At 45.5% G+C, this 70,723-nt stretch overlaps 2 protein-coding genes across 4 annotated transcripts; one reads left to right on the top strand and one right to left on the bottom strand.

Annotated features, from left to right (window-relative positions):
* Positions 1–15,601: 15,601 nt before the first annotated feature.
* LOC107310681 (uncharacterized) lies at positions 15,602–21,434 on the bottom strand. The gene is made up of 2 exons (XM_085542399.1): positions 21,169–21,434; positions 15,602–20,203 (listed from the first exon to the last, which is right to left on the bottom strand). The coding sequence occupies exons 1-2, from the start codon at positions 21,379–21,381 to the stop codon at positions 20,192–20,194; spliced, it is 225 nt and encodes a 74-aa protein (XP_085398525.1). The 5' UTR covers positions 21,382–21,434; the 3' UTR covers positions 15,602–20,191.
* SPRED2 (sprouty related EVH1 domain containing 2) lies at positions 21,043–70,502 on the top strand. Of its 3 annotated transcripts, none has more exons than XM_015856534.3 (6): positions 21,043–21,176; positions 47,473–47,650; positions 48,886–49,054; positions 51,296–51,360; positions 66,196–66,345; positions 66,945–70,502. In XM_015856534.3, the coding sequence occupies exons 1-6, from the start codon at positions 21,130–21,132 to the stop codon at positions 67,593–67,595; spliced, it is 1,260 nt and encodes a 419-aa protein (XP_015712020.1). In that variant the 5' UTR covers positions 21,043–21,129; the 3' UTR covers positions 67,596–70,502. The 3 variants fall into 3 exon arrangements, with proteins under 3 accessions (XP_015712020.1, XP_085398524.1, XP_015712021.1); XM_085542398.1 differs by lacking the exon at positions 21,043–21,176 and adding an exon at positions 31,844–31,944; XM_015856535.3 differs by lacking the exon at positions 21,043–21,176 and adding an exon at positions 39,978–40,128.
* Positions 70,503–70,723: the final 221 nt, after the last annotated feature.

Raw genomic sequence — 70,723 nt, 5'->3', positions numbered from 1 at the left:
TGGGCCGGGAAGGGACCCCTCGGGTAGCCCCGCATCCTTCTCCTTTGATACTGTGCCCTGAGCAGCCAACATCCCCAAGGTGAAACCCCCCCGAGCCCAGCAATCCAAAAGGATGCTGGCTCTCCCACTGCTAAGAGCCCACGGCATCATCTTGTGGTCACTCAGGGCAAAGCTAGCATTCCTCCTATATCCCCATAACTGGATAGAGCATCCTTCCAAAAATGACTAAGTGCAATAACTTGATCCTAAAATGAGTATCTTGCAAAACTCTGCAGCCTTCACTTTTGTTGAATTCTGGAGGGTGGCTGCAAGTTGGGACTAAAAGAGCTGGCTGGGATGCAAACAGCTGCTCTGCTGGAAGGTGCATCCACCTCCTACCTGCCTGTCAGCTCCTGCTTGCTGCAGGGTTACCACCTTCCTAGCTCCGCAGGTGGGATCACCTTATCTGCATGCTCCCTCATCCACTGCAGGCAAACACACCCAGGCTAATGCAAGCAGCCTGACCTGATGGGCTGAGCTCAGCCAGCAGATAACTGTTAAGGTGACAGTGTTAAAAACCCTTCTGTAGGTCCATAGGGATGAAGAACTGTTACTCTCCAGGAATATCAGTGCATGGCCCAAATGGATTATCTGTTTCTGAAGAATCACAAATTCCTTGCTTCCACATCCTTTTGCCTGGGGGCTGCCTTTATGGCTTTGCCCCTCTTGCTGTCCTGCTTCCGTCCCTTTATCTCTAAAAATAGTGAGATTTAGCACCTGGATCCCATCCTGGGTGCCTACAGAAGCAGTTGTTAGGAGCAGAAAGCAGTCCTTGAAGAAGTGACAGAATAAATAGAACTGCTGGATTTCTGAACTGCTGAGCAGCTTTCTTCCTCAGCTTTGAAATTCTCCTCTCAGAAATGGTGTGAAGCGATGGAGCCAAGAGTAAGGTTAACTTCCTCTCTAATGTACCAGTAATACGTCACTGAAGGTGTTTTTGTGGTCCTGGAAGAAGCCTCCTGTCCCTTGCTGTGCATAATGTCTTCCTATAGCCCAACCAAATGTGGCAGCACTCCCTCTGCAGTCTGAGACTCTCACGCTTGTGACAGTAAGCACGGGGGATATGGGAAGAAAGAGGTCACCCACAGCAGGCTCTGAGCAATCCTGTGTGTACGGAAATGACGTAGGAAGGCTCAGAACAGGAATCTGCTTTTGCAGAAAACTTTTGCCCTCTCTGACATGGGGAGTCCTGCTGATGTCAGAGAAACAGGAGTGGCAAACCCCGGGGCTCATTGGGGAGTCAGATTTCCCCTTTACATATATAGGTATTCACAGGGTTATTATGAACATCTGGAAAACAAATCCTTAACAATTGATGTGATCTTGACCATTTCCTTTTGGACAGCTGGCATAGAGGAGTAAGACAGACTCTAGGGTTTAGACTCACTCTTTTTTCACACATAGCTTCGTACAGAACCAAGCAACTTCTCTGCTTACACATAGTTGTGCTCACGAGCAAACTGTAACTGCTCTGGGTAAAGTTTTATACCCATTTAAGTCCAAACACCCTCCTTTCTTTGGAAAACCATGTTCATTATTACAAGACAGACACGATGGTACTAGGTTTGTACAGTTCAGTGTTTGGTACCTCCGGAAATAAAAGCTTAAATGATCCTAAACAGCATGCAGAAAGCTAGAGAGAAGAGTTACACAGTGATTCAAGGCACAACGAGGAGATAATTAAACATGGAGCACAGGAGAGTCCTATCTAATTGACTCCCTGGATCAGATTTTGTTGGCAACAATTGGGAGTGAAAATTAAAAGACTAACAGATTCCATTTCCAAGAAGTGACTTTTAAGAGGAATATATCACGCTTCATTAAGAATTTCTTTGGAGCTAACATGAGTTGTGTTCAAAACAAGAAATACCTTATTGCTATCTTTGCTTACATTGGTTTTGTAGATTCAAGTGCCTCACGGGGGTGGTTATTTTTTGTTGCCATGGCAAAGATGATATTAACTATATATGATCAGCAACACCACCTCTATTTGCTCATAATCTTTCCTTCTCCTCCGCTTTCCTCTTCCAAGCGTCAAGATTATTTTCCCTCTTCCTTTTACTCACACAGGTAAGAATAATCTTTCAAACACATCCAGTGATGGCACCTGTTTATTAACTGGTCTGGATGAAGAAAAACAGCAGCTCTCTTTGAGTAGCTAACTATTTCAGACACCCCAAAATGTTAATCGCTGGAATTTTAAACCTTCATTTTTTAGCCTTGCTTTCCAATGAAATGAAGCTTATGTGATCCTGCTGCCTGTTTACCTCACCTTTACCACCCTCCTCCCCCATTCATATGTGTTTAAACCTATTGGCCAATTCCAGCTAAATTTGGCAGAGAGGCAGGAAAACAATATCTCTACAGCCTCACCAAGCTTAATGAAAATCAGCGCTGGGCTGAGGAGAGATACTTGAGAAAACACCCTCATTTTAAGAAAGACCTCGCAGGTCCTTCATTACATGCTCAGCTCATGGGCTGACCAAGCAGTATGCACTATCCCACCAGCTTGCCTGTGTCCTGGTCACCTGAGGTTTCCCATAGCAAGCGTCTGCTGCTTGCTGGCTGTAGGTGTGCTCTACGGCAGCTGGTGGGCTGTATATATGATAGGTAGAGGTGGCGTGGTGTTGTGCAAGGCATTGAGGAAAGCTGTGGTTAACACCCGCTTGGTAATAGGCACCTTCAAAGCATAGTAGTCCAAACTAGCGTAATTCTTTTCCTATGATACATTTCTCCGTTCTACACAAGTGATTCTGGTAGGAAACGTATGGGAAAAATTCCTATACAAAATACTGCTCAGGAATATTCCTTACCTTCCTTAGCCACTGCCTCCAGATAGCCTATATTCTGCTCTTTGCATTCTGGCTGGTAGCCAGAACTGCTAGAGTGATGAATCAAAAGCATCCATAAGGAAAACGAAATGGAGGAGGCCTCTATTCAGTACATTCCTCTTTTGTTAATTGTTGCTATATTTCATTCCAGTCCCCCATCCTTCCAAACTGCTGGGATTGTGACTCAGCTTCAGCAGTGTACATGTTTAGAAGATAGAGTAGTCACCCTCCTGGGGCTGATTTCACTGTCACTTCAGAAGCTCTGTTGCTCAGCAGGATTGTTCATCATACAGATCCTTCTGTGGGTCTTTCCTGCCCTGGGTACTGGATCCCGGATCCCTATCATGTCCCAGGTAGTCGGCCACAATGGACAAGGACACTCGCAGCATGAAGGGCCAGAAGGGCAACTGCATGAGGAAACCTTGGCTTTGCTCATCTTGCATCCTAGTGTTGTCCAAACATCAGTGGACATGTAACCTAAATGCTGGACTGTGAAGACCAGAAAGAAACAAATCCCACCCTCCAACCCTGATGCAGAAATGACAGCACATGCTGGCCAGGCAACACTGCTCAAAAAGGACAACTATTTCTTTGGCTGTGGCACTTAATTTCAATAGCTTTTGTTTGTCAGCCATGAGTCAGCTCTGAAGCAAGCTTGTACCTTCAAGGTATGGTATAGATACTTCAGAGCTGACACCTTATAAGTCATTCTGTATATACGGGTAGCTTAACGCCGCTCTCCTAGGTAGCAGTTATACTAGATGGCAGGTTGGAAAGAGGAGTTTGCATAGCTGGTAACCAGAAAGAAGGAGCCAAAAGCAAAAGCTATTGAAATCTGTTTTTAAGATAACTTCTGTGTCCTCCTCAAAATAGATCAAGGCTGCTCAGGTGGAAACTGAGGAAAAAGCCTAGGGAAAGCAAAGCAAAACAAGATAAAAAAAAAACAACAACAATGAATAGCAACAGGAAAATAAACTGGAAATAAACGCAGAACAAAGATAGGGGCAAAACAGGTGAGCCTGCCCAAGCTTTACCCCTTAAGTCCCAACCTCTGGATTACACGCAGTCCCCAGGGGCACTAAAACTATCTGCTCCCACTTGATACCCTCTGCAGAGAAGACTTGGAAAATGATAAATAGAAGTGCTTCGAAAGCCTGGAAAGGCACTTAGATTTGGCTAGCAAATGTTGGATCTTTAGAACCAGAGCAACCTGATGATTCTGTGATGAACACCTGATGAGTACCTGACAAGTACTATGTTCAGTGTCAGCCCCCCACAACAAGAAAGACATCAAGGCCCTGGAGAGTGTCAGAAGAAGGGAACAAAGCTGGTAAATATGTTAGGAAGCATTTATTCTCCAATAGAGTGGTCAGGCACTGGAATGGGCTGCCCAGGGAGGTGGTTTTTGAGTCACCACCCTGGAGGTGTTCTAGAAACATGTAGGTGTTGTACTGAGGGGCATGATTTAGTGGGGAAATGGTGGTGGTAGATGAGCAGTTGGACTGGGTGATCTTGGAGGTCTTTTCCGACCTTGACAGTTCTATGATTCTTTGAGATTTGCCCCACAACTTTTGAACACTGAAGAAATGTTTGCAATGCTGGTAATACTGCGCTGGTTGGATGAGTTAATAGTTTGGGCCCTAGAAAGACTATACATCTGTGTTGCATTTTGGACCATTTTCATTATAAAGGTGTTGAAGTGCATTTTGGACCATTTTCATTATAAAGGTGTTGAAGTGCAGATATGTAGTTTTCAGGTCAAAGAGAAATCTGATATCAGAAAGTAAATGACAAGGACAGAGATGTCTAGGGACATGCTAAAGCCTGTAAGGCTTTGTATTACAAAGCTAATATTTCCAAGTACATCTTTAGATGGTACATTTATATTGCTAAAAGACCCAGCTCACACCACAATGGCAATGGGACAGTGTAATGATATTGGCAGCTGACAGCAAGTCTTCTACTATTGGCGTTTTAGAGTAGGTCAGACACCACAAACCAGATATAGAGCATGCTTTCCAGAGACACTGGCCACCCACAATTCCTACAGGGCTGGGCAAAGACATCAAGCCAACAGCTGTAGAGCTCTTATTTCCAGTGTTGTGTTTCCAGTCAACATAAAAGCTTAGGTAGGGAACATATTGTCAGGAATGTCTTCTGGGTTTCTCGGGGTTTTTTTTTTCATGGTTGGTTTTCGTTGTTGTTGTTTTGTTTCATTTGGTTTTTTAGGCCTCTTTCACAGCTAGACTTACTAAGGAACAAGAAAATCAAATGACTTGCATGGAGGTCACAGATGAGTCATCAGCTCAGCCCAGTGATGGTCAAATAAAGCTTATTTGTAAAACTATAATTTTATAGTGCTCTACTGCATAGCTTTAAAAATGAATGTATGGGAAAAATACACCCACATATGACAAATGTACTTATGCTCTCTCTGCTTTGGGTGGACGTTCTGTTAGTCACAGAGGAGCATCTGTGCAAAGCTTTTTTTGTTGCTGCTTTTTTGCTTCTCTAGACATTTCATCAAATGGTCCCTGAGTCAGAAGAAGTGGGTTTTGCTATTAAAGTCTGTGTGGAGGCTGCATTCCAAAGCTGTTGGAGGATTCAAAGATAAATACTCTTTCTTTGAAGAAAAAAAAAGAAAGAAGCATCTTCAGGTTTAAAAAAAAACAACAACAATCCAAACCAAACGTAATGTTTATGAAGACAGCAACTAACTAATGATCCTTCCTGTCACTTGCTTTGGAACCGAAACCCAAGAGGCACTTCATTAAAGCTTGAGTCCCTTTCAACTTGCTTTCAGTTGTATAACGTTTGCGCCCACTGTGCTATAAAAAAAATGGTATTGATTCATATTGAAACTAATTCCAACAGCAACAAAATATTAGCCAGCAACCTCATCCAGCTACTGTGTGATGAACAAAGTTCTTTGGAACAGAAGCCATCTCCGTTCTGTGATTTGTGTTTTGTGTGGTGAGGGTGGAATTCAAGCCTGTAATAATCTGTCTCAAGAAAATACATGGGGCTGAGAGTACGAGCTACCGCTGTCTTGACTCGCTGCTTTAGAAACCACATGCATCCTCTCAGATAGGTGGCTTACATCCAACAAAGGGAGAGAGAATGCAGTGGGAGATGGAAGAACCACACCGTCCCATGCAACTATGTACCATATGCATACAATAACAGCAACATACATCGGAGGTGTAATAGAAGGATATCAGGCTTGTATTTGACATAAATCTTGCTATGTTGGTCTGAGTAGCATCCCTGCCTTAATGCAGAGCTGTCACTGAGCAGCATCTCCAAGCCCAGGGCCACAGTGTTCTCCATACTGTGGTCCATCATTGAAAACAGAAATAACAATGAAAGTCTTTGCTTACTCTTCCACTATCTGCCATTTTCCCTTCATGGCTGTACCTAAGCCAAGATGTGCTTGAAAGGATTTTGTCCTCCTACATAAGGTAGAACAAGTGTTTCCTCCCTTGTGTCCTTGTTGTGCTGAGGAGCAGGTGATTGCTCAAGGACCGTGTCACCCAAAAGCTGAGCACCAAATTGAGTACTTACCGCATCCCACTTTGCCTACCTTCAGCAATATCTCAAAGACAAAATTACCTACTTAGTGCTAAAAAGAGAGACCAGGACACGGGGAGGGTCAGCATGTCAGCTCTGCTTCACCATGGGAGGACTGTGTGCAAAGGGAAGGATGAGCCTCTGAAAACGGATATCTGCAGAAGGAAAGCTGCTGGGCAAAGCTGCACGGAGAAAGAGGAAAGCTTTGTTTGAGCTGGCCTGGTCCCAGCCTTGCACTGCCATTCTGACTGTGGCTGAGGCAAAAAAAAGTCCTCAAGCAACATTACTTAGGCTGGTACATCTCATTTCTGATAGTCAGATCACCAAGGCAATTATAGCTCACGTCCAAGAAAAGCCAAGAAGATGAATGAATAAAAATGTTGAAATATTAGATCATCTGTAGAACAATGAAAACCCCAAACAGATACAAACAATGTCACTGCCATTCTTTATGTTTTGTTTTGGTTTTGTTGGGTTTTTTTGTTATCTTCAAGCTGAAAATCTGTTTGGGCCAGAATGAATTCTTTGGAATGGTGCTACTGAATGTGCCTATAGTTAGGAGATCAAATTAAAATGAATTAAAAAAAAAAAATAAAGAGGTGTTAAAGCTGCTAGGAGATGTGATCATCACAATGAGGGACTGGTTGTAGCCTGTAGGAACCTGAAAAGAAACTGGTGAGTGCAGGAGTTAGAAGGCATTGCTATGACAACAAAGCAAACCACCCCTGAAGAGAATAGAAAATATGTACAGCCATGCCAAGATCATAAGCAGAGAAATGTATATTCTAAGAGGAGGCAAATGAAACATTGACTTGGAAAACAAAATTATGCCTTCAGCATGATTTCTCCTTTATACATGGCACCTCTTCAGGAAAAGCATGCATTTAGCAGAGGGAAAGAAACTTTCCTCAGAGCACTTCTTTGCCCCGTGCTTACGCTTCAAGGAGGAGGCAGAAATATCAGTGCTCTGTGTTTGCACTCCCAGATTTTGGTTAGCTGTGGTTGTTTACGCCATCCATAAAGTGGTCTCTATGCTTTTCTTCCACACAACGCCTACTGTACTCATGAACAAATGTAGTGGTATCTTTCTTACGTTTTCCCTCCTAATAAAATTAATCTCCTTTACCAGAAGAAGCCTTTTCATTCACACTCAAAGCCCGAGATACTCCATGGAGGGTTAAACCTAGAAATTCCTCTGACATTCTGGCAGAGAACGTTTCCATGTTCATCTACAGCTGCACATAAGTCATTAGCGAGGTCGGTCCAAGCAGTTGTCTGGACCATACCTAGCAGCAAGCTCCCTGGTGACACTGATGCTTGATGACATTCAGCTCTTGAAATCAGAGCCAGAATGGATGTTGACACAAAGATCCACACTCTGTGTGCCCAGTTAGGAGGGGAAAAATCGTCTGCTTCTCAGAGTGAAGCAGGCTGGAGAAACACACCACAGAAGCGTGTGCTGAAGAGGTGATGAGCAGCGTCTAGGGCTTGTTGCTGGAGTGGAGATGAGAAGTTTTGTGCCACAGGATTGTTCTGTATAGGGGATATCCTCTACATGAATTGCACAGACAATACTGGAGACAGAGCGGTGGCGGTCCCTACCTGCACAGTCTTGTTGTGTCTTTTGAGACACGCCGTACTCTGTGGAGGACATCTGGAACATCAGCAGCCTAACGCATGAACCATGTTGTTCTGGGCTAGAAGCTTTGTTGCAACAACAACAGCACTGTTGGTGCTCTTGCCGTCCTGGGAGAGCTGCTGCCATGGAGTAGCTCGGGTCACTGACCCCAACAGGGACACGGCCAGTGCCATCAAAAGGAATTTCAGCCTACAGCAATGCCACCTACGTATCCAGACACGCTAAACTGTCAGAAACACTCATCTGTCAGCAGAGCTCTGTCTACACCAGCCCTCTGCCAGCAGTGGGGGAGTTGATTTCTTTCCACACCCTAGAATTATACTGGCAACGCTCTGTAGGTTACACTAAGCCACAGAGTGCAGGCCACGTGTGCATACGCTTTGTTGGCCTTCATTTGATCCTGTGCATTAAAGGCAGCTGGGCTTCCCCTCTTTCCAACAAAATAATAATTACGCCTATTGTTCCCAGTGGGCATGGAGACCCTGTTCACACCTATCCAGAAAGACAAGGCATACAACCAACACCTCGTTGAGATAGAGAGCTTTTGCTCAGGTTAGTTATTACATGCCTTGCAGTCTGAAAACAGTGTTTCTTACATCCATTTCAGCTCATTTCCTGCCTGCTTTATAGATTAACTCCCTGTTTCTTCCCAGCAATTTGTGCATGGATGTGTCTTTGTGCAGCAAAGAATCATTTCATCTCAGGGCCAAAATCCCATAGGAAAAAAAAAAACAACAACTGAGTATATTGCCCGAGTAAGGTCTATCTCTGCAACCCCAAAGCAGTGTTTTGCCCACTGACAACTTCAGCTATAAATATCTGAATCATCATATACAACCTGAGTGTGAGGAGCACTGACATCAGCTGGAGACATGGCAGCACCAAGCTGCTTCAGAGATGTAGCCACTCTCTGCTGCCTGTCATCAGCATCAAGCCAGAGGTCAGCCCATATCAGAGCACTCCCAAATCAGCTGGATTAACTTAAACCTCCTTTGTCAGCTCCATAAGCTAACACAGTGCATAGCTGAGTGGGTAGATGCAGAATTTTCTCTGCCTAAATACAGATAAAGCAGTATGAGTGCTGCAGAGGGAAACGGGCTCAAGAAGGGTATTTCCCACACTATATTCTGCTAATAAAAGCAACAATAGCTATCTTTCAAAAAGAAAGTGCAGCCATACACATGTGATCATGGCAGACTAAGAAGTCCCATAGCACACAGTCCTGCCTCTTTTTGCAGCTGACTCTAAATGCAATAGCATTTGGTGCCCTGGGTCCTCAGCCCTTCAAATTAGCTGAAAAGCTTTGTATCCCACTTGAGCAACTGAAAGGTGATTCTCTGATCTCAGGAAACACTAATTGCTCCTTTTTCTTTTCCCTGATTTAATTTAAGTAACATTCAGTCCCACCCTACCAAATAGCCACTGTAAGGAGATTTAAACTTCCGTACTTAGCACAAAGATTGCAGCAGACAGGTGAGCAATTAGGCAAAAGTAAGCAGCAAGTTCTAATCTAGCAGGTGATTGGTGTTTGCTTTCTGTGACAAGTGCTGTACCTCACCCATGCAGGATGCTCTGCAGGATTTGACAAACAGCACTTTGCTAATGAGCTCTGTTTTCAGATTTCAGTGTTGTGAAGTTGAGACAAAGTTCCGGATTTAAAGCAAATTAAATGAAAACCTTCACCATTCAGCCCAGCTTCATCAGCTGGTAAACAAATCTGTGGAGGCAACACCTTTCCCACGTGCACTTGCTTTCCTTCAGCTTTGACAGTGTTTATGGCCCAGTACCACAACAGGAGTCCTATGTGCACACACATCATGGGTGTTAGGACCTAGATGAGCACCTAAAACCACTTTGGTAGCAACGCCCATAAAATACATGGAGGTCACGGTCGTTGGAATAGGGACACCATGATTTGAGGTGTTCCTCTTACAATTAGTGGCTTAAAGCCCAATGATGGAAAAACAAAAGCAGACAACAAGAATAAAACCAGCTTCAGCCTCAGTTCTCCTTATTTTCCCATTTTATCATCATCAGTATCTCAGCAGGAGCCTCTGGAGAGGCTGAGGTAGCCCTGCAGGACACAGGCTGTCAGAGATAAGCAATGCTACCCCATAGGGTAGCCATGGAGCCTCCAGGGCAGAACCACAGCATTGTTAGTTTGATCCTTTTGAAGCAGAAGGGTGCAACACTGCCCAGGATGCTCTTTTCCTACTTCCATGGGATGTGCCTTTGTTCTTCTCCGGGGTGATTCTCCTGAATGGGGACACATGCACTTCCCCAGGTTTCCAGCCCACTGCCTGGCTCACAGGGTTAAGGACCCAGCTAATGGCTCTGGGAAGTGGGCTCAGCCCTTAAAAGGGCTGTTGTGAAGAAAAAGGAGAAGCAAGATTAAAGAGAAAAGAAGTGACAAAGCTGGGCTGCGACATCTGATCGAAATCTCAGGTTTCAGTCACAGTTTACTGAAACTTCCCCCCCCGCACCCCCCCCCCCCACACACACACACACACTTCGAAATTGCCTCATGACAGAATGAATTGTTCTACCAACAAGTGTAAAAGGAAATGATTAATTAACCCCTCCCATGCAAACTGATTACCAGGACTTCCATATCTCCAGGACCTGAGCAATGAATGAGCTTCCTGTGACTCCAGCCAGACACCAGGAGGGTGCTGCTGTTAGTGCTCACACTCCTGGCTCAGAGCTGCAGGGACTGCATAGCACATCTGTGCTCATCAGCAGCGTCATGGGCAGTAATTCCTGCAGTCTTTGACCTCGTGCACCGAAGTAGTCTTGGTTTGAATAGAAAAAAATAAGAAGAAACTGTGTTTCATGCCCCACAGCATGCAAATGGAGCATAGGCCTAATGGGGAGATGGGTGCTGCAGCACTCCCTGCCATGCAAACCAAAGACTGAGAGGCTCCAAGGGTAGCACACCAGTTTGAGCTTTCTTTGTGAAACATGATGCTGCTTTCTGGGAGCACCACAAGAGCAACTGGAAGCTCCTATATCACAGAAAGATAGAGTGCTGCCAGCAGTTAATGGTGGGTATCTCACTCTTGTACAGAACAGCCTTCTCTCCTGTTGAGGTGGGAATCAGGCAGGAGTGGGACGCTCCTGCTTCTTGCAGCTCCTTCCCTTATGGTGGCACGGTTCCCAGATGCTGATCTTAAAGTGCATCAGATAAAATCCACCCTGCTGCTATCTTTGGCCTCCATGCTATCAGATTCTGACCCTGATTCAGAGCTGTGCTGCTCCCAGCCACATGGCAGCACAGCCACATGGCAGCAGGAAAACCAGGCTGTGTGCCCCCCCTCATCCATCCCATGCTTCAGGTTGGGTGTAGAGCCTCGGCTCCTTTCAGCTCTTTCAAGGCAGACATAAAATGTCACTACCATAGGGAGTAAGAATGTAACCTAAACCTCAGCACACAGGATCCCCCCTTCCCCCTAAGGAAAATGGTTTCTGTGTTAAACTTTCACAACTAAACCTGAAACCCAGTGGTGTTTGCTTTAGGTTTTGTTACAAACCAAGAACACAGGCCAAGTTTGCAAAGAAAAAAAAAAAAAAAAAAAGAAAAAAGAAAAAAAAATGGGCTAAGATTCAAAACAAATCAAGACCGATTTATGGTTTCGAGTGGAAACCATATTCACTTCACTACTTTCACAAGGGTTTGATCTGAAACCAGGCACAATCTGGCAGCCAGGAACTGCCTTTTGTTTGGAGGCCCAGGTTAAATGGGAGCCCAAAGCAGCACATCCCCTAGCACCAGCACTCCGGGGTCCTTGCAGGAAGGGCCCACGTTGGCAGATGCTCTGGGGATGCCCCATTGCACAGCACCATAAGTCATCACAGCAACTGGGCACGCTGCAGCAGTGCTGATAGAACTCACCAATTTTACTGAGTGATAAGGAGAATGCCTTAGGATGTGCACGTACTGCATTATCTTTGGGCTTTCTCTCCCTCTGCCTAACGCTGATATTTGTGTACGTTCTGGGCTTGCTTTTGAAATATAAAACAATAAAGTCTGTCTGAAAAACGTGATGGTAACTGTGCCATTGCTGAGGTACAGCGCAGCACAGGCAGAAGGTTGGAGGAAATAATGGACAATACTTAATAATGGACATTACTTAACAACCCTGTGCCTGGCTCTAACAATCATGTCACATCATTAAATGTAATGTCTTGCTCGTCCCTGCCAACTCTCCGTTTCCCAAGTCCTACTTAATGCCTTGTAGGTCCTTACAGTGGAGGCTTATGGACCCTTGACTCTGTTGAGGTTCTGTGGGCATGCAAGGACAAGCCAACATCTCCAAACCATGTGGCACCATTAGGGCCATGCCATCCATTTCCTACCAAGACATACATTTCTGCTTGGCTATATACTGGGAGCAAATTTCATGGGATTAGCTACTGGGAACATTAAGTTTTTGTTCCCAGTTTTCTTCAGTTTTTGTGGGACTGGCAGGCCTATCTATTGACAAAAGAAACAGATGCATAAATACTGGTTTGCACACACCCTGTCTCCCATCCTTGCATTTGAGATTAGACTTTGCAGAAGCTTATTATTATTTGCAAAAAAAAAAAAAAAAAAAAAAAAAAAAAAAAGCAGCAAGGAACAACGCTTTGTTTAGGAGATCAAAGAACCAGCTCAAGACACGGCGGCAGTCAAGTTGGCAGGGGAGAGGTGCAGCATCCCCAGCCACAGACACTCCCTGAGCCAGCAGGAAGCCTCCCAGTACTAAAGGAACATTGTCAAATAGATGGAGACTGAGTTTATACATGATGTCAGTGATGCCACCATTCAGCTTGGGCAATTAGCAGGCCAAATTCCCAGAGAAAGGAAAGCTACTCCAGCAGGGAATTCTTGCTTGCTCATGCCAGCCACTTCTCAAATCCAGTTTTCCACTAATATTTTAAGTATCCTCCTCAGAAGAGAAGCAGATGAGTCTGTTCTGCAAAGGCTGACTGGAAAAAAAAAATGAAAAGAGAAGAGTACTCCAGATGAAGCACAGCTGGACCACTTCTCTTGCTTATATTATTGACTGCCCTTTGGGATATAAAGGAAGTTCATGCTCCATTGTTCCAGTGACAGAGCAAGGCCTGCTGAGACCCCACTGCTTCATCACAAAACACTGCATGCTGGAGAGACCACAAAGGACCACAGCTGGCCAGCTGTGGGAAAGTTAGAAAAAGAATTAGCTAACTTCCAGTGGCACAGATTCAGAATTTCTGCCTCCTGCTACTTGGAGCGCACAACATCACTTCTTTGTCTGGAAGGACACATGGCATTACAGGACATGGTTTAGTTATAGGATTTAATAGGTCAGGTTGCTGGTTGGACTTGATGATGTTTAACGTCTTTTCCAACCTATGTGGTTCTGTGATTCTATTATGTGATCATCACTCATGCTGCTGGTTAACTAACAGCTACTGCTCTCACATCAGATATTAAACTGGAAAGGGAAGCTCTAGGACATGGCTATCCAATCAAGGAAGTGCTTGCTCCAGCAGAATCTCTGTAACCAGGTATTTGCCCTGGTGCCCCAGACCAGCTTCCGCCCATCCCTATTCACAGGTACTAACAAGCCAGGAAAACACTTGAGCTGCAAACCGCACCGCTACTTCAGTATTTTGCTGGGGATGTTCCTCTCTTGCCTATCAGCATCACCTCTCTTATCTGGGGTGAGCACAAGGCACTTTCTTCCTCGGCACATCCCTTGCCTGCCTGCTGCTGGGCAAACAAGCCCCCTTGCTCATCTAGCATGACCTTGTATTTCTACCCGTGCACAATCTACCAGCAAACCAGGAGAACCTCAAGGATGTTGGGGTGACAGGCACTACTGTGAGCCCCATCCAGAGCAGTCAGGATATGAGCTGAAAGAGGACAAAAAGGCAAAAGATGTCCATTAAAAACTGCAAAATCAAACCATGCGATTTTGGAGCTTCCAAAATGAATGAAACATCACAAATGTTTTCAACCATACCCCAAATATAGGGGGAAAAGACATTCATATCTACAATCTTTGGGGAAAAAAAAAAAAAAAAAAGTGGTTTGAAAATGCCACAGGATTTTATTGCAATGCCTTTTAAACACAACCCTTCGGTTTGCTATTTTGAAGTGGCATTTTCCACTCAAAAGAGACCTGAAATAAAAGAAAGTGTGAGAAGCTTGAGGGGTGACTAACCTCAAGACAAAACATTGCATTCAGAACACATTTTGGGTTGACCCCAAATAACGCATTGGGGTTTTTCTCATTTCCCCTGAACAAAACAGAAAAATGGACATTTATTTCGCTTTGATCCAATCCAGTTCTTTTTCTTCTGTTTCCCAGCTCCTGGAGGCTGCTATTATTTTCCTTAGATTTTCCAGCCTCTTTATGCCTCCCTGCCATGCAGAACATGGACAAGAAACAAAGCCTTGTTCTGGCTGCTTCAGGGCAAACCCAGACCTCAGGTACCCACTTTTCCTCCATGTTAACTTTCCCCATAAGGAGCTAATCAATGGTATCGATGCTGCCTGACTCACTAAGTTCAGGACTGCATACAAACCACAGTGCTGATACAGCCTTTGCGTACGTGTGAGAAGCAGGCAGGGCAGGGAGAATCTGTTCCTACTTAATCTTCCCTCTAACTGTGGCATGAAGATCTGCTCCCAGAGCTTGGTTTCCCTGATCCTAGAGCCAAGACAAGCTTTATCAGTGCTGGAAGATGCTGTGCCGTTGTGCAGCAAAGCTTTCCTCTGCTACAGCATCCCCAGATCACAGAAAGGCTTTTAGGGCCTCCACCTTACATGTGTCTCTTTCACGGTGTTACCTTGCTCACAAGGGCAGCCAAGCATCAATAAAAACAGCTTCTTCCTTCCCCTCTCTTTCCCTTTTTCACACTTCTGGTGTTTTTGCATCCTCCTCTGTGGGTTTCCGGCAGTTCCTTCCCACCCCACAACAGACAGCTATGTCACTGTACCTGTGTGCACTCTGCCTTTTCCTCCCCACTTTGTTTCATCTAGAAAATAAGCTTAAGCCTGCAGAAAACCTGTTACACCATCTTCAACAGCTGGGATCTCAACGCCATTTCACCCTTCTGGAGTTCCCACCAATGGGTGCAGCCATGCCTTTTTCAGCCCACCCAAACCTCAAACTAAGTCCCATCCTGGCACTGAAAGCTCAGTGTTTTTGCAAAGATTTAAGCCTTATCTGAGGGCACGGAAGTAAAAAGAACAACCCTTCCTTTGGCTCCCATAAGTGCCCTCCTGCAGGAGGTCCTCATGGCATATGCTGCACCCCTCTATGGTAAGTGTGCTTTAATTTAGACCTCTGTGATGCAAGACCCTGATAAGTGCATTTGAAATTGAAAAGGCAGATGGTTCTGGATACAAAAGGCACAAATATGATACCACAAAACACTTTCTGAAGGGTATGCCTTCTTCAAAAACACCTTCTTTAGAAAGACTAAAATTCAGAGGAGAGATGGCGTGTGCCTGACAGTCATTATTAAAATAATAATAAATGCAAAAAAAAAGTATAGGGGATGCATTGTAATTAGGAAACTTAATTCTTTATCCAAGTTCCATGTTGGCACAAGTGCAAAGGAAAGGGCTCTTGTTTAGGCAGCAAAAAATATCTGTAGGTGAAAACACGTCTTTGGATTGAGAAAAAAACAAACAAACCATGTTTCATCTTTTTGGAGATATTCTAAAACTTGGAAATCAAGATGTAAAGAATTTTCTTCTGGAGTGGCAATGCAGACTGAAGCACATCCACTCAGGAAGCACCAGGTGAAGGATTAGAGCCATGTACAGCCTGATGGGGCAGCCACAGGAAGAAAAGAAGCAGTGTAGTATTTAGCTTGAAATAGTCAGTATGATTCCAAAATTCTCCTAAGTTTGGAGTCACTCTGGTCTTTCTTGACAATATGTTGGTGTAGATTTCTATTCTTTCTGGTAATAAATTGCAGAGAGGGTTTTCGGTGATTAAATACCAGTTGCAGCACAGTGATTAGGTATGTGTAAAGGAGCACTGGGACTCAAGCTCCAGCAGAGGTTTTCCTGTCCTATATGACACCCTGTGCTCGCAAAGCTGACTGGTGTTGCTGACACCAGGGCATTTCCTTGTGCCCCCATTTCTCCTGCTTTTCTTGTCCTTACCAAACACAGAGATATGAGTTACAGTCAGTATATGACACCTTATATGAAGCCTTGTACTGTTTATGACCACAATGAGAAAATGCTGTATGATGAAATTTAAGGGCCAAAATCTGGATTGCCATCTCCCAGGCCTTTGATCAGTTTGCTCAAGTCTTGAGATTTCATGTTCATTACTTCCTCGGAACCAGAAGACCTAGGAGAAGACTCAAATCTCCTCAGAGCAGAAGCTGATTTATAAGCAGCTTCCACAAGTCACCACTATCCAGAGCACTTTGTTTGGCAATAAAGAAAATAGTGTAGCAATGATTTTGGTACAGAAAGCAGTTATTATACACCAGGCAATATGTACATGGTATGGGAGGAACACATCTGGAAGGAGAGAAGCAGCAAGAAGGGAAAAATAAAAGAGGGGCCCAGATTCTGTGATAGGTCTATTGAAGGCAAACCAATGACAGCAGTGGGGCTGAACCAGGCAGCCATGGAGCCACGTGCCTCCTCCTGCACAAACCACCCCTCTGGCCATCCTTCGCAAAGCTGCAACCAAACAATCATCACGTGGCAGAAGTACGTGCAGGAGGGGATGAAGTTCTCTCTTCCTAAACACAGCTTTCAGCACATCCATTTCAGTGTAAATGCTGGGGTTTATAGACTTGAAGGGAAAAACAGAATCAAAGGCAAATGTTTACCTGCCACGGACCTAGGAGGTCAACTTCACAATCCCTGAAACATAAACCAAATTCTTCCCAGGATGGAAACAAAGCCTGTCTTCCACAATAACGTGCATCTGCAGTTTTTCAGCAAATTCTGGGTAATTCCTTTGCCACAGTCCTTCAGTGAACTTCAATTTGCACTTTTAGCACCAGGATATAACAGCAGGAGGAATGAAGGCAGCCCTTTGGTGGCCACTTTGGCACACCAGTGCCTTGGGTTATTTCACTTTGCTGGCCCATGCCTTGCTGTCCTGAGGCTCCCATCTCCTGGACTTCCAATTGCAGGCTTCGTTCATCACGCCACCAAGTGCTGCTGGAGATGTTGCTGGCTGTAAGTGCAAGAGGTTGCAGCCAGCTCCCGCAAAGGGCAGCACCTAACAGACAACCAGGGAGCAGGGCTGTGCGTCCCCATTCCATGTAGGCAGAGCTGGAATACATACCAAAGCACATGTGCCACCCCAAAAGACTTGTGTGGGGTGACTAATTACTTTTTTCTCTTTAGAAGTGGGCAGGGAAGCATAATGTGTTCACGATTACAGGGACATAAAAGCAGCCTGTGATTATTTTTCATGGGAATTTTCAGGAGCAGCGATGCAGGTGTCTCAGAGGATAGCAGGGCCAGCTATTGCTCTCTGTTGGGATGCTGACCTGCCCTCCCTGCCTCCACACTGTGTGCTGTGGCTTTGTCCCAGCTAGAGCCACAGAGCAAGCGGGGATCCTCAGGAACTGATCTCCTGGCCGATGCCCTGTAGAGGGTACATCCCCAGCTGAGCCAAGATGGAGCGAACCCCACCCCAGAGCTGCTCAGGCACTCAGCCCGGACCGTCTGAATTTGGCTGCAGGAAGGCAATTTTCTCAAAGTTACCTCCTGAAGGGTTCAAGCATAACTCATATAATCCCCCAGGAGGGGAAGAATAGATGAACATAACTCTGGTGTCTTCCCCATATCCACCCATTCTGCACTCTCTGAAGGTAAATCATTTGGCATCTGTTTATTTGGCTCCCATGAGATTATGGAAACAGCTGTAGCATAAATGCAGGAAGCTCCCAAGGGTGGAAAGGCATCTCAAGGGAGGGCAGCCCCTCCCTGGTGACACCACTATAGGACTAACCTCAAGACTTCCACTGGGGAGTGGCTGTGCACGCTCCTCTCTGGATGCAAAGGGCCAGTGAACAGCTGAAAGCAAAGCTCTGCCCACCCTGTTGGTGCTGCTTTTTGAATTCGCCGAGTGTATTTTGGGGGGTGGGAAGGAGGCTGAAGCACTGAACTCCAGATCAGAGCAGTTTCCTGCTATCTGCACCGCAAAGACAATGTGTCATGTGCTCAAGAGATTAGAATTTGGGTTTTGTTATCATCCCCTTCTATCAAAAGGAAGTTATGCACGCAAAGGAAACACCAAACCAGCATGAAAGGAGGGCTATAAATCATTTACCGCTGAATGCTAAGAGGACGGCAGAGAACCCAATAGGAAAGCAAGGGTTTTGAAAAGTCCCCTTTAACTCACAGTCACTTAACTTCAACAACCCTTGCTTTTATGTTGGGAGAGGCTGAAAGTGAATGCATGGTTTCAGAACTCAGAAAGTAGAGGGATTGGTTTTGGGGGGCCAAAGCAACCAGTGTGGCAGTGAGGATCCCTTTCTATTCTCTCTTTCTGGTCTTGGTGTCCCTCTAAATGACCTGCTAGGAAGACTGTACTTGTTGCAGATTATTTCTGCAGCTCTTACATTTTTCGCTGTTGCAACAGGGAGAAAAAATAGGTTTAGATGTGGCACTGAGGGACACGGTTAGTGGGCATGATAGGGATGGGTTGGTGGTTGGTTGATCTCAGATGTCTTTTCCAACCTTAATGATTCTGTGATTTTGTGGTTATTGTTGCCTTGAAAATACGATTGCTGCTCAGTAAAACGATCAGGTGAGGGGTAATCATCAGGAGGATGGTGTGATTCAGGGCTGCCAACTTCTACTCTTCCCTCATTTCAAGCTACAGAGTGAGTCAGTGGAAAAGGCACTAAAATCAGTGAGGTCACCGAGGTGCCAGAGCTCATACAAGGGTTCCTATACCAGCAGTGTGGGAGTCACCAGCCCAGAGGGATGCGTTGTCAAGGCAAGAATGTGGGAAGGCAATGGCAAGCCTGCATTCCAAGCTCTGCTATGCCAAATCTTAGTGCTTCTCACCCCAAATCGGTGTCAGCTGAAGGCTTGGCAGCCCGTGGGGAAGTCTATTTCCTGCCCAAATGTCCTCAACATCTAGTTCTCTACAACAGCTAAAATATCGCTCTGCACAAGGAACTTCCCATTCAAACATAAAGTGCAGAATATTCACAGCATGCAGATCATTAGTCTTGAAGCTCTGCCACCAATGGCTAATTAACTGGAGGTGCTGTAATGATCACATCTCGGGGAAAGGCTGTATATGAGCAGTGCATGAGCAAAAGTCTCCCCTTGGTGAGCTGTTCCATTCAGAAAAATAAAGTAGTCATTTTGCAAGCGCTGCTCAGAGGAACCAGCGTGGTAACCTGAACAATATGAACGTCCCATGCAATTCTTGTCCATATGAATTGCACATATGCAATCAGAAGAGAGTTGCGCAGTGAGATGAATGGATCACATAGCAGCACCCGAATTAGCATGCGAGTGAAAGCAGAGATCAAATGTGAGATCTCACAAATCCACAGGAAGTGACTCAAAAATACGAGATCGGGTAAACCTTCAGCTGCCACGTCTGGGAAAGGGTGGCTGTTCACCACTGGGAAGTGAAATATTAAATACCCCTAAGCATTGGGGACGGAATGCCAAGCTCCCAGCACCAGCAGCAAGGCACATACCATATCCCTGCTCAGTGGGATGTGCACTACAGTGATCTTTTAGAGATGGGAATTTAGCGATGGGATTGTCCCCCTTTGTTTTCTTCATGTGGCTTCGATTCTCCCCCTGCTGTGGCTCTGCGAGAGGCAGCAGCTCAATGCCGCGTATCCATGTGATGCTGCAGCTGAACGCGGAGGTCTTGAGCAAGGAGTTAATGAGGAAGTTGGGAGCCTGTGTAAACCCAGCAGCACTTGGAGAGGAAAAAAAAGGCAGGGGAAGCCCCAGCCATGAAAACAACACGGTGAGGTGACCACAGCCATGGTCCTGGTACCATTTCTGAAGGACACACCGTTTCTCCTCGGGGTAACCTCCCTACAGGCCTTGCAGTCTGAAGGGGCTCTCGCCTCCACCGTGCTGCTGGCACGCAGTCCATCCAGTTTCTCCAAGTTTTCACTTCTGTTCCTGAAAAGAGAATTGATGCCGTCTGAAAACCGCGAGAGCAGCAGCAGATACCTCCCCAGCGAGGCGGAGAGGCCGAGAGTGGGGCAGACAGGCCTGCCCGGACTGCTGGGCGGCAGCAGGATCCTACATCACCCACAGACACCTCGGGCCTCATCCCGCACCCACGGCGGACTCTCCACGCGCCCTGACGCCTTTCAGCACACGCCAACCAGGCTTACAGCCTTCCGAGGAAGCGCTTTGCGGGTAAGGCACCGCAACGAGGGGTCGGCGATAGGGGCCGGGCTGCGGGAGCGGGGCGGGGAGTGGGGGGCGAGGCGAGGGGAGCGGCCGCATCCCGCCGCCTGCGCTGCAGGGCTCGGGGGGCCGGACCGGGGCGGGCCGCGCCGCCGCGGGGGAGGTGCCAGCAGCGGCCGCGTCCCCTCCTTCCTCGCCGCCGCCGCGACTCCCTCCCTCCTTTCCTCCCTCCCTCCCCAGGTCCGGCGCTGCCCTGCCCGCTGCCGCTCGGCAGCGCCGCCGCTTCCTGCCACCCCCTCTCCCCATTCTCCGCCGCCGCCGCCCGCGGCGCCCCGCCATGGCGTGAGCGCGGCCATGGGGCTGGCCCGGCGCCGCCGCCTGCCCCCGGGCGCTGCGCCGCTCCCCAGGGCCCGAACCCCGCGCCGCCGCCGCCGCCGCCGCGCCCCCGCGGCGCCCTCCCCTCCGCCGCCGCCTCCCCCGGCCGCCGCCCGCCGCACAGCGCGGCCGTAGCGCCGCCGGCCCGGCCCGCTCCCCCCCCGATCCCGCCCCGCCCCGCCTCAGCCTCCCGCCGTCCGTCGGGCCCGGCCCGGCCCGGCGCGGCCGCCAGCCCCGGCCCTGCCGCGGCGCGGCCTCCCCCGCCATGTGAAGCGCAGGAAGATGCGGAGGCGCAGCCCGGCCGCCCGCGGCGAGGGATGAGCCGAGACGGGGAGAAGATGACCGAGGACGCCTACCCAGACGAGTGAGCGGGGGCGGGCTGCGGGGGCTCCGTGTATGTGTGTGCTGGGGAGGGGGGCCGCTCCTTCGTCGCCGCTCTCGGGATCCCCCCCCTCCCCACCCGCGGACGGACGGACGGACACACGGACACGCGCGTGCGTGAGTGCGCGGCCGCCCGCCCGCACATCCGCCGCCATTTCGCGCTCCCCCCGGGCCGTGCTCATTTGCATAGCGCGTCTTCATTCATAAAAAAAAAAAAAAAAAAAAAAAGAAATAGAAAAAAGAAAAAAAAAGAAAAAGAGGAAAGAAAAAAAAAAGAATAAAAAAAAAATCCCTCTAAACCGCGACGTGTGGGGGTGGGGGGGGCTCCACCCGCTTCCTCCCTTCTCCCCCGGCCTCCCACCTCATAGAAGAATAGGGTTTTTTTATTGGGGGTTGGGGAGGACTCGTCCTGCAGAGTGAGGGCGGCCGTACCCCCAGGGCTCGCTATTTTTTAGTGGCTTTTTTTCCTTTCTGGGGGGGGGGGTCGGAGCCCCGCCCCGGCTGCCGTTTTGTGAATAGGAGGCGGCCGTCACATGACGCCGCATTCATAAATCCGGTCACCGGCGGCCAACGGGCTCGGAGGGCCCCCCCTCCTTCCCTCCCTCCTCTCCGGGGTCCGTATGTGCTGAGAGCGACTCTCAGACCCCCCCCATAATTTGACCGACCCCTCTGAAACGCCCCCACGCGAATAAACGGCGATCCGATGTGTGAAGGTCGTGGTGCAGAGCCGTGGGCTCGGCCCCCCGTGCATCCTCATCCCTAGTTTTGCATTGAGGGTTTATGACAGCAGGGGAAAGGAGGCAGTGCACGCAGCAATGGGGGCTTGTGAGGCTGGGGGTGTGTGGCGTGGATACCCGTAGCACTGGGAACGGTAAATGGCCTAGGAAATGGCCTCTGCGTGCAAGGCGTGCACGAGGAGGAGTGGTGGTGTTTGGGGCACCTCGTAGCTGTGAAGCTGCATTTCTGCATCACTCCTGACGTTGTGGTTATTTCGAAGTCAGTGCAGTTCTTCTAGGAGAAGCTGGGTTTCTCCTGCTGCTGTGGGGCAGGATGGGAGGTGTGGGGGGCTCGGTTCCCTCTCTGATGGGATGGCACAGAGCTGGCGGCTGCTGAGGTCTGTGGGCTGCAGGCACGATGGGGATGGCTTGCTGGTTGGGATAGATGATCTTAGTGGTCTTTTCCAACCTTAACGATTTTATGATTCCACCCTGCGCCCCAGGCCTGCACTTGCCAACCCCTTGGTGTGGGCACTGGGGTGAAGGATGCCCTGCATTGTGAGTGGAGGCCGTGTTGGAGCTGCTGCCTTGATCCTGCTGTGGGTACCGCTCCCTCCTGGCCCTTCCCTGTGCTGATGGATAGCACTGCTGCAGGTGACTCATGCGCCGTCCTTCATGGCGGTGGGTGATGTTTTTCAATTGATGTGGTGGTAGAAGAAATAAGGACAGGCCCTCCTTGTAAGTTTGCTCAGGCTGTCAGAACAACGGCAGCATCGCGTGCTATTTGCCCCAGATATCTGGCTTTGATTTGCATAGCTCTTCTTGTTGCGCCGAGTGCACTGTGAGCAAATGTTAACAGGCAGATTACAGAAGAAGCACCACGGCCAGCGTGCATTTAAAATCAGTGCACTGTCTTTTCCCCCCCCATCGTTGGCTTTCTTCACTTTTGCTTGGGGAGCTTTTCTCCCGTATTTAAAGCATTTGATGAAACCAAAGAGGAGAGATGAGGCTCTGGCTGCCCAGGCTCCTTCATGACTGCACCATTTCCGATCGATACCCGGAGGTCAATTTGTCATTGCTGGAGGACGCCTCGTTCTGCCCCCCGGGCTGTGTGTTGCCGGGGGCCGAGCGATCACCCAGCGTGTCGTGGCCGTATTTCTGGCTACGAGTGGGAGGATTCAGCCGAATCGGAAGGCATAAAATGATTCAGTTACACCCGAAGGCGGCCGTGGCACATCATTACGATGCAGGCTTCCAAGAAAGTCACAGGAAGTAATTAAATGGAAAAGGTCAGAGAATGAGGAAGTGTCGCTCCGCGGCGTTTCGGGATGGAGCCGGGAGCCCTGAGCCGGAGCTGGGGTGGGAGCTGGAGGCAGGGCTGCTGCAGTGCATTTCCTCCTTCCAGCAAAGGCCATGGAGCTGAGCTGCTCCCTGGATCCCACCTCCTCCATGGCTGCTCCATGCACTCACCCTGCCGACGAAGCAGTTTGCCCTTTACACTGAATTTTTTATTTATCCCCCATTTTGTCCATTCCTGCTGATTTTTTTGCTAGCTGTCATAAGCCGTTCATTCAGCTGTGTAGGGCTTTTTTTTTCTCTCTTTCAAGCTTGAGCCAGGGAGAAAGGCATGGGACATACTTTGTGTCATGACATTATTGCTCGCAAATAGGACAGGAAATGAAGGGTTGCCAAAATATAACTGTTTATTTCTTGGCCTGAAAACACGGCTGTTTAAAATACTACATGTAAGTAGCTGCTTTGTTCGCTTACTTGGAGAACTTGCTGTTTCTAAGGGAATAATAGGTTTGTTGGATGGAAAAAAGGGGAAAGAAGAAAAAAAGCAACCCTTTCTGCTTCTGTCTTGGGAACAAGTTGAAGAGATGGAGGGATTTTGATGAGGGTTTAGTCACTTCACATGGAGGAAGACCTCGGGAAGAGGATTGTGCTTCAGCCCAAACCCTCATAAAAACCCAATCCTGCTTTTGGCTCAGGGAAACCTAAAAAAACTCGCCTTTGGGCCAGAAGGTGGGTTTTTCAGCCAGAAGCAGTGGGTGATGGATGATGCCCGCCCGTGGTGTGGATGCAGCCGGGAGCTGCTTCGACCTGTTTCTGCAGCGTGTTGTAATCTCGATCTGGCGCACCCTCTAGCGTGGGTTAAAAGGTGGCTTTATCTACCCGCTTAATTAAATCCCGAGGCTGCAAACAAAAGCACATTGCGCAGCAGAGGCTCTTCCTTAACGTGGACTTGTTTGGCTGGTAGCTGGCTTGAAACCACAAAATTGTTTCCTTGGGGCCACCAAACCGCAGGGAGATGGTGGTGGTTGTCATTCTTCAGGACCAGGGCAGGAGCTCAGGAATGAGAGGCAACGTCACCACTGGCTCAGTCCCTCCATCCACGTACATGTTGGTATGCTTGAAGAATTGGTGAATTCGATTCTCTTTCCTCCAGCAGAATTAGAACAAAGCATCCTCTGGAGATACCGAACCTGTGGGAGATGCACTTGTCAAGCTCTGAGTATCGTTGTGGTTCTGTGCAGGGTGTTGGATCACAAAAGAAGTGCCACTGCTGCTGAATTCCACCCATTGGGTGGCAGTACCAGGGTTCTGCAGAAGTCCAGGTGCCGTGGCTTGCTGGCTGAAGTGCACCATGCTTTGGCTGCAAGGATTGTTCCTTTCACCAAGTCCATTGAAAAATGTCCTTAGTTTTCTTTCTTCTTCCTCTTTTCTCCAGCTTTCTTAACAGTAGACGATCCTTCCCAGGAAAAGATGCTCAGGAGAGAACAGAGTTGAGTAGCATCAGAAGTGCAGCTCCAGACACTGCACTGATGATGTGTGCCTCCTTCAGTATGCAGAGCGTTTGGTTTTTTGGAGGACTTAATGCTCCTGAAGAAGAGTGGAAATGAAAATAGAAATAGCTGGATGGTTTGTAGTATGAGGGTGCAACTACCTTGCTTCTGCCTGTGTGCAATTGTAAGAGGCTCTCTGATGTGTCGGTTGTCGATGGAAGGAGCACAGAACTCATTAAGGATGGGATCAGCATGTTGGTACCTGTGTGCATCACATCTGTGCTCTGTGCCTCTTCTCCTTAAGTCAAACGAGCAGCTGAAGCGCAAAGCTGGCTGCCTTGCACAACAGAAGTAGGTGCTTCCCCTTAAAAGCAAGCTGTGTTTTATCAAAAACAGTATTACAAAGTGTGCTTTCAGGGCTTCGAAGATATGTGTGCCAACAGCCAGCAGGTTCTACCTGTTGCAGAAGATCTTGTGGAGATTTATCCCAAATTAATATTTTTGTCTCCAGTCTCCTTGTTCTTAGGCTCTTTGAATAACTTTCTTTGACTTTCTTCACTTGCAACCAGCACTTCAAGGACTGTTTTGGTTTTATTTCCCCCCCTCTTTGTTCTCAACTCCTACGTGTGCTGTAATCAGAGGAGAGATCTTGAGGCTGTCAGCTGAGCCCAATAGCTGATGGCTATTCCATCAAGGAAGGAAATTTCTTCCTACTGGCAAATGTGGGGAGGAGGAGTTGCAGGGCTCCATAGCAAGGCTTTTTTTTCATATGTGCATATTAAACATCCTTCCAGAAGTAATGGTAGGACTTAATACTGTGTATATCTCCCTAGGAATAGAGAATTCTGTTTCTTGCAGATAGCAAGTACTTTTGCCCCATTTTTATAAACAAGAAGGTCACTTTCATCTCTCTTCTGCTCATCTGTGGGAGGTGTGCATCGATATCTCTGAGAGATGTGCTGTAAAACCTGGTGGTGTTATTTTGATGTAGCCCGTGGGGGAGAAAGGGCCACGGTGCAAATATGTGCTTGTAAGGGTCTGTGCTGCTATGCGGGGACACTCACACATTGTGCATATATGCACAGACCCCAAGGAAAGCCAAAATGCTTAGGCTTTAATTGTGTTTTGCATCTGTCCTGTGTAGCTACCTTTTGCAGTCCCTAGGTCTTTCATGCTTTTATTAGTTAACTCGCTTGCTGGTGAAGGAAGGCTGTTTGAGAGGGGGGCAAAGAAATCTATCATACATGTCATTTTAAGAGAGGTTTTCCCTCTCTCAGTGTGCCATGAGATATATGGGCACTGTTGGCAGCTGGGGGCTGCCTGGTGTGGGTCCATGCAGTGAGAGATGCTGCCCGGAAACCACCCTTCCCTGTACTGGACACGAGCCAGGGGCTCAGCTCAACCTCTGTGTGCTGTATTTCTTCTGCTGACATGCCTCGACACTCCCACCTGGCTTCTAAGCTCTCACAAAGCCAGCTGGCTGCTTACGTGGCTCAGGAGTAGAAAGGTATGCCCCCAAGCTGATAGATATAAATGTGTATGCGTGCTTGGGCCCCTTGTTTGCAGATCTGTGCAGGAGTGTGTGCTATGGGGCCAAGGAAAGAACAGCTTATCCAGCTGTGAACATGGAAGGTGCTTTTGTATTTTCCTCAAATCAAGGGGATGCAGTAAGGAGTTACTGGAAGATGCAAGCGAGGCTGAGGAGTAAACTCAGCTGCTGCTGCAGGGCTTCTGCATCTGGCATTGCAAGTTGTTTACAAGCAGTCTGGTTCTTCAAAATTACATAGAGATCTGAGAGAATCAACGGGGCTCCTCCAAAGCATGCTTGGAGTTTATTTCAGCTGTTTACTTCAATTTTGTCCCCAGAACAAGGGAAAGGTTGAAGTAGGAAAGCACCTCCAGGTCCACCAGGCCCAACCGTGCTCCAGCAGAGCCACCCAGAGCAGGGTGTCCAGAGCTGTGCCCAGGGCCATGTCCAGGCAGCTGCTGAAGTTCTCCAAGGATGAGGATGGGAGGTGAGGGTCTAAGCCTTCAGAGCATTTCATTGCCATGGGTTCTCACCATACCAGGGAGCCAGGGTGCAGCTGAGCTCAGATTAAATCAGCCACGCTCCAAACTGTGCCTGCAGCAGGAGAAACCCCAGTCAACTGGATACAGGCCAGGTCCATCCATCAGAGAGCCAGGTCCAGCATCCCTATCAGACAGCAGTGCATATCCCTGCATTTCAGTTGGTAGGCTTGGCCTTTTTAAAGCAAAGGTATAAATTACAATACGCAAAAACCACTGATACTTCAGTGATGCTTGTTGAGTTTTGCTGTGCTGTATTTTTTTGCTGTTTTTCCTTCTTAACATCGGTGAAAATACAACAAAAACTATCACTGGAGGTTTGTGATGCTGCCAACGTAATTCATTCTTAGCTGCTAGTTGGCATGGGAGGTGTTAGGTTGGTTGCAGCCAGTCCTTGCTGTATGCCTTGCTGTTGGATGTCTGCAGTTGGGTGGCTGTGCAGACAGAAAGGTTACCGAGCTGGAGGGAGTGCTGAAATAGAGCAATCTCAGTGTTTGCACTGCCTCGAAGACCTGCTGCTTTTAGAAAGATATTTGATGTTGAGTTGAACTAGGAAGAAAACCTAGTGCCAAGCTTGCTTTCTGTGGTTAAAGTCACTAATAAAAGGCTGCAGGGTCATCAACGACTAGAGCTGCTTAAGAGGAAAAAAATCCTGCTCTTCCCCCCCACCCCCCCTTTATTTTTCTGGAACTATTTAGTGTTTGGGGATGTACTAGAGCATAAGAGTTCAAATGTTAAATGGCTGGAAGATTTTTAAGGTATGCTGAAGGTGAACTTTTTTCACTTGTTGTCTGAAAGAAGCAGCGTAGAAAGCTTAAGTAGCTTGATCTGAGGAATCTAATAAAGGAGGGAGAGAAAGGGATCTAAATGCATTTTAAAGGTGTGCTTAAAAACAAACAAACCCCAAAAAGCATTATATGTTCTGCAGACAAGGATGGCATGCACTTTTCCATAGTGCTGTGTCAACAGGAGCTGTCCCTCTTCCCTTGCTCCCATGGCTGGGGGGCTTGAGATGCTGGTGAGACCCCCACATCTCATGTGCTCCCAGGGACTCTGGGTGGGAGCTGGAGGGAGGCAGGCTGGGGAGGAGCCGGAGGCGTGTGTGGAGCAGGAAGTTCTAGAAATACCCTCTGTAAACACCGCATCCTGCAGGAAGGGCGCCCGAGCCCAAATAAACCATTTCTCCCCTCTCTTTCTGCATGCATACAGGCTCTATGGGTTCAGAGGAGCCAGTCAGATTGGTGGTATGTCTCTTTATTAAGAGAGCCTCAGCCAAGTTAGAGGATAGAACTTCCCGGGTCAGCAGGCTTGTTCATCATGAGAAGTTCCGATTTTTGGCTAAAGTGCTTGAAAACACTGCGGTGCATAGCTTTAAGCAGAAGCAGGCAGGGAGAGGTGGGCACTTTGTCCACTCGATTTGATGCAGGCGTACAGAGGGTTCTTCCCCACCTAAAGCGTGTGTGTGTACAGAAATGGCTGACAAGCAGGAGGGAAAGGGGGGAGGGCAGAGCAGAAAGAGCCTCTTTTGCTGCTTGGTTTTGAACTGCAGAAGGGTTTGTAGGTGCTGGGACTGTCCTGGCACGATGCTGTGTTGGGCAGTGCTAAAATACCTGCAGCTGCATCATGGTGGTTCTACTGAACTTCTGTGTTTGCACACTAAAAATACTCTTGCTTCTCTCCTGATTTTGATGCTAGATCATACAAATGCTTGTGTACCCAGAGGTTGAGATGTGGCTGAGGTCTTCCATCCAGCTTTGGGCTTGGTTGCTGTAATGCACAGCTTCAAAATCACAGGCCATGAATCGAAAAGAAAAAAGAAAGACTGCTTAAAAGTCTGCCACCACCCATTCATTCAGCTTCATTCTGCAGGCAGATCTTTAGAGGTCACTAAAGTAAATCTCCAGAGAGGGCAGAAAATCCCCTTTTCTACCCCAAGCTCCTGTAAGCAACAAGAAAGTGTTCCCCAAAATCAGCAGCCATGTGAGTTATTCCATAAGTGCTGTACAGGCAGCTTAAAGATCTATAAATTGAAGCATAAAAAGCCCTGAGTGAGACATCCTATTTAGTAGGAAATACTTCTACTGATTTTATTACTGGTAAGGTTATTTTTTTTCCCCTCTCCTTCTGTGCTCTATCTCTAAGGAAGTGTGGGCTACTTTTATCAGAGTATTGGTGGAATAGCTTCCCCAACCTTTCATAAGGTCGGATAAAAAAACAAACACTCCTCCTCATGGGAAGGAAGGGACGGGGAAAGAAGGGTGTTTTGTGTACACTTTCCCATTCATATTTTAAAAGGTAAATATATAAACTTCTGGAGCCAGAGCCGCCTAGCTTATGCAATTGTAGGAGCTGAGAACAAGAAGCTTAATTGCTTTCTCAGTGCTGATTTAAAGTGGAAAAAGGAGTGAGTGCTTGCTTCTCTGCTGCCGCTTATGTAGGCAAAATATGCATCAAGGCCTCTAGTGACTTCAGTGATATGGTGGCAGAGTACTGACTGCAAACATACGTAGGGTTTGTATGTTGATTGGGCAGAGGCGATGAAGTGGACTTTGTGTTCCTGGGCTTTAAATTTTGAGATTTCAATGGAACGCAATTTCTGTTGAGGCTTTATCTTAAGAAAAGCAGTTAAATATTGTTAGACTGTTTTCCTCTTTTGCTTCCTCTCTGCTGCAGGAATAGGAGGAATAATTTTTTCATGACACTGTTTGCAAGGTTGTGATTCTGCTGTTGCAAAAACACTTGACCACAAGCCAAACAGTTAGATCCAGTGCTTCCATACACATGTATTGGGTAGGAAACGAGTTGGTCTGATTTACTGGTTGGGGTACGAGTGGATGGGGAGTGAGTCAAGAAATTAGTCTCTCCACTCGGACCGTCTTCAGATGGTTCTCCACTCATGCTAAGCTCTGCTTAACTTCTTGTATTGCAGATATTTAAAGCAGTCAGGTCTTTTTGTCCAGCTCTCTTAGCCTTGGGCATGCAACAGGCTGTCTTTCACAGTTCCCTTCTTTGTATGAGAAGGGAAATGCCTAAAACCCAGTAGTGCCCGAGCGTCCGTGGGACTGGTGACAAACAAACCCGAATTAATGGCCGTGGCTCAGGATAGCCGCCTCCTCTCTAGAGAGCGCTTTTGCAGCTGCAGCAACTGCTTTTACCCTGTACACAAAAGAGAGAAAAGCATCGGCATCATCCTTGGGCTTGGCGTGTTTTGTGTCTGGTGGGCTGCTGAAGTCATTTCCTTGCACGCGTGCCACTGGGCAGGTCTGTGTGTCCGCTCCAGAGCGGTTCATGTCCGGCCAGGAGGGCTGCTGTGACAGAATCATTCAGGGGAGGTGAGCAGGGCTTCCTCAGGGGTGCTTCTGGCTCCTCTTGACTTGAGAAACTACTTTCCATCAACCCAGTGCATGCTCAAAGGACATGTTTTGCTATCATGCTCTTGTGTCAGTAAATAGCACATATGGTGTGCCTCAGTAGGGTTTAGGATTGTCTTTGAACGCCATTAAGTGTTATCTGGAGTTGTCCCTTGTCCAAATGCACTGCCATTTCTCTTGCCATGTAGCCGTGCTGCGTGCCTCAGCAGAAGGGCGACCTTTTCCCTGTTAGCTGCCATAGAAGAACTTGGCTACTCTGCTGTAGGGAGCCTGATCTGCTCTCTGATCTGCCATCTATGGAACAGTTGGAAATAATGTGTGGCATACGCTGAGTGTCTCAATGAAAGCCAGAAAGGCTCATTCAATGGACTTGCATGGATACAGCTGAAAACACTGCTGGTGTTTGCAGGGAACATGTCTGTGCCTGGAAGAGGTTGTCTCTTCGGGTGATTAACTTTGTCTGGCCTTCAGCTGTGTGCTCTGAACCGAGTGTTGAAGAGAAATCCTTCATGTCTTTTCTCATCTTCTTATCAAAGTGACAGCACAAATATTAGGATGCCCTAAAAAAATAATAATAAAAAAAATCGATAAATAGCTGCCAGCGTTGATTTTTAGTAGTCAGTGCTGGATCATTTTGGAGTGTGTATGGAAATAGGCATCTGTGTGTAACGATGGTGGTGGGGAGAGAGAGTGCAAGGGTGGGATGGCAGAGACATTTGTTGACATAATTGCTGATGGGTCAGCAGAAAAAAATACTACTGTACTTTATTCCAGCTTGTGGTTTTTCAAACTGCCATGGCGTGAACCTGGGCCAGTCAGGTCAGCATTTACTTGAATGGCCGGGGGCAGGTGGTGACTGTTTTCTGGGAGCAGTGGAAGTGAATCTTCTCAGTGTCTGCAGACAATATTTTCCAGTGTCGGATGGTGCACATCTTCCTCAGCTCAAAGTCTGGTCTGGAGGCATGTTTCTTTCCGTGCACAGCATCTCTGCCTTTATTCTTACCCATTAAGCCTAGTGGTGTGCTGTTTTCTGGCGTCTGGTTGCATATGGATTCCAGGCAGGACAGCAGGGATGTGCTGTTGATTCTAATCCCAACCACACACGTGTATGCTTTGTTATGTGAAGGAGCCCGGTGCTGTACATAGCCTTATACACATAGCTGGGTGATTGAGGCATGAAGGATGGCCGGGGCTGGTAAGGAAATGCACAGGGTGTGGAGTCCGTGGTGCCAAGAAAACAGTACAGTGAACAATGCCTCACAAAATTCTGGACAGAAAATATATCCAAAAGTTTAACAGTATTTTGTGGAGGAAGTGTCACGCAAGCTCCAGGAAGGGCCTTATGGTGGGTTGCACTTTGCTTAGGATGGTGAGGAGGCAGGAAACCAGGTAGGGTTTTCCTTGGGTGGCTCCAGTGAGCGTATAGGGAACCTGAAAGCTGAAGCTGAAGGGACTGTTTGTTTTCACGGCAATATTTTACCTTTAACTTCCACTGAAAACTGTAGACCTTAAGATTTGGGAAGTACCGAAAGGTTAAAATCCTGCCTTTGTATATTCATTTTATTTTGGAACATCTCGAATGCAGGAACTTTCCTGCAGGAATGTGGCTTTGTCATTCATGATCTAATTGAAATGCTAAATACTGACCTCTTTTGTGCTGAAGAAAAATATTTGCTGCTAAATGTGTGGTAACTTCCCATTGCAGGTTAGCCTTGATTTTGTCAGCTGGGCTTGTTGCAAAGGTCAGAAGGTGGTTACTGCCTTTCCTCTGATCAAACACACAGACAAGCATGGAAAAAGCCTCTTTTAAGGTTGGGCCTTGTGGCTATTTGTACAAAAGCATGTGCCAGCCTGGCATGGGGTTGCTATAGCTGAAATAAGGGTTTTGCATTGAGCTTCCTCAGTGTGTCTGTGCCTCATTTTCCACGTGTCGTTTCATTAGCATAGGTGCCTGCTGCCTGCTGATCGGTGCATGTGGACTCTAAACAGGTCCTTATTGGACCACAGCTATATGGTTTCGTTTTTCTCATTTTCATCTCTTACATAGGGCAAACAGTGAAATGAAATGGTTTGCTTTGCTGTGGGCACAGCAGATGTTCATCGTCATCACTGGGATGGATTTGGTAGCCTCGAACGTCATTGCATGGTGCAGCAGTTTTGCATTACAGTGTCTGTGGCTCTGATTTTGTGAGTGCTTTTTGCCATTTGGTGCTTCTCTGTGTTACAGATGCGTAAGTTAATCTGCCCATGTCGTGTGTCAGGACTGGATTGTGGCAGGGTGGATTTTGATTTTATTTTTATTTTTTAGGCAATGTGCTGAACACATTCCTCCTCTTGGCTAAAATTAAACCTTCTCCCCACCCCAAACAACTCTCCCACCCATGGACTTGTACCACGCAAGGCATGAGAGACATGCAGAGCACACCGTAGGTTGGCGCAGTGTTTCAATTAACCATTGAATGCTTCAGCCTGGTGCATGTCCTAATTAAGCTTGAAAAGATAGCTTGCTCCAAGGTGAATAGAAAGCCTAATCTAACAAGCAATGGGATGCCAACCCCAATTTTACTCTGTATCAAAGGAGAAGCTTAACTTAGGCTTGTAAATTAGCGTAATGTTCAGCACTAGGACTCTGGGCAAGGGAGGGAAGACCCCAAAACCTGAAGGTTTGATAAAATGGTAGAGATGAATTCCTTTCTGAAATGGTTAAAGGGCCAGCCTGTAAAGGAGAGCATTCCCTTATCTCCTGCTCACCAGCTGGAGCTCCTGCCCAATCCTGCTTGCTGCTTGCTTGCCAGAAGATCACGAGGAAGCTCCAGGAGTGGGATTTTTGGGATAGTCCCTTTACTATCCTCCATACTTACAGCAGCTGCTCATTGCAGGCATGATGAGCATTGGGGGTCTCTGGCAGCAGAGCTCAGCCTCAGTGATTGCTGTCTTGGCTAGGTGTAGAGTCTGCAAGCTGAAGGTATCATGAACATTTTGAAAGCCATTTGATTTTTGTGTGCAGTCTTGGACACCACAATATAAGGATGTGAAACTAATAGAGAGAGTCCCAAGAAGGGCAGTGAAGATGGCAAAGGGTCTGGAGGGCAAGAGGAGTGACTGAGACCCCTGGGTGTGCTTAGCCTAGAGCAAGGGAAGCAGAGGAACCACCAAAGCTTGGAAGGCTGTTCTGGAGACATGTTGCTCTGCTGTCAGAGTGTACCCATGGTTTTATTGTGTTGTTGTTGCTCCATGCTATTTTTATGTCATCCGAATAAATGGTTTTAAAGAGCCAATTTGTGACTTCTAAAAGTGTTTGTTGATTCTTGGCAGATGATGGAGGAAAAATAGACTCTCTGGCATACATTTGATGAAGTGCCGTAATGGCAGGAGTCTATGTTGGGTGTTCTTGTGAAAGTGTTGCCTAGTTTGTGTTGGAAGCTTGTTCCTTTGTAGCTAGAGCATAGGGATGAAGTTAGAATATCCAGGTGTCACTTCAGAGTTAAAACATCTTGCAAAGTAACAGGGTTGAAGGGTGCACTCATAGGATGTGACTTCATTCTTACTTCCAAGCCCAGTTTTCAATTAGTCAGTTGTAGCATGAACCTGGCTGGCTCTCAGAGTGACTGGAAGCAACCATTGGGCCTGTGTGCAAACTGCAGCAGCCTTGGTAAGCACAGTGAATGCAGGTGCGCACGGCCACCTCACATCCTTCATTAGCCTAAGAGTGGCTGTTTCTTGATAGCTGCCTCCAAGAAGCCAATGCTCAAGAGCTCTGTGTCTATTATTATTATTCCTGTTTCTGCTTCTAATTGATTTGTGTAATTACCAACACTGCCAGTCAATGCAGAGAGTTACAGGGCAATGTAAAACATTTCATTGTGCTGCTTGTATGTGTGAAACTCTGCTAACATGCAAAAAAGAAAAAGAAATAGATGAACAGCTGGTCTTCTTGGCTGTGCAGCAATAAAGCAGGATTTTAATTAAAATAATCACTTGAAAAGGAAAAGAAGTGAATTAGTGTAAGGCAGGTAGCCATAGCTAGCCCAGCGAGCTTTTGCATGCTTCAGGAAGCAGACCATTGCTTCTCCCTTGCCATTAGGAAGTGTCTTGATATCCTTGACATCACTGTAGTGGCACCAGTGTTTATCTGGTCAAGAATAATGTGGGTGAACTGGACTTGGAACTAATTTTGGAGGGCTACCCATTGGATCTTTGTTTTTCTATGTGATTTTGACTTCAGTTTAACCAACAGTGCTGTCATTGCCATCGGTTGGCACCACGTTTGATGCAGACGAACAGAAAACATGCAGCTCAGTGTGTTCTGTATGTTGGACTAGTAAAAAACACTTACTATTTGATAAAATGTATAGTGATACCTATACAAATGTTTCATGAGTCAAGATACAAGTAGCACCTAGTCCTTCATTGCCATTGTGGAAGAGGTAAAACTCCAAGTGGAAAGTTGAGTTGATAGCACTGCACTTATTTTCTTTTTAAAATGTAGATTGTTTTAGCCCACAGTGGCATCCCTTAACACCCTTTAACGAGCGTGGAAATCTAATTATATTTCTTAAGCGGTGAATGTCCTAGTTCAAAGTGATTACTTGGAGCAGACATAAGTAATTAGTCTATATACAGCATTAAATATAGCACTTGCAGGAATGTTTCAGAAGGGTAAGCATTCAAGCAAACTGTTTTGAAGTCGGAGTTGCAGTTCATCCACAGCTTGGGGATTCTGCAGGTAGATCTGAGCTTGATTCAGCTTTTAGAGTAGCAGTTCATTTCGTGTGTGTGGCACTGGTTGTAATGAGAGCTGGGAGGATACTGAGGTGCATCTAGAGGAAGGAGCACCTTTGTCCAGTAGTTTATTGGTATCACCTACAGAACACAGTGCATACAGTAACAGCCATTTCACTGTCTTAAAATGGCTTTAAATGAGATAAAAACCCAAAAACAATGTTGGCTAGCATAACATGCAGGATGGCCTCCCTGGGCTGACAGCTCTGGGGACCTGGGTGAGGAAACTCTTTGCAGCTGCTTTTGTACAAAGAATGGTGTGACCTGCAGATGGAGGCTTCTGCCAGTATCTTGAGCTTCAGAAAAACAAATATTCACTCAAAATAACATTAAAAAAATAAACTTCCCCTTCTTCCTGTTTTTATAGTTTGCGTGTTTCCTCAGTGTCATGGTTTTGTCTCCAGTACTGTAGATTATTAATCTTCAGAGGATCAGGACCTTCATAGAAGTATTTCCTGTACATGTTTATCTGTCTTCTTAACAAATTAGTATCTACTAGTTCTCTTCTGAATTTTCCTGCAAGCAATAGGAAGGTCTCCCTCAATAGTAAGGCTTTTTGCTAGAAAAATATCTAGATGAATCATTGCCAGGGGTTAAAGTACCTTTTGTATGACTGAGTCGATGGCATCCTTTAGGACATCTGCAAGTAGCCCCACATTCCAGAGGTCACTGTCTTTGTGTTGGTTTTGGCAAAGCATTGTTTCAGCTACGCTTCATTTCTTTGGTTGTGAGTACATCTGGAAGTCTCCTCTCCAAGTGTCACCTGGAATACTGGAAAAGGGATGCAGCGATGTCTAGAGCAATGCATTTCCACCCAACCTGGTAGCAGGAAGAAGCGTGCAAGGCAAGTGTTGGCTGTTAGTCAGCAGAGGAGTCCCCATTTTGTATGTCCAGCCATTGTATTCACATGCTAGAGTGGGTTACAGGAAATCTTTGAAGCTGCTACACTGCTAACATTGTTACTTGAAGATGAACTCATCTTAGTTTTTAAATTACATGTACTAAGTATGTTTACTTAAATGCATTCTTCCTTGAATGAAAGCATGTGGTAAATGAGGACTCGGCTCCCATGTTCTCAACAGAGTCACTGCGGTTCAAGTACAGGCTGAAGCAAGGATGTGGTTTTCTTCCTTCCACCCTGAAATCAGTGGTGTGACCATCCTAGGTGACTGCTTGCCTGCTGGGATTGACGTGCAGAGGGATGAGTCGGAGTTCTGAATTAACCATGATGTGCAATGACTTATGGCTGGAGTGAAAACAACCTTGAAGAGTGTGGCTGCTTCAAAGCATGATTGTCCATCCTTAAGCCAAGACTTTTGGTTGCTGAATTTTCTCATGTTCCAAGATCTTAGTGAGAATAACTTAAAATAAATCCTAAGCAAGCAAGTCAGGTGCTCATAATATAGTTGGATGAAACTGCTTTCAGCAAAAAGAAAACCAGGTTCTTAAATGGTGCATTGAGGGATGAGCTTGTGTCTTCTGGGGGTGGCTCGTCGATTTTGTGTCCTTGGTAAACTGGAATTAAAACTAGTTAAATCTGAGTTGAACGAGGGGAAAAAATAAGTTGTGGTGGAGTCAGATAAATGCTTGTGGTTCCATTATCATCTGCTGCACACACACTGAGTGGCTGTAACACAGCTTGAGAAATTGAAAAGCAAGTAGGAACTTGGAAAGAAAAAAATCAGGTTGTGTCTTCATCCTCCCTTCCTCACTTGCGTAGTTTACTGGGGGTCAGCAGAGTATGTAGAAGACAAGAGGTGAACACCTTTTTATCACAGGTCTTCAATAGGAAGATTGTGTTGTTTTTCTCCACTATTCTCTTGTTTTGTTCTGTTTTGATGTTCTTAAACTGCTGAGGGTTCAGCGTGCTTAGAGGTGCAGCTTGTTATGTGAGTAGACTTGCATAAATTGTTTCTTGTTTCCAAAGTGTGTTATATTTTAGTGCTCTGTAGGGCGTTGGTCATCTGGGGTATTCACCAGCCAGGAGATGGAGGCTGCAGCCCCCAGATGATACTGCGCTCCAAATCTTGAAGCTTCTTCATCATCTGCTCTGCTGGAAGGCTACAGGAGACTTCAGTCAACTTCAGCTGTCAGGGGACTCCTGAAGACTTATCCAAAACTTCCTTGTGAAAGGAATTAGCATGAAAGTAGGAAGGTGCAGCGTGTTGGACAACTCTTATCCCTCAGGATGGCAGAGGATTACACTGAGGCAATCTTGTCTGATGACCTATCCTGCTGTACGTGAGCAAAGTCTTTCTCACCTATGACGTTTTTTGCTGGCACTCCCCACCACTGCATCTCACAGCTTTGAAAGCAGCTGCCCATTAAAACACGCTGTTGGAATTACTAAGCTGTTACATGGGACCTGAAATGGGGCTGTGCTGAGGACAGCAGTGGAGGACAATAAAATAGTTCCTGTACTGCTAAAAGTCAAGGCAGAATTGTTTCAGACATCTTCTGTTTTATGAATGTGAGTGCAGTGATTGGTGCTGAAGGGATGCCTGTAGCCCTCCAGCTTCAATGTGGCAGTCTTTTTGTAGGTTTATTGCAGTAGTTGAGATGTGTTTGCATTAGGAAAGCATCGTGCTTAGTGATACTTAATATTCGTGTGAACTCTATATCGATAAATGTATAAGCAGAGTCAAGCTGTGTCATGGAGCAACTTGATCCAGTGGGTGGCAACCCTACCCTCAGTGGGGCTTTGGAACTGAGTGATCTTCAAGGTCCCTTCCGACCCAAGCTCAGAAATGAACGTTTGTGGGCTGTCCATCCCCAGCACATTCCTTGACTGCAATCTGGACAAGTCTGTGAGACTTCAGTATTTCTTATACATATGGGATTTGCCACGGTACAGCTGGAAGAAGCCCTTTTTGGCTGCTCTTTCAGTGGCGTCTCTTTCTTCTGCATTTTTGTTTCCTCTTCTCTCCAACACAAGTTGGATGAAGGCTGGATTTAAAACAGTGTTGTAGACAGCAAGGGTGGTGTGAATGAACTGGATCTGTTTGAAGTGCTAGACAAAGGAAAAAAAAAAAAGCTACAGCGAACATGTTTATCAAGTCTTGGTTTTGCTGGTTTGTTTGTTTGTTTTAAGCTTCAGAAATGGAGAAAAGCAACCTCCTTTGTGCCTCGCACAGAGCAACTTCTTGCTGGGTTTGTGAGTTGCTGGGGTTTGGTCCTGTGCGCTGTGCTGACCCTGCGCTGCTGAAGGTCAGCCTGTTAGGACTGGCTCCAGCAAGCTGAGGAGATTTCATCCTCTGAACTGCAGTTTCTCTAGCAGCTCCTTTTGCTCCAAGCGTGGTCTCGGCTCTTTGAACTGTGCTCACAGTTGGCTGGGAGGCAGCAGGAAACAGATCCACAGCCTCGTTGGCTCTCTGGTTGCAGTGTTTGCTAACAGCAGAAGCCTGCAGCAGCAGCGTGCATCCTGCTCAAAACTGGGGAAAATGTTCCCGTATCACAGCAGTCACTCACCGGTCCAAGGCAGGAAATGCACAGAAGCACTGGAGGATGTTTCACTGTAGCACTGAGATATGAGATAGGAGCAATAGGCGTGTTGAGGTGGTCCTCGAGAGCCTGGAACTCAAGGGAAAAGGAAGAAGAAAAAAATAAGTGCACCAGCACTGACACACTTGAATCCAAGGTTTGTTAGTTCAGCCTTAAGGATAAAGAAGCCTTGCAAAATTAAGAAGCCAGACAGTAATTCAGATTGTGCTTACAAAAACCTTGTGACTTGATATTTCCTTTTGGAGAAGGCTCTTGGGAACTGAGCTCAAAGCGAACTGAATTAGGTGCTGCTGCTTCTTGCCTGTTGCACTTGCTTTGTGCAGAGGGAATGCCAGGTCACAGTGTTGGTTGCAGCCACGAGTTGAGCACGCTGTCTTGATGATAACAGGGAGCTTTTCCATGTGTTGTATTTCCACAGCATTTCTCCCATCTTACCCCTCCCTGATCCATGCACAACATACAAGTGACTTTGCGGAGAAAACCCAAGTCATGGCTTGACCCCATGCTACGTTGTGAGTTTTAAAGAGGAGCTCTTAAAAAGAAGGAAGGCAGGAAAATGGACAGATACCAAGGAGATGTCGGTACTTAAGCTGCTGTTTCAAAAACATGATTACAACATGGTTTATTCAAAGATAATTTTGTCTTACACTGGGAGGCTAATTTCATCTTCCCTCGTCCCTCGAGAGAAAAACTTCAGAAACTGGGCTTGCAGCAAAATGGGTAAGGCATCTTTGTTTAATTCTTTTTCTGGCTGACTCGCTTTGAGCTCATATGCTGAATTCTGGCTGGAGGCAGCTGAGGACAGAGCGGGTGTTCTCCTGCATGGAGCATCTGAGGGTAACAGCAGCAATGCTACAGAGCTGGGAGAGGAGAGCACGCTTGTGTTCATAGAGTCATAGAATGGTTTGGGTAGGAACATCGCCTAGTTCCAACCCCCTACCATGAGCAAGGCTTCCAACCACTATGTCTGGCTGCTCAGGGCACCATCCAACAGCTCTGTGTCCTTCTTGTGCTGGGGTTAGGGTATAGCTTAGTTCAGAAATCAGGTGAGTATTTTTAAAGCTAGTCTATGAGCCCCATTGTCCCAATTTTCACCCATGCAGTTTGGACTGAGGGGATTCTTGAGCAATATTTCTTGCTGTAAAGCATAGAGAAAAATCAAGGGTGACTGCAAAACCTGGGGGCACTAGGTGAGCTCCCCAAAAAATTCCACAGGTCTTGTCTCAGCCTTTTGAAGAAGCTTTTGGGGTATAAAGCGTGGCTAGGGTGACACATGCACTCAACTTTGGACCTGCTTGCCATTCAGGAGGTATCAGTGATGTGCCCCAGGGTCTGGCGTGCCTTGTGACAGCCCTGGCTGCTCTTATTGCTTTATGACAACCATATCACCAGTGTTTGATTTATTTATTTTTTATCATTATTATATCTTATAGCCTATCACCGGGGTGGGGAAGCAGGGATCTTTGGCCAGTCAGCACGCTGTGAGCAGGAGGATGTTGCCAGTGAGTAATGGTGCAGTGGGAGCGTAGGGTGAGGGATGGCTGGGGGATGAATCAGCCAGCACTGCCCTGCACATCTGTCTGGGAGGCAGAGAGTGAGGAGGCTGAATCATGCAGTGGAAGCCGTCCGGCAGCCTCCAGCTGGGCTCTGCAGCAATGGTGATATGCAGAGACCCAGGGGCAAGATGTAGAAGAAATGGCATCCCCCAGCAGGTCTGTGTGTTCTCTTGTGGCACCTCATTGCTTTTTCAAATCTTATTTCTTCTTCTCTCCCTCCTCCTCCCATCTGCCTCCTGAATCATTTCTGGTTCAGTGCGTGGTTTGTCAGTGGATGTGTACAGCTTCTATGGAGTGCAGGCTTTCTCCTATGGATCTACATCGTTTTTGCATGGCTAATGGTTAATGCACATCAGTTATTGAGAGGGAAATGGATACTGCTAAGGAAGCCACTTCCTTTGTTTGTTGCCTCTGTCTGTGGATGTTTATTGGGGGTTGGAGGGTCTTAAAAGAGGTGCAAGGCAAGGTGGGTGTGTATGCTTGTAGTTATGCTTACAGCAGAAAGCTTTCAAGCAGGAGTGGAACTGACTTCTTACATGGTCTGATAGTGACAGGATGAGCTTTGAACTAAACAAGGGGAGATTTAGGTTAAATGTCGAAAGAATGTTCTTTACTCAGAGGTTGGTGAGGCCCTGGCACTGCTGCCCAGAGCTGCAGGTGCCCCATCTCTGGAAGTGCCCAAGGCCAGGTTGGGTGGGCCCTTGGGCTGCCTGAGCTGGTGAGAGCAGCCAGCCCACAGCGCAGGGTTGGTGTTGGATGGGCTTTAAGGTCCCCTATAACCTAAGTCATTCTGTGATTGATTGTATGATTAATAGATAGATCATACTATCGGTATCACTTAATGTGTGCAACATTCTAGCACAAGGAAGAGCAGGATGCTACATGTGGCATCACCATTACTGTCATGGCAGGCTGCGATGTGACAGGGGAACGGGGTCACGTGAAGGTGGTGTGGTCTTGTGCATCAGTCTAATAGACTGGTCAGTGAGATTCCTCTGGGGCCTTAGGGGAGCAGTATCAAACCCTAAGTCTCATTTTATAGAACAAAGAGTGCAATAAAGTTTAGGAAGGTGGAATACTTTTGCTGCACTTGTTAGTTTTGTTTGTTGTGTTTACTAAATAAGCATTCGTTACCTCACGTAGGATAGTTGTAATTGTTAATGATCATTATATGTTAGGGGAAAAAATGGAGATAGAAATTGATTTTGGCTTAAAAAAATCGTTTCAGGCTATAGATCTGCAACTACCTGTTTGGCTGGCCAGCCTCCTGCGTGCTTTTTGCTTATCTTGCGTGTAATATAAAACAAATACCATCTGCCAAGCAATAACTTCCTTTCTCATTACAGTAAATGATAATACTAATTCGTTTTGCTTGGAATCTGTTAATATTTTGTACCCTTGTGTGAAAGTAGTAGGACTCGGGCGTACAGCTTTTGTGCATGCTGCGTGTCTGTTCAATGTGCCACAGGGTAAATTATTCCAACGAGTTACTTTAACAAAGTGATTTTTCTTGTCTTTCTCTTCCTTACAACTTTCCAAGAGCCGCTGCCATGAGCAGCTGTAATGACTGACTGATCCTTTGAATGATTTTGAAGGGAAATTTGCAATCACTGGCAATCCTGCTGCCCTACAAAGCTGAGGGTTGTTCAGTAATCCATTGGGAAAGAGAGCTGTGGGGATTTGGAGGAGGTTTGCCCCAGCTCAGGAAGGCTATTCTCTCATTGGAAAGTTTCACTGCCAAGACAAAAGCCCACATGTGAGGTTTTGGAGCCCTTTGGAGCCAGGGGCTGGGTCTCGATTTGCAGAAGTCCTGGTCCCCACAAGCAGGATGGAGCTGTTTCTCGTAAGCTAAATGAAATCCCACATCAGTGCTGAACAAGGGTCGCAGTGAAAGGGCTGCTTTGTTGGCTGCTGCCTTGTTGCTGGAGGGAAGCATGGAGGTGGGTGGCTGGGGTGTTGCAGGTGGCTTAGTTTTCCAGAAGTCCCTTTCCCTCTGAAGACAAACAAACAAAACTGTTATTAGTCTTTACTAGGAATGTTTTTATGAGCATTTGAGCAGTGCTGCAGGGCTGGAAGCAAACTGGGGCCTCAGCCCAAATGCAGCCAGTCTTTATTCTGCCTTTATGGAGACCCAGAAAGGCGGTAAAGAACAAGAAATCAAATCAGAAGGTACCCTCAGCACTGAATAAAGTCACATAATACCAACAGTGCTTAATGGGATGTGCGCACAGCACCGTGTGTGTCATGTAACTTCCCTGAGCTGGCTGGCTGGTGATTTCCAAATCCTGTTTCCTTTAGGGCAGGATTTTCCCCCTCCTCCTGCTGCCTTGCAGCACAGGGCACTGCTGTAGCTAGTGGCATGCTCAATGTTAATATGATCCTTTTTCCTCCTTTTTTCTTTCCTTATTTTTTTTTTCCTGAAACGGTGGATCAGCATACAAGCCCTGTGTGCTGCTGAGCTGGGTTCGGCAGCTTTGCTGTAGTTTTGAGTTGTCATAGCACACAGTATTGGTGAAGAACAGCCCTTTTTCGTTTCATAGGGAAGCTGAATGGCGGTATTAAATCCCAGTGAAATATTCTGGTCCTGTTCAGAGAGTGAAATGTCCTGAAGGAGAGACTGTGAGCTTAATAGTACCATAAGGTAAAGTGCTGCAGGATATGTGTGCTGCAGGACTGGGCAAGCAGCACTGGAGAGAGTCGTGCTGAGATCTGTTTGATTCATCTCCTGTTCTTACTTTGAGATGGAAACAGACATTTCTCAGAGTAACTTTTTATGCTGTCAGCACTGGATTTGAACAACAGGAAAAAATGCTACAAGTTTGTTGCACTAGAGATCAGTTCTACAGTGGGCTGCAGTCATAGAGCCTATCTGAGCTCTCCAGTGGGATGTCTGCAGGTGGTGATGAAAAGATGGAGGAGAATAGGGACCATGGTGGTGGTTTTGTGACTACATGAATGGAATCTAAGAACGAAGGCAGTGGGTGAGAAAAACAAATATCAGGTTGGACCTTCGGTGTGTGGTGGTTATTGTTTTGCCTGAGACCTGAAGGTCTCCTGGCTTTACAAGCTGGAAGCTTGTAAATGGGGAGAAAGTACTGAGGTAAATTAAGGAGGCATTGGCATGGAATTTGAGGGGTGATATTCCTTAAATACATCCTAAAATCCTGAGGTGATGAGATCCGGTGAATAATTAAGTTTTTCTCCTTATTGGTGTAGATATTCCTTCAACTTGGTTGACTATTTGTTCAAGTGCGGTGGCCAAGGGCACCAACTCATACTGCCATCCCAGTGGTAGGACAGTCATCTCTCAAGTTTATTGGGCAAAGTGGTGATGGATTGACGGTTGGTCTTGATGATATTGGAGGTCCTCTCCAACCTTTATAGTTCAGTGGAAGTTAGTGAGTTTACGCCTTGCTTGACTAGATTTGCTAGAGAAGAATTGTCACCTTCTGAAATATATTCTATTAAATTACAGCAGGTGTTTGGAAGTGCTTGTAGGAGAAGGCCAGGCCCAGACATCTTATTCTTCCATCCGTGTACCTGATGGGTGCAGTTTCCCACCCACCAGATAAAGTAGTTAACTCGCCACTGGGTCAAAGCCAGATGTTTAACGAGGCTCAGGGCTTTTTATTTCCCCATTGGCCTCGCTGCATTGCGGTTGTTTAAGTACCACAGGCTTCAATAGACAGTACTGGCTGCACTGCACCATGCAGTTCTGGCATGCTGCAGGAAAGTGCTGCTATTCCCTGTCACTGTGGTCAGTCTCATAGACTCATGAATGCCTTGTAAAAGCTGGTCTATAGGTAAAGCAGCTGTGCTTCAGTTATCACAAAAATAATCCTTCAGGCACTTCATGTTGAGAATTCTCCATATCCTTCAGAACAGCAATTACTCCATTTTTAAAAAAATATATTTTTCTACATATATATGCACGCCCACAAGCTATAATTTTTAAAGGGCTCCCTTTCCCTTCCAATAAAAGCAGCATGTGGCCTGCTGCACTACCTTTCCTCCCTGGGTTCATTATGGTTTTTGTTCTGGGTGGGGCCATCCAACAACCTGAGACAGCCCCAGCAGCAGATGGCTGGCTGCCATGCAGCTGGGTGATCTGCAGATGCTTTCCTCTGCAACTCTTAACACTGCTGAAGACAAATCTGTAGGGTTAAGATAGCAAAGGACTCCATTTAAGAGCTTAATTAAGAATAGTTTTCCTGGAAGGTGTAGCATGCAGGCCATAAACCAGACAGTTATAACCATCTTAAAGTTTAGATGCTGATAAAGTGAGGGGAACTAAGGCTAATGCTGGATTCTCAGCTCTTTTGCTTCTAACTTTGTGAAAGATGTGCGTTATCTAACTCTAGTGACAGTATCTTGTTAACAGAAACAGGCCAAATATTTTCATCCACCTTGTTGCTGCATATTCTGGAATAGCTGAATTGCCCAGCTGTCATCAAAAAGTGCATGGGGCAGGCTTCAGAGTGGTTGCTTCACTCTGTGGTGCTCCAAGCCATCAAGGTGTCCATGAAGTCTGCAGGCTGATCCTGAGCTTGGGAGAGGTTGATGGCTTGCAAGTAGTCAGAGCTTTGGTGTGTTCTCATAAAGTTAAATCACAAGGAAAATAAACTGCTTCTGTGCAAAGGAAGCAAGGTCCATATATGGACCTGAAATATATCAATACCTCCCAAGCATTTATCACCGCTGGTATGAAGGAGTGTTGCCTATTCCAGGCTTATGATGGAAACTGGTGACAAGATTTTGAATTGAGAGAAGCCTTGAAAATTTACTGTGCACCTTCTGAATCCTGATCTGGTGACTGCACCGTGCTGTCAAGCTCTAACCTTCACTTTTTCCTTTCTTTTTTATATCTTCTTAAGTCCCTTGGTAAAAGTCACGCATTGGGAAAGGTATGTCTGTGTCTGGAGCCCAATTAGAGTGGGTCCAAGCTCCCAGGGTAGCGCAGAGTCACCAGTAACTTGATTGCATAGGAAAGCGTGTCAAGCGATTACATGAATGGAGTCAGAGCTGCACCCTGCTTACCTTGCCAAAGGCAAACCCTACTGCAGGACAAGGTCCTTTTCTAATAAGGGGGCAGAGGTCTTGCTGTGATAAGGGATGAGAACTAGCTTTCCTTGCTTAATAGGAAGTGGCTCTTCAAACTGGGAGATTATATATGGTGCTTTGGGTATCTGGGGGCAACAGACAGCGTGTAATGAGGGAAGGAGTACAATTCTGATACTCTTCTGACAACTCTTGTTCCTCCAATTCATCTCCTACCATGTATTCTTGGAAAACAAGCGATGATTCTGCAGTGTCACTATGTCCACTTTCTGTTAAAACAAACTTGCTCTGTTTGGGTCAAAAGAATCACTGTTCCACTCTGTTTCCCCACCCCTGGCCCCTAGTCCACGGCCTTCTGCCGTCATGAAGATGTTTTGGCTGTAGGCAAAGCCTGGTCCAAAACCTCTCCTTAGTGATTCCCAAAAGCCTGAACTGTGTTCAGGGGGTATCACTGGCTGAGGAGCAGCCTGACCACACTGACTTTCAGAAAATGCGTCTCAAAAAATTACTTTTTCATTTGAGTTAACAGAATGCCTATCGTGTCCCCCTAAGTGGTGTCACGTCTGGCCACGCGGATGTCGAGCATACAGATAAAATTGGTGGTCCTGATGGCAGAGATTGTAACACCTCAGAGGGCTGTAGGCTGTGGTATCTGCCTAGATGTGGAAATAATGGCTCAGTGCTGGACCACAGTGTTGTCATAACAAGCAGCATTTAGGTCAGAGCACCTAAGTTGTACATGTAGGTATCCACCGGTATGCAAAAACAACTGTGAGCATAGAGAAATCTCTGAGAAGTGCAGATAATCGGTGGAAAATACAAAGTACTGAGTAACTCCTGATTTCTTGATTTTTTTTTTTTTTTTCCTTTAAATGAATGATTTGTGTAGCAAAGTAACTAAAGGCAGCATTACTTCTGGGACAGCCAGAGGCTCCCCTAGGGGTAGTAAATAACAAAGAAAGTTGCATTGCAGGGGGCAATTTTCAAGCCTGTTTGGAGGAGCAGCAGTTTGTCTGGATGGCTTTTGCAGGAGGATGGGAAGGATGGTCGTATCTAAAGCCTTTTACCTCAAAAAGAAAGCTTGAAGTTTAATGAGACTTCTCCAGAAGTCCGAGGAATCAATGTAAAAGCAAGACAACACAAGACCAAGCCTAGGAAAGCAGGAGATGACTGAGGCAGAGAGGCATGGTTGGTTTTCTTTGTTCTTTATCTATATAGACCATATGGGAAGGGTACACAGAAGAAGAGAACACAAATTATCCTGGATGGAAGCAGCTCAGCTTTTACACTGTAGGAAATCAGCTGCAGTATTTTGCTCAGTTCTGAGCATCAGGAAGCCAAGTGATTAAAGTTGCTATGGATGAAGTCTAGGAAATACAAAAGAAACTGGATACCTTTGTAGGCATGCTTGCCTCATTTCCTGTACTACAACACTGTGTTGAGGACTCAGATGAAAAATATTGTTAAAAACTTTGTTTCTTGGTTCTGAGAGTGCATGGCACGTGCCAACTGCAGTGCAGGTAGCGTATCTGAGTGTGCTGGAAAGCTTTCTGTCAGACCACGCAAAGTCCTCAGAACAATGGAGATAAAACTTAAGCATGTGTGCTGCGCAGAGAGGTTAGCGGCCTTTGTTGTGTAGGTACAGCAAGAAGGAAGGAGCATCTGTAAAATAAAATGGGCAAAGGGGGAACTTCAGGGTGTTTTTTGCCAGATTGGCCATGCTGCATGAGGTTGGCCCCAAGCATCTCATGATCTGTCCTTAAAATGCATGTTGAGTTTCTTCCTTTGTGACCTTTCATGATGAGCTATTTCTTCCAGAATTCTTTTGTTGTGAGCTTATGATGTGCTGCCTTTGAAAGCCCTTCAAGAGCTGGTGGGGCTTTTTTTAAGAGCATGGCGTAGTTCTCATGGTCCTGATATGACCTGAGCTGAGGTGATTCCTGTTTCCTTCTGTCTGAGGTACCAGCTGGGGTCACAAATGTGTTTTGTGTCGTGATTCTGGGGGAATTTCTGAGGGCCATCTTCCAGGCTCCACTTGGCTCCCTTGAGTTCCTGGGTTATGTGAGCTCCATGGTTTTTCCACCACTGTGGAGACCAGTTCCCTTACACTTACCATGTGGGTGTTAGCCTTGGGGCTTCACTTGGCTCATCTTGCTCTTCTCGTCCCCATCTCTAATAGCATACCATGCGTTGTTTGGTGTCTGTGTTGACATTGGGAAAATCAGTGGAGCTGTTCCATGTCGTTTGGTTGGTCTCTGCACTATGGGGGTCTTGAGCAGTCAAGACCACGCATTGCAGAGGCGGATTTCCATCTTGGCCACAAACTCTGCAAATGCATTGCGATCAGATCGGAGCTGCCTAAATACCGCCCTCAAGAAAAACACCCTGATGAGAATGTGTGATGCTCACAAAAGGTTCTGTTTTGTTTTGTTGCCATTGCAGTGACAGCTATATTGTGCGAGTCAAAGCTGTGGTTATGACCCGAGATGACTCCAGTGGGGGATGGCTGCCGCAAGAAGGAGGCGGCCTCAGTAGAGTTGGCGTCTGCAAGGTCACGTACCCAGAGGGCAATGGAAGAAGTGGATTTCTAATCCATGGTGAAAGGCAGAAAGACAAACTGGTAATAGAACCTAATTCAACTTTTTGTCTGTTCTTATAATGAGAATTATCCCGTATCTGATGCTATTGTGTTCTTGTGCAAGATTTAAAAAATAGAAACAAAAAAGGCATGTACAGCTAGAGCCAGATTGTACGAAGCAATCCTGTCCTCATCAAGAAAGCAGTTGAGTTGCCATCTCTCACTGTCTGGCCATCATGCTGCCACGAGCAGGTAAAAGGTGTGCAAAGAACCCCCCTCTGATTCCTTGAGAAAGGGCCTGCGTTTTTCTCACATCTAGCAGGGCTGTGTGAGAAGTGAGTTGAAGTGTAAAGAATCCATGAAGCCAGTCACATTGCACTGGGTAATGCAGCGCAAGACTTTAAAAATGGCAATGAATTATTTATGCTGCGTGCTGCTCAAGGTTTGAACAAGCAGGGTGAGAATATGAAGACAAGTTGTCTCTTATGAATTGACGCACTCGGTTTCTTCTGGTAGCTGTTTATCTGAGGGGGGAAAAAAAAGACACTTTTCTTTCCCGTACAAAGCAAATTAATAAAGCCTCTTCCTTATTTGCAGAGTCTGGTTTAGCTGTTGTATTTTGTTACCGCATTTTTATATATTCAATTCTTCTGAAATTCACTCTTATGAAGAGATGGGCTGGCTTAAAAATAGGCTCCCCGCACAGGCTCAGGAAGCTGAGTGCTTGGGAAAAAAGTGTATATATATCACTTGAGTTGGAAATGGCCTTGCTTTCAAAAGTTCTGGTGTTTTAAAGCTGTTTAAAGTGCAGCTCATCTTTTGTGTTACTGTTCTGCTTAGGATGCCTTTTTTTTTTTTCCCCCACGTTATTTTCAATCAATGCTTACAGTTTGGGGGGGAAACGGGGTAAGACTTAAATGCTGTTTCTGTTCTCTCTGAGCATCACCCTAGAAATGATTTCTGGCACAGAATCCTAGCTGGGCATGAGGGAGGAAAGAGAAGTGGGGGAGTGTAATAGCACTTCCTAAATCTGCCCCAGCAAAAAGTACCTACTCAGAGCCTAATAAAAAGATGAATGTGTGATGCTTATGAGAACAATCAAAGGATCTGGTGTTTATTAGTCATAATTTAGTAGGGAAGGATGTGCTCTCTACCAGCATAGCACGAATCATGACTTGGCTTGCTTTTGGGTAGAGGAAGGCGCTAGTTGAGGCTGAAGTGGTGACATCTGTGTCCTCGGTATGGGAAAAGTGACTTTGCTCCTCTCCTTCTCTCAGGTGGTGCTAGAGTGCTTCGTGAAGAAGGACCTGGTGTACACCAAGGCGAACCCGACCTTCCACCACTGGAAAGTGGACAACAGGAAGTTTGGGCTCACTTTTCAGAGCCCTGCTGACGCTCGAGCCTTTGACAGAGGCGTGAGGAAAGCCATTGAGGACCTCATTGAAGGTACCAGGGCGTGTGTAAACTTGAAGTGTCTTCAAAGCAAGGAGATGGGAAGATGTGGGAGTTGAATACCAGTCCTTGGACTTGGAAGTCAATCTGGCGCTTCCAAGTGTGCCAGGCTAGCTCAGTTCAGAGAGCCGTGTCTCTTCATCCCTTAAGGAGAGAAGGGATTTAAGCCCAAATATTTTTTCATCCTGTCTGGCCTGGTCTGCCAGGATCTCACCCATTAGTTGTTGTGTGGTTATGACTGATTTTTTGATAGGCTGTGTTTTCGTGTTAGGGACAACAACAACAGCCCAGGCTTGCCTTTATGTGTAGCCGAATCCACTTACACTGAGTCTTTGTTAAATCAGCAGAGGATGAATTCCTGCACGAAGCTGAATTAAAACTTTGTTTTGTTTTTGCAGTAATTACTTTTGTCTGTGTCCGCTTGGCTGAATGGCTGTACTTGAAGACTTTGTTGTGTTTGGTGTTTTATTTTTTTCATCCTTTAAAAATGCATTTGAATTGCCCATGCTTTGAAGAGGTCATAAATTCTTCCTCTTCACATCTCGCTGCAATCAGTCATAATACAGCTATAACCCAATACTACTTGATTTTATTTACATGAAAATCAATTCTCTGATTTTTGAGCCATCCTGCTTTTCTTGCAGTGCCCTGTCCTTGCTTTACCATGTAAGTGGTAGCTACAGAGTGGGAATTAATCCCCCATGGCTCTTTCCTGCTTTGAGGAAGGATCTTCTCAACTACCGGTTGTTCGCTTTTTCCTGTTTATTTGTTGACCTGAACAAATCATGGCTGACCCTCCACTTTCTTCCTGCTTGCTAAAACCGGGAAGCATTTTGATTCACAGAAGTGACATTTTATAGAAATGACACACGGCCAAGCAGCGTTCAAAGATTTTAGCTCAGTTGTATTGAGTGGTATTTTGGAGATGCACCCGGTGCATGGCAACTCCAGTTCTTTTTGATCCATTTTACAGTGGAAGTATTTAAAACCAAGTTCCTCTGCATCTCAGATACTTCAAAATCAGCAGCTCTATATTTATCACATTAACAGCACAGGCTGATCCTCATGAATGTGCTCCTACTTAACTTCCAAATAAGGCTTTCTGAATGAAAAACAATCGCTGGCACGTGCACGCACAGTGTCAGACCTTGGCTTTCATTTGCTGCTTGTTTTTTGTTTGCTTCATCAAATTCAGCAGGTAATTTAAAGCAGGGCAAACCGCGTCTGAAGCTTCGCTTCATGAAATCACTGCTCTATCCAGCAGGTTATTTCGTGTTGCTTTGAAAGTCTGTTTTGTGCAGGAGTCCTGGGCAGCCTTGTAGGGAAAATCTAGATGTTTTAATTATTTTTTTTAAAGCTAATGTAGCAAACTGCCTGAATGTTTTCACGTTACACAGTGTTTTAAGTGGGCTTTCACACTTGGCTCTGCACATCTTTGCGGTTACGCAACTGAATGCAGCCAAGGCTGGTACAGTTTAGCATTATATAAAGTACGCTATTTAGGATAAATTTCCAGAATGAAGACGCTACAAAGCATTTAAATATTCTAGTTTAAGGATGGGGTGTGGCTGCAACCTAGTAGGATGAAGCATCTCAATGAGGTGGCACCCATGAGGTGAGAGGAGTTATCAGGGGCCAGAGATGTAGGATACAATATCCCACTTTTTCAGTCTTTTTTTATGGCAGTATGAATTTCAGTTCCTTTCAGATACATTGCTTATGTGGGGAAAGACGATTCTATTGATGAATTGCTGATAGCAGGGATGTTTACTGTATTTAACAACTTACAAGAAAAAAAAAATCAAAAGCTTCCTTTTCAAAGTAAAAGTTTGTTTTTCAATAGAAAGTGATTTTTTGACCCAATTTTAGGGCTTTCTTGAGGAATAACTCATGAGTGGTTTCTTGACAGCTGAGGGTCTGGACCTAAGCACCGATCAGTGCGTAGCTTTACCGTTCTTCAGAAATGAAAGCCTTCTGCAACTGGAAATGCTGACTGCTATTTTTAGCAGAGTTAATTAGCATTGGCAGCCGTGTAGTTACATGTCAAGAAACACTTTCAGATTTTACCTTTCCAACCCAGCAAACAGCAGGTGGTTCTTCTTCCTAAAAAAGATCTTTTCACATCTATCCAGCAAATAAAGCTGTTAGCCTCCAAGCATTCACCAGCCTGGTAATAATAACAATTGGAAAAGTTGCATGGGAGTGTCATATTTTTAAAAGCCTGCTTGTTTCTAGGGTCTACTACTTCCTCTTCAACGCTTCACAACGAGGCTGAGGTCGGTGACGATGATGTCTTCACAGTAAGTGCATCTCCCTTCTGGCCGTTCTCCTTTGTGATCTTGTTTTACATGGTCAGGTTTGAAAGGTTTAAGGGTTCGTTGGGTTTTTTTTGTTGTTGTTTTATTACCTGGGTTTGGCTTCCGGCTTTAATTGCATTTGTTCAGTGGGTGTGTTTTATTTGATGGAAGCATAAACCCTGCAGAAGGTAAACTTGGGTTTCTCTTGGTCTCCCATCGCCATCTGAGAAGCACGACAGAGCAGAGCAGATGTTGTCAGGGCTGGAAGTGAGCAAATAATGTCCCTCCAGTTTAACACGCCATGGTCTGAGTGCTTCTTCTCCATACAAAAATAAAGTAGGTAGCTGCGTCTTAGGTGTGCAGTCAAGGAAATGAAGTTCTGAAATATTACCTTTATTATGGGGAACAAAAGTCAACCTTGAAGGCGTCCTGTGTGTATGTGAAGGTAGAAAGTTCATTGACACGAGCTACCCAGCCAGCGGTGGCTGAAGGAGGAGTGAGTTGCTCATATTGAATTTATGGTCATGTCCAAAATGTGTTTTGGAGCTTTTTTGAAACAGGAGCACCTACTGTCCCTGCTGCACTCAAACGCTTTGAAAAGGAGGAGGGAAGAAAAAAAAAACACAACCGAAACAGTGACCATGTCAGATGAAATTGTAATCTGATCGCGGATATTCTGTGTACTGAAAAAACAACGCTCACAATGAATACTTTGTTTTATTACGCTTATTTACCTGGCTCTACTCACAACCCCCCTTCCTTACACGATAAATGTGCTCGTTGTGTGGTGCAGGTGGGGGTGGGCTGCCAGGTGGGACGTCCTCATTCAGGTCCTTTCCTCTAGGACACCCCTCTGCACCTACGGGGGGAGCAGGGCAGGGCCGAGGGTGGGGAGAAGTACCATCCATCCAGCCAAAAGGTGTCTTTGAGGCCCAAGTGGGCTGGCGCTGGACAGGGCTTTGTGCAGTGCTCCAACCCAGCTGCTGGCACGTCATCTGGCCAGTCCTTTTGTCATGGCTCCAGAGGCAAACAGCAGTCAGGGTTAAAAGGTGACTTCCTGTGCTCGGCAGCAAACCCATCATTAGCAGCTGCTTCCCAGCTACCTGCCAGGGGTGATTTATAGGCACAGAGCTGGGGGAGGCCCCGCTGGAGCCAGGCCAGTTTACCAGTTTGTGCTGTTTCGTCCCCAAAGCGGGGCACTACTGTACTTGTCAGGGTGAGGATGCTCCCTGAAACACACCTTGCATGGGCATCCACGTGCCAGCTCTCACTGGGTGAGGCACAGAAATGCAGTGAAAAGCAGCCTGCAGAAAGAGCAAAGGAGATCTTTTTTTTTTTTTGGCTTTGTTGGGCTGAATCTCTCCTTTCACTGTAGTAAAGTTCTTTGAAGTTCTTGGCTTGCCGTTTATCTGGGAATCCTGGTAGATGATGGTGGAGCCTGAGATCTGCATAAGCCAGAAATAACACACCCAAGCGCGTAGGGCTTTTAGACTGGAAGAAATTAATGTGTAGTGTTTTTTGGGGGTTGGTTTGTGTTTTATTATTTTTACCCTTCTGTTTCATTCTTTCTTTACACTCCTTTTAAACATATATATGATAGTCCAGTTGGTCCTCCTTGCCCAGAAAATGTTTATTGCAGCTCTCTTGTAAACGCCACAGCAATAGATCTTTTAGGGTTTGGTTTTTCACTCTGTTTTAAAGAGAAAGCACATTTGCTCTTTTTATTTCCTAAGGTAGTTATTAAAATCCTTGCAGTCCTCCCCCTCTCCCACACATGGATGAATAAACTTGACTGCGTGCGGCAGAATTTTCAGAAGCATCTGCATGATTGAGTCATTTAAGCAGTCATTTACGCATCTCTGAAAATCCCAGCCGCTGCCTCCAGTCCTTGCTGCAAGGTCCTGCCTCTCCTTGAAGAAGATGTTGCAATCTGTTCAACAGCTGCGGTCCAAAATTGGAAGTGGCTTTGCAGATCAGTGCTGCAGCTCGGGCAGCGGTACCCTTATGCCCCTTCTTTATAGTGCACGCTCCCTGGCCATCGTTCTGAAGCGTGGATTGCATCTTTAAAAACAGGGCTCTGCCATTCGATAACTCCGCTGTGCTTTAGATCCGTAGTGATGAAAGAAATCAGTACAGCCCTCTGTTCTTAGAGCCCTACCTAAGGGAGCAGAAAGCTGAGGTATATGGAAGTAAATGTCACTGACTTTGGGGGGGAAAAACACTAATTTCTGAACTGAAATCTCCATTTAGAAGTTTAACAGTACATAGTTGTGTTTCTTTAATTCCAGATCCTCAGTAGAGCGCATAAATGTTTTCCATATGTTAGCAAATAAATTTCGCCTGTCTTGTACATTATAAATCGTCCTCTCAAGAGATGCAATCTGAGTAAGACTAGCCATCCGCTCCGTCCCTGCTGGGGGAAGCATTGTCTTTGCAGCAGGCTGAGATTGTTCTGTTTGTCTTCATCCATCCAGCTTGCATCTTCAGACTTCTTTAATTAACATTCACTTTGCAAATACCATTTAATAAGGATGGAATAATTCTCTAGATCCTCGGCCGCAGAATTTGCTGTATAATTGAGTTCTTCTGCAGATTTTTTCCTTAATCTACACTTTTACTTTCAATTACAGATAATAATCCCACATGACCATGAAGTGAAAAATGTGAAGTGAGTCCAAGGAAAGAAAGGTCAATGTCTTCCAGAGTCTGCAGAGTGCCTGAAACAATCTCTTTTTAGCAACCCATCCAAAAAAACAGAGGTGTTCGTTCTGAAACCCTATGGCCAGTGCAGCTGAATTGCTACTCATGTGTTTTTCAGATAAATGGGCAGCACTGTGCCTGCTTTAGTGCTAAAGACAAGACTCCCACTGGCAGGAGGAACTATGGCTCCTGTGTCCGCTCTGCTTTGGGAACCTAAAAACGACTGCAGTCCTCCTTTGGTTTAACAGGGATGGGAGAAAAAAGAAAACACAAAGAAAACCAACCTTGCTGTGTTTCACAATCCTTTTACAAAGATAGCTGTTTCCTGTAATTAACAGTGATTTTAGAAATCCTAGTGTTTGTTGAAAGTGAGACATTCAGACTTTTGCAGATGATCTAGAAAAGCGTGGCTGAGCTACAGGCTTTGGTTCATAGACATCTAGTCTCAATCCACTGCTTCTCATGCAGATTTCCAAAATCCTGGCTAAAAGCTCACTTGCCTCCTTTCTCCAGAAGCAGAACAGGGCAGATGCTCTCTTTCTTCACTCGGGATATGGCCATACCTTGCTGCTACCAAGTCTGCGCGTCGTTTTCTCTCTCCTGTGGGTAGCCAGCATCCTGCTGCTAGGATCCATACCCGCAGTCTCCAGATGTAGACTTCCCCCACAGAGCCATGTATTCAGGGCAGCCCCACACCCCTCACACCCCTTTCCTCAACACAAAGATGTTCCTCTGTTGCTCAGGGATGCTGGAGCCAGGAAGCTTGTCCCACAGCTTGGATGCTGCTGGCGTTCATTGCTGGGACAGACACGATGCTGGCGGTACGGGTTGTGGCAGATGTTAACATTACAGCTCTCCTCGCATCTCTTCTGGTTTCATAATTAAAAAAACAGATTTCTCCCTGCTGCCTTTCCATGAAACCTTTTCCCTACTTTCATCTCCCATGTGGGCCTCAAGTGTGTTACAGCCTCACTATTAAAATTTATAAGATTTACGTTAGTTAGATAAACACTAAATCTAACTTTTCTTGCTGGCTTGGTTGTTTCATATTCAGATGGTTCTTTTAAAGAATGACTGTAACTCATTTTCTTTAAAGTACACGCATAGAGACCCAGCCCAGTTACTTTGGATAGCTACACTAGTGCATTTTTGAGTTCTCTGTGAGGCTGGAGCATCCCTCATCCTACCCTCCCATGGAAAATGATGTTGCTGAGTGTAGAGAAGCACTGAATTGAAAGATTTATTCCTTTCATGAGCTGCACTTGGGATTGAGAAGCAGCAAGAGCCTTCAATTTCCTTTTTCTTGAAGCTAAGATACAGTAACAGAAAGGAAAGCTGCTTTTGGAGCGGCGGAGCTCTGGATGGTAGTGGTGGGGTACAGTGCTTAGGCTGTCACTGCAAGCAAGGCAGCATTGATTGCTCTATAAGGCCAAGCAGAGTGACTGGGACCCATCACAGCAATATAGTCAAGTGGCACTACCTGTGGTATTCTTGCTTAGCAGTGCCCAGATGACAAGGGTTCCATGCTTCTAGCCATATCCTCTGGGCTTGGAGCTGATGTTGTAAAGCACAGCTATTCCAGTTGAGATTAAATATATATATATAGAATCAGAGAATTATGAAGGTTGGAGAAGACCACTAAGGCCATCAAGTCCAACCATCAGTGCATCCTCACCATGCCCACTAACCCATGTCCTTCAGTGCTACATCTGCCCTTGAAGAGCTCCATGGGTGGTGACTCCACCATTTCCCAGGGCAGCTGTTCCAATGTATTACCACTCGTTCTGAGAAGAAATCTTTCCTAATATCCAACTTCAGCCTCCCCTGGCACAACTTAAAGCCATTCTCTCTCATCCTATCACTGTTAACCTGGGAGAAGGGGCTGACCCCTGCCTCGCCACAACATTTTTTACCCCTCTTTTCCTCAAGTTGACGTTGGGTGAGTTTATGTTGGTCAGTGGGAACAGTAGCACTCAGATAGGTTTTCTGTAGGGAGAATCAAGTGGGGAGTTTTTCTCTGGTTGACAGGTCTTCATAGTGGTGTGCTTCCCCCTTTCCTTCAGGTCCTCCAGTTTCTTTTAAGTGATGCTGGAAATTAACCCATTTATTTCTATTTGTTCTACAAATACAAGCAAGTTCTGCTTGCTACAGTGATCAGATACCTGAGACAGAGATGTCACCTGGAAGGGCAGCTGCTGTTTTCTTCAGTAGTTCAAAGCCACACAGAAGTGATGACTGCCCACCTCACAGAAGTTGTCAAGATACTCTATACATATGATCTGATTATTCTTACATATCTTGCAGGTTCACAGTATGTAAATGAAAAGCTTAGATGAGCTGATAGGAGAGATAAGCAGTAGATAGTAGATAGCTTCCTTTGAAAGAAGGGAAGGGGGACAGAGGACTTCTCAATTTCTGCATTGCCGTATTGTTTTTATTGCATTACGTCTTGCTCTCAGGTCAGTCTTTAAGGGGTAAAGCTTTCTCAGACCAGAAATGTGCAGTTCAATGCGATTCTCAAATGCACTGAGTCTTTAAGACAGTTTTTTTATCTCCTTTTTTCTTTCTTTATCTCCTCTTTATCTCAACCTGTATCAGGCTGGTTGTTTTCCCCCACAGGTACCCACACACCTTGCAAGGTGACCTGTTGCTCCAGCAGTTCTGGCTGGAGGAAGCAGTCCCTTCAGTGAATCACAGCCTGCACACAGCCCCTGCAATTTGGGACATGTGTGTGAAGACTGGCAAACAGCATCCGTTGTTCAGCAACAGATTATTAAGCAGATAATATCTGTGTCGCGCTCCCTTGAGCCTTTCTGTCCTGTAGTTCTCTGTAGCTAATTAGAGTGGCGATGTGGATGTGTCAAGCTCCTTTGCTGAGGGTAAGCAATTCCTTTGTCGCAATCCTTTCTCTTAAGTTCTGTTTTTATAGTGTGTTTTCTGGCTCCATCCCATTCCCATTTACAAACGTAGTTGGTTCTGCACTGGGATTTGGATATATCCTGCAGGAAACCGAAATGTGATCTTCTCCTACAATGGAAGTTTCCTTTTAGCTGCATCTTGCCAGAACTTGTGTTACAGTTGGTGCACCAGTCAGGGATCCTCATGTTCAACTTGCTCCTTTTCCCTTGGTCAAGTGTTTACAGGGGAGATTTTTGTTTCTTTCTGGTTTTAGCACTCCTTTCTTCTTTTCCCCATGCTTAATGATGATGGGGCGGGTGGCATATTTAAGTGTACCAGCTCTTTCAGCATTATCCTTGCTTTAATTCTTGTGTTGCACATTACCAGGCTTGATTTCACTTAAGTGATCTCCCAGCTTCCAAAAGCCTGTTTCCTTGTAATATATGGTCCTTGGAGGCTTCTGGACGGGAAGGGTATCAGCAACCTGCCTGTAGGATTTGTTGTCTGAAGGTGAATGGAGCAGTGTACTGCCAACTGTAGTTTGTAGCTAATGAGTTCTTGCTCTGAGCGTGTTGCAGCATCACTTTGCACTTGCATTCAGCCAGCTGAGTGTTTGTTTTCCAAAGAATTAATTTGGCTTCATGGTAATATACTGCAGCTATGTGATGAGTTAAAGTATGAAGCTGTTTATGAGCACGTTCCCTTCTAATTCTCCCAAGAAGTAAAGGAGAAGTGTGCAGGCTGCTGTGCCATCCAGAAGGGCAGCGAGTGTGTTGAGATTTGGCCTTTGGGGACAGGAACACACAAACAGCCCAACCTGTACCACATCTGGGCCACATGTGTTTCCTGTCGGTGCTGTGCGGTGGTCAGGGTGAAGCAGGCGTTTAATGGGAAGATTTTGCAGTGCAGCTTTGCAAAATGAGTCTCTGGCCTCTGATTTTGGCCTTGCTTTTGTTCGGCTTTGGTTCCTCAGTCATTTCTTTAGCACTGTGTAGGGGAGCATAGGTGAGGGACTCAATTTGAAGCAAGAAACCCAAAGGAAGCCTATTTGGTTCCCCAAAACTTGAGCATCAGACCCAAAACTGCTGGCAAGGAACACAACTCCAGTTGGCTGCTGCAAAGCTGGCAGAGCGATGTGAGGCTCCTCCTGTTTGCCAGCACAGGGAAGTGACCCCAGAACTGTCCCTATAAAAGAAAATTAATCCTTTCCCAGTGTTTTAGCTCCTGCAGGGCCAGAGAAGCTCTTGGCTGGACCAGACTTCCAGCACCCTGCTCGTGTCAATCCTGCACCGCCAGTGGATTTTTTGATGCTCTGTAGAGCAGCTGGTGGAAAACAGCCTGAAGAGCTGGTGAGACTCCCCACACTTTGCTTCTCCAGGCACTTTTTGTACTGGTGGCTGAGTGGGGCTGATAGGAATCTCAGCACCAGTCTTTGGAAGAAGGGCTGTGATTTCCACACAGTGCATTTTGAACACAGGCAGATGGGGTTGGAATCCCATTGTCTCATGCAATGGGTATGGGCAAAAAAATCAAGAAAAGAGAAAAAAAATAAATCAATGTAGAGAGTTGGGGCCACTTGGAGCGTGCACCCAACTTTTGCTAAGTCTAACCATAATTTGGTTTTGTCCTCTGAATTTAGTTATTTATTTATTACGTTTTCTTGGAGAGCTCACAAAGAGAAAGGAGGAGTTTGGGAAAGCTAAACAATGCAGTTTGCTCTTACACGAGGCTCCAAGAATGATTGCTCCTTTAAAGCAACAGTCTGCATCATGACGCTGCCCACACCCCCAGGCTTGTGCTGGTTTTAACTAAGAATGCAAAAGCCCTGGGAGCTCATTGTGGAGCTCTGCTTGGCGTGGAGATACATTATAAACAACTGTATCTAAATAGCTGCGTTCCCTCCCCTCACCTGCCTAATGTGTTTTGCCAAAGGTCTGCTTTCCCTGCATCTTGTAAATATTTTATGAAAATTAAATCAGAAGTGATTACAGCGGGCAGTTCATCTGTCTCTGGTTCCGTTTGCAAGGAGAAGGGAAGGCAAAAGTCAGTAAGTGCCACTGCATTTTTAAGCAGAGCCTGACATATTTACAGTGCATGCGAAGAGGGTGTTTTTAAAGTTTGCATCAGCTGTTGGGTTCTATTTTAGTGATGGATTCCAGCTAAAATAACGTGGATGCTCAGAACTGTGTGAATAAATGACCCCTAACTGACTTCTTAAGATACCATATCCATCTGCTGTGGGAAGTCTGCATTCAACTGTTTTTCCTCTCTGTTTGCATCTGAGTGTGTTACACAGGAGCAGCGTGCCTATGAACTTGGAGGCTGCATTGTTTCATCTGTACATAGCAAAGATGCGAATTATGAGACCAGAGGCTCCAGTTCTTGCAGCTAATCTCATTTTTGTCAGCATATCCCTTTATTTTCCCCCTACCTGGGAGTTTCTGCACAGAGGAGCTGGGACTCAGTGCTAAGTTATGTGGTGCCATCTGTTCCTGGCTGCCCCTGGAGCTGCACAGGCTCTCACCATCCTCTGTGTGTGCTGCTTAACACCCACCAGCCAAGCTTCGTTCCTTTATTTCCTAGCATCCACATCAGCCTTCTGAAGGAAAACCTTTTTGGCAGTGCTGGCTGCGATAAATTCCCTTCTAGCACCTGAAAACAGGGAGCCAGTGCTTCCCTAATTAATGGCAGCCATGCTGATAGCATGTCAAAAACTGAAAACTTCAGGGAGGAGCTGGGAGCTGCACAGTAATGAATCAAGGCAGTGATCTGCTCTATCCAGGTCTGCATCCTGCTGTGAGGTAGGGCTGCCTTGGTCTGAGCTTTTCTCTTGTCACATTCTGCTTTTCACTTTGGAGTAAGTAGCTGATGCAAAGACATGGCGTGGTACATCAGCTCAGTGGTGGAGTTAAGGGCAAGGTGAGAGATTCCATATGGGAAGGAGATGTCCTGTAGGTGCTGTGTGGCTGTAGTCCTTCCTGAGCTTCCGCAGGCTCTGCCTTTGCAGAGCTGTGTCTGGTGCCTTGTATCACTGGTGAGCAGCTAAATGCAAAAGTCTCCCCAGGGTTTTTCCCATAGCACATCTGATTGCTTTATCGTTTTAGCTGTGTTTGATTCGCTTGTGTTCATTTCAGGCCTCTCAGCGAGTTGCTAAACCACATCTGTGGAGCACGCCGAGCTGACCGGCAATGCCAAGAGCGGCTTTAGCACGAGCTTAACAGAGATGATCTCGTGCACAGAATCCTTGTAAATGCTCCTCCAGGTTTTGCTGACTTAAGGCAGTGCAGCCACTGGGATGTTTCTGGCACTGAGAGCCATAACCATGAAAGTTAAAAAAAAAATAAAGGTAGCAGTAAAGCGTCTGCCTTTAAATACACAGAGCATATCTAGCGAACGGAGAAATGGAAATCCTTTTCTAGCTCTCTTGAATAGAGAGAGTAGGCATTAAGACAGGAACTGAGTTTTGATCCTCCCCTCTCTGTGACACGCAGAAGTGCTCTGTCTCTTTAGGCTTAAGAATGAAAGCTAGAAGGGAGAGGAAAGAATTGGTCTTGCATGATTAGATTAAGGGAGTTCTGAGAGACCGCATTTTATCTTAATTTCTTTGGAAAAGTGGAGGTTTCTTTGCCGTGCATCCAGAATAGCTCTCAGACTTCCTCTTTGCAAAGTTCATAAACAGTGGAGGCTCTGCAGATAAACCTCAGCTTCAAGCACAGGTCTGTAACTTTGGCTCTCTTTACCATCCCGTGGACTTTTATCATTTTTCCTTTCCCTAATGATAGTGCAGCTGTGTTTTCCCTTTTTCCAGTGAATGGGGAGGGCTGTGCATGATAGCACTGGGGCACGTGAGCAATTGTACCAAGGCAGAGCAGGCAAACAGCGGGCTGCTTCCCTGTTTTCCAGGCTCATCCTCAAGCTGTGACTTGGTGACTGAGTGGGGCTTGTTTTCCTGGGGATGTGAGATGGCAAGTGTCTCCTCTTCAGCACGCACAGGCTTCTCACAATGAAAGCAGGAGCTGCAGTGGGGAGGTTGTGCTGCTGAAGTGTCTGCCTTGGTGAAGATGAGACCCACCACGTTCTGTGTTTCCACGTGGGCTGCATTCAGAACCCCTCGGGTGGGAATGATTCAGCAAGCAGACCTGCTGCAGAGCAGTCTGTGCAATAGAGAACAGATTAGCTCATAGACAACTCATGCCTCAGAAAGGCCAAGCTGGCACAGATTTTCAGTTCAGAGCCATTACTTGCAAAACGACATGTTCAACGCTGTGATGCTTCTATTCCCCATCGCCATCTCTTGTAGCTGTAAAAATCCTAGCGAAAGAACAAACCGTCTTGTTTGACCAGCAATTATTCTTGACAGCAAACTTGCTGTAGTTGGCTGAGGGCATTTGTGGAAGCTGCAAGCAGCGGAACTCTCATAAATTCCCTCAGGCAACTGATTTCTGACGAGCTGCTTCATAATTTGGTGATGAACCATTCTTTTTCCTTGTCACCCTGGATATTGCACTGTACAAAGTGAAACTGTTCCATGAAGCTCTTGGAGGCAATGTGATCCATCCAGATCAGTAGCTGGGGAAGGGGAAAGCTTTTTTTCTTTCTCATCAGTATTTATGATCGATACTTATCTCAGAATGTTACTTAGGCACCTGATTAGCCGGCTGTTCTTGTGTAACAAATCCATTTAAATGAGAAGTAAACTGCAGTAAATTATTAACGTAATCTTCTGCACTAATGACTAGGTTTTTTAAATTGAATGAGTCACTTCTTAAATTGTGAGAGGGAAAGAGGGACCAGGGACGCTTCTTTCTTTCGTTTTAATGATCACAGTACAAGCATTTGCATGTAGAAATGCAGTGTTTTTTCTCACAGCAGCCATATCACACATGCAGTACTTGTGCTCTCTCAGATTCGTTCAGCTCACTTGCAAAAGGAAATGTGCAGCGCAGGTTTTATAAAATTACTATTATGGCCATGATTAATGATTTTGTTATCCGAGCAGCAAAACCACAAGACTTTGCAGCCACCATAGCAATCGCAATGCTCCAGTACGTGCCGCACAGAATTTGCTAATTGAGCATCGAGGGCATGTTGAAACGGAGTTTCTTTGTGGACTCACTGTTCCAACTGCTTTAGGTTTGGGTTCATTTCTCTTCTGTGGCTACTGGGCATGTTTTCAATAGTTTTTTCTCTCAAAAAAAAAACAAAACAGTGGAGCCAGATTGGTTTCAACAGGCTTTAGAGGAAGACAGCATTTCTCTTAGAGACCAATGGTTTGGACATGTTTTTCCATCAGTGAAATAGCCTGACTCTGGAGACTGTGTGCTTTCTAGATTTATTCCTGTAAGCAAATGTGTTGTATTTGGGTGACCTGCTGAAAACCCCTAATGTCTTCCCCTCTGTCATCTTCCCCCAGATTTTCACTGCTGTGGTGGTACCAGAAAATCTTAGCCAACACAGTCTTGTTGTATGGGACAGGAATTATGTTCTGCTCCTATCACAGCTGAAGTCCTTTCCCTTGAGGTTGAGTCTGACTTTTACCAGTCACCGAGTTCAAATTCAGTTACAGTTGAGTAGTAAAGGGAGCACCACAGCTTTCAGGGCTTGAGCATCTTACCTTTGATTCTTGGTCACTTACTTTCTTCTGAGAGCTTCTGTATGGCTTCTTGAACCACACTGTAACTATGGGATTTATTTCAAGTCCTTGCTTCTGTCTGAACCTTATCTGAGCACGTTCCAATGAATGTCTTGTGTTCTCTTCCAGAGGATGTGAGACTAATAATCACTTCCTACTCTCCTTCCACATGGGACTCGCAATTCTATAGACTTCTTCTTTCCCATCTTTACATTTCCTTCCATTATCTCTTTTCCAGGGTGGAGAGAGCCAACCTCTCTAATTAGCCAGTATTCAGAAACCATGTATCTCACTGTCCTGGCTATTGCCCTGGGAGCTTTGCCATGGTGGCAATACCCTTACGAAGATTTCAGTGCTTCTTGTTTGTTTGTTTTTTTTAATTATTATTTTAATCTGCTGATGAGCTGTTATGGAGCTGCTTGTTTTAACCCCGAGATCTGTTTTCTCAGCAGCAGTAGTTACTTCAGAATACATCACTGTACATGGCAGATCAAGGTGTTCCTGTTAGATTGCATATTAGTGGCAATTAGAGTTTGTTGTTGTTTAACATCTGGTCCTTTAGCAATATAAGATTCTCAAGCAAGTTTTCAGGGTCAGCTTTCATTTTTACTACTCTGAATAACTTAACTATCATGAGAAGGTTTTATCATCGTGTATCTTCAGCTTATTTATGAGTAAGCTCACTGGCGCAGATGGAGATCTGGGGGCTTCGTCCATGACCTTCTCGTTCTTCAAGCCATTCATTCATAAGTGTTGAGGGCCTTCTTTTTTCTTCTACCAAAGTTTGGTGAGGGACCTTTTTGGAAGGCAGCAGTGCTGATTTCAGCAGAGTCAGCAAGATAACCCTGCAACCAGTTGCCTTCAGCCTTGTCAACCTGCAGGCAGTGCAGACTTTTTTATGGAAGAGTGAACAGAGAATTAGGCTTGGATATCTTTCTACCTTTCTTGGTGCTCAGAGCAAATGTTTGCATTGGAACACTGCCCCTCTAATCTGAGGACATTGAATGTGGAAGTGAAGCAATTTTTAATATGGTTAAAGCAGAGGCCTGAGCCACAGCTTCTTTGGTATGCTGCAAACAGGTTTTGTAGCCATGTTGACACATGTGGAGGAGAGGCTCAGTTGCCCTGCTGGCTCTGAAGCAGATGAAGGCGTGGAGCAAAGGGTAGATAATGATCCAGCATGATACAAATCACTCCAGCCTTTCTTCCAATTGCCTCTTGCAGAAATATGGCTTTCCTCATGGAGCCACACATGCACTTAGCACACAGCATGCTCTGTGGGGGCTGGTTATAGCCCCCAGCTGTCTCACTAAGATTATCCAGCAGTTATATCCAGTTCAGGACTTCTTTCCATCTAGCAGACAAGAGGGTTGCAGGCCAACATATGCCACCTACTCCAGTTGAGTGAGTTTCCCAGGCTTCTTTCTGTTCACCACGAGCGCCCACAGTGTAGCTGGAGCATACCCACAAAGGCTTGTCCCAGCAGGGCTCTGCTGCATTTCCACTGAAGGGTCCTGCTGGCACAGCACCATGCTAAGTCCTTCTTCCTTCTTGGCTCATGGCAAAGTTTAACTTCAAGAGAATGCTATAGGGCAAAACTACCTGCAATACAGGGCATTTGCCATTCTGTTCTAAGAAGCTGAAATTAAAGCTCTGCGTCCAAGTCTGCACCACACGCAGTGCTGCAGAAAAGTACTTGTAGGAGGGGGCTGTAACTAAATCCTAACTCTTGAAAGGTTTTCAAAATAGCCTGGAAGCTTGATATTATTTTGAAGAACTTGCTTGTAGAAGCTGCTAGTTTTGTCTTGAGGCGTCTCCAGAAAGTGCTAGATATAGTAGGACTTGAAGTTACAGGCACAAAACTTAGCTCAAACCCCAGGTGTGAATGCCTACATCTAGTAAAAAATGAACTCCAGTGCAGTTGCACTTTGTAGGTGTTATTAGTTTAACTTAAGGCTTATTCTAACTCTAAATACATGATTTTAAAATAATAGGGGGGAAAAAAAACCACAACAGCCTCACATGAATTAAAAGTCAGTTCACAAAGGGTGGGTCAGCCATTCAAAACTCATCCTGCTTGTTTTACTTCTCAGATAACACAGTCTGACTTCACATCACACTGCAAACAGATCTGTGTATTTGCTTTCGACAAAATAAGGTGGCAGTTCAGTGCTATACGAGTCAAAGTGGGTCGACAAATATTTTGTGTTGTAATGCTTGAAGGTGTGTTCACCTTTGGGCAGCGTCTTGCAAAGAGTTGTTTTGAGAATAAACAAATAGCCACAGTGACTGTTTTTGTCTTCTTGGATTAAGAGACATGTTCAGTAAGATTCATTGAAAAATAATATTTAGAAGAATAATATTTAGAGAGAAGGTTTTTCAGGTAAAGCCAGTCTTCTGCCATTGTTGATATAACCACCTTTCCCTGTTGAGTTTGTATCTCCACCTGGTGTTGTGGCAAATGGGAACCTCTCCATTGGGCTTGCCTTAGCTGCAGCATGGGTTGCTAGTTGAAAAGGGTTGGAGATTTTTCTTCGTTTGTGGCACCAGTGTTTTTGGAATATGTCATGTTACAGCTTTTCTGTCCATGGGCAAAAGGAGCCATCAGTGTGGGGGGGATGGGGGGGTTGCTTAACAGCTGCCCTTTGATATTTGTGGTGAAGTAAAAAAGTCTAAACAATCAATGGAAAGCATTAATGGGCCTGAACGTCTGGATATTGGATATAAAATACAAAGGTTGCATCCGAAAGTAATGCCTCCTATTTTGTTCACTGTCTGTCTTGATGCTCTTCAGAGGCAGATGTTGATGGGAAGGAAGGGCTGTGAAGAGGGGGTGGCTAAGATTGGGTTATCCTGCTGTGCATTTCTGCAGGAAGATAAATAAATATGTTAAGAAGCTGCATGTATCGGCAACACCATGTTATTACGTGGTGTTTTGCCCTTTCATAATCATTGTTGTGGAGCAGTACAATTAACAAACCTAAAGAAGGTGAGCATGGTGAGGCCGGAATGTATAAAAATACAAGTAACGTTCATTGTACATTAAAGATTAGTGACAAAAGGAGAGGAAAAGCCCTAAAACTTTTAAAGGAAATCTGAGTATTTAAGTTGCCTGCAATGAACTGGAATTCACCATTTGGAGAAGAATGTTGAAAGAAGTTTTTTGACTTTACAGTATTCCTGAAGTCAAAAACACCAGAATTTCTGCAGTCCTGAGTGCACATCAGGACATAAAAGACAGCATCGTTTGAAGGAGTTTAAATGTGTGCTTCAGAGGTAGCTTCCAGTGTGACCATTCACCACTGTGCAGTGCCTAGTACAACAAATAATGTGCCAACTGTGTATGAGTGGTGTTAGTGAATATGTCACCGGTGGGCTGTGGTATACTTAATTTTTCCACTTGTGTGGCAACGTGTTTTATGGCCTGGCAACAAACCTGCTTCTTTCAAGAGTTTTATGTGAAACCTGATGAAGCCGCCTGCCATCAGGTGTTGCCAGTACCGCAGGTGTGTGCAAAGTCAGTGAGTAGCAAAACGTCTCTTTTAAGACGGCGTGCTGTAACAACTGGACGTATTACAAGTTTTATTTCCCCTTTCCATCTCTAACAGAACGCAACAGATAGCTCCTCCAACTCCTCTCAGAAAAGGGAACAGCCTGTGCGAACTCTGGCTTCTCCAGCATCCTGTGAAAATCGAAGAATTTGCACTCGTGGGCACCTTCATGACCATTACACCTCTGACCACTACCACCTAGAACAAGTAAGGCACTTTTCACCCTTAGGACACAAGGGGCTGTCTTTATCATAGTTAGATAAGTCCTCACAGCATATGGTTGCCCCCACCACCAAAAACACTCAGAAAGTCCCCACTCCTTTCTCCATCTCTGACAACTTTAGCTTTAAGTGGTATCTAATTATTAAAATAAGCATATGTTTACACTGATTTAAAATGTCAGGTCTTTCCTGTACTTAAAAGGAGCTCACAACCAAGAGGGAGAATGACTTTTTACATGGTCTGTTAGTGATAGGACAAGGGGGAATAGTTTTAAACAAAAAGAAGGGAGATTTAAATTAGATGTTAGGGGAAAATCTTTCTCTCAGAGTGTGGTGAGGTGCTGGCACATACTGCCCAGAGAAGCTTTGGATGCCCCTGAATCCCTGGAGGTGTTCGAGGTGAGGTTGGATGGGGCCTTGGGCAGCCTAAGCTGGTGAGGGGCAGCCCTGCCCTCAACAGGTGGGTTGGAGCTCGATGACCTTTAAGGTCCCTTCCAACCTAAGCCATTCCATTATTTTTCATTTCTACACTCAAACAGTTTATTAATCTTTTTTCCCTCTTTATCTCCATCCCTGCTTCTACAGTCAGTACCACGATCCTACCGGCACGTCAACTTTCCAGATGACGATGAAGAAATCGTACGCATCAATCCTCGGGAAAAGATTTGGATGACTGGATATGAGGACTATCGCCATGCCCCAGCACGAGGAAAGAACTTCGATCCTGATGACATGGACTCCTACGTACGTTTTGCCAAAAGCGAGTCCTCAAAACACGAGTACACTTATCCTTACGTAGACAACTCAGACTTTGACCTGGGTGAAGATATCAAGGGTGCTGTGATAAAGACTCAACCTGTCAAATTCAAGCCCAGACGGAAGGAAGATGGTGAGAGGTCACGGTGCGTGTACTGCAGGGACATGTTCAATCATGAAGAGAACAAACGGGGTCAATGCCAGGATGCTCCAGACCGCATCAAGACTTGCATCCATCGAGTGAGCTGTATGTGGTGCGCAGACACTATGCTCTATCACTGTATGTCCGATCCAGAAGGAGACTTTACAGATCCTTGTTCGTGTGACACCAGTGATGAAATGTTTTGCCTCCGGTGGATGGCCCTTATCGCCTTGTCTTTCATTGCTCCATGTATGTGCTGTTACTTGCCGCTTCGGGCTTGTTACCACTGTGGGGTCATGTGCAGGTGCTGTGGTGGAAAACACAAAGCTGCTGGATGACTACAAGTGAGTTCGGTGTGTTATGTTTTTCCTGTAGTTCGGGGAACACATTGGTTTCAGAGCATTGAGATCACTTATTTTGATGCAGCCACTGTGCCCAGCAGCATCCAGAAACCACCAGTTTGGATCATCTTACATTTGATCGTCTGGGGCTCACACTGCATTGATTTGCTCATCAAGTGTTCTAACTAACTAACGTACAGCATAGACTTTTGTATTATTAATCTGTAATCAAACAGACTGTCTTGTACATGTTTATATTATTTTTTTTTTTCAGTTAAAATGAGTTTAAGAACTGCTTTAAATGGTGGTGGATTGTAGAACATCTCCAGGTTGTGTCCGTCTTGCCTCTGCTCACACGGTACCATCAGTGCGTTAGCAGGTTTTGGCATTTCTCTAAGCGGGGTGGTATAGTGAATGAGATCTCACTTGGAAGATATTTTAACTTGCTGTCAAGTTATTGTGCGTATGGAAGGCGTGCTAGTAACAAACTTGTACCACAACACAGTATTTCTGTTGCTGGTTTTCTTTTGTTTTGGTTTTTATTTTTTTGTCCTGTTTTCCAAAGCCAAAATAGCCATGTAAGCTGCAGTTTCTCTTCTAGAGTCCATCATCATTTCCTTCAGCAAACATCTTAAATTATTTCTCTGTTCTTAAAGCTCTATGAACGGAAAGCAAAGCTCAGTTACCATAGTCACATAACCATTGAGAATCTGGTAGTTCTCCTTACCTGTAATCATTTCAGACCACTACTTGAAAGGGAAACTTTAAATGTTAGTGTTTTCTTTTTTCCCTAAATAACCTTGGAAAAATAAAACTGTGTTTTCCGAGTTCTGCCCAAAAGAAGGGAACTTTTTCTTTAGACAGCCATGTAATGATTTGAGTACAAAACACTACAGTTCCAGATGAGGAAAGTTGTTGTTATGCAAAGAATTATTAACAATGCAATGTCAAAAGCACTATTGTAATCCACAGCAATTCTGGGGAAATGCTGCAAGTGGTGGATTATACAGAAAACAGTATTTGTTTATTTCTTTCAGTATACGTGAGCACAAGAACACACGTGTTCACAGTAGAAACTACATTTAGCAATCTAAACAGATGTCAAAAATCCAAAGCGAGGATGTTAACCACCGCTTTCATTTCCTGACCTACGGTTCTGATTCTCCGGATGCTCACAGATGTCCAAAGTAATGCATATGCAACCAGCATGTATAGGATTAATCACAGGAGTCTTTGCAGGAGCCAGACCGAAGTGTCTCCCTCACTTTCCCCTCCCTGTTTCACCACCCAGATTTATCGAGTGGATGCATACGGTGCATACAGCGGGATAAAATTATTTTAATTATTATTTCTTTTTTTACATGTCACGTTGTCTTGTGTACAAGGCTTGTAATTAGCTGTGGGGGGGTGGGGGGAGGGGAAAAAAAAAACAAAAAAGAGTATTTTTCTAATATATTACAGGAATAGCCAAATAATTTTTATTGAAAAAATTAAAAAAAAAAAAAAAAAGATTTAGCGCAGTGAGTTCTAACTAGCATAGTACAATCCGAATACTTTGAGGCAGCTAGGGATTGGCTTGTCAAAGCTGGCACTGCTGTTCCTGCCATAATTTCTTTCTGCAGTAAATTGCCAGTGAGCGCATGTCCTTTCCCTCCCTCTATTGCACATTGACATCAGTCTTAAAAGAGAGGATTTTGTTTTTCTTTTTTCTTTTTGCCAAATAAATGTAAAAGGAACGCTTGCCATTTTTCGTTCTTGTTGGAATGTCCCAACGGTTCCTCTGAGAGTTAATCACAGCTTTTTAGTAGATCATGAACTAAGTATGCAACGTGCTTATACACTATAGAGTTCGGTAGGCTTAATTTGTAGCAGTTGCTGGGGATCTTTTGGTTGGAAAAGAAAAAGAATGATAATGCAAAAGGGATGGAGTGTTAAACTCTCGGTGATGCGTCTGGGTTTGCTGAATGAAATATAAATATTTTGTGCCTAATAGCAGTTGACAAATCTCTCAATGGTGTCTAGTAAACATCAAGCCAGCCTCGAGAACTAGTTTATGGAACAACCTTTTCCTTTTATTTCAGTTCTCGGAGTTGTTTCTTGCAAACAAACATCTGTAAGATCTTCTCTCTATAAAGCACAACACTACAAAAAAAAAAAAAGATCTTACAGTTTTTTGTCCGATCTTGAAGTGCCCCTATTTATTTAAGTAAAGCAGACATACTCCAAGCCTTTCTGTATGTCCAGAAATAAAAAATAATAATAATTAAAAAATAAAAATAAACCCTCCCTTGTTATTATTAAATTTTTTTTCTTCAGTTTTTTCCTCCCTCCTTCTTCCTCCCTCTTTCCCTGTTGGGTTTTTGTACTACTTGTAGATTTTTGCCGCGCGTGTTATTTGGTTTGTGAAAGCAGTGGTGTAAGGGCACAATGATAGAAAATGGGTGTCTTTTTGTAAATATTCCTCCTTACTTTCCACACTGCTGCTGAACAGTGTGTAGCGTTCTCCCAGTCAGCTTTGCAATACTGACATCAATCATTCGAGAGAAATTATTCAGATTTTATTTTTGTATCTGTGGTAACCAAACATTAACCAAATTTGTTTTCTGTCATGAAAAAATGTTTGGGTTGGTTCGGTTTGTTGTTTTTTTTTTTCAAGCTATCGCTCACATTAACAAATTAAAGTGCCTGAAGCCTCATCATTATTGTATCTATATACTAAAAGTTAAAACCCTGTTGTATTGATTTTTATAAGCCTTTTTACCTCTGTGTAAAAAATATATATACAAGTGTATGATGTACATTTTAGTTCTTAACTTCTTTTTTTATTGTTTCTAATATGTATGATCAGTGTAGCTATTGCTTTAAAATGTACCATGTAAATATAAATACATCATATCAAAACGATGCCTTTGGTTTGGGGGTGTTTTTCAGGTGTGTTTCTAGGAGGGCGGCCTGTAGGTCAGCCTGCCCTGGTGTCCATGACAGTGACTAGGCCGTGACAGCAACTAGGCCGTGATGGCAGAAGCCATGGCACATTTTCAGTCCTTTTTTTCCTCACACCTTGCCCCAAGGAGCAAGAAGAAGGGGGCTGGGTGGCCATGTTAGCTCCTAAATGTGTTTGCAAA

This window comes from Coturnix japonica, chromosome 3 (genome assembly GCF_054131305.1).
Source record: "Coturnix japonica strain WE chromosome 3, WE-NBRP24, whole genome shotgun sequence".
NCBI lineage: Eukaryota > Metazoa > Chordata > Aves > Galliformes > Phasianidae > Coturnix > Coturnix japonica.
This window is presented reverse-complemented; position numbering and strand designations above follow the sequence as displayed.

Excerpts from the sequence above, each read along its gene's own strand:
- SPRED2 (XM_015856534.3), top strand. The coding sequence starts at position 21,130 with ATGAGCCGAGACGGGGAGAAGATGACCGAGGACGCCTACCCAGACGA. Across the intron at positions 51,361-66,195 it reads GTGACGATGATGTCTTCACA|AACGCAACAGATAGCTCCTC; the intron begins GTAAGTGCATCT and ends CATCTCTAACAG. Across the intron at positions 66,346-66,944 it reads ACCACTACCACCTAGAACAA|TCAGTACCACGATCCTACCG; the intron begins GTAAGGCACTTT and ends CTGCTTCTACAG.
- LOC107310681 (XM_085542399.1), bottom strand. The coding sequence starts at position 21,381 with ATGCAAATGAGCACGGCCCGGGGGGAGCGCGAAATGGCGGCGGATGTG.